This window comes from Canis aureus, chromosome 5, assembly GCF_053574225.1.
Source record: "Canis aureus isolate CA01 chromosome 5, VMU_Caureus_v.1.0, whole genome shotgun sequence".
NCBI lineage: Eukaryota > Metazoa > Chordata > Mammalia > Carnivora > Canidae > Canis > Canis aureus.
This window is the reverse complement of record NC_135615.1, coordinates 20023725-20095813: the sequence shown is the minus strand read 5'-3', so window position 1 is coordinate 20095813 and position 72089 is coordinate 20023725. Positions and strand designations below refer to the sequence as shown.

At 38.8% G+C, this 72089-nt stretch overlaps 1 protein-coding gene across 1 annotated transcript; it reads right to left on the bottom strand.

Annotated features, from left to right (window-relative positions):
* Positions 1–33769: 33769 nt before the first annotated feature.
* Positions 33770–56150, bottom strand: HACD1 (3-hydroxyacyl-CoA dehydratase 1). Its single transcript, XM_077897051.1, has 7 exons — positions 55888–56150; positions 46453–46570; positions 46252–46270; positions 46087–46175; positions 42820–42941; positions 38675–38853; positions 33770–35585 (listed from the first exon to the last, which is right to left on the bottom strand). Exons 1-7 carry the CDS (start codon positions 56148–56150, stop codon positions 35503–35505), a joined length of 873 nt encoding a protein of 290 aa, XP_077753177.1. The 3' UTR covers positions 33770–35502.
* Between the last annotated feature and the right edge of the window lie 15939 nt (positions 56151–72089).

Below are 72089 nucleotides of genomic sequence, written 5' to 3'. Positions count from 1 at the left end.
TAGAATTAATTGAGTTAACGTGATTGTGGGATACAAGGTCAACACACGAAAATCAATTGTATCAATAAACAATTGGAAAATTAAATATTTTTAAGTTACCGTTTACAATAGCATCAAATGACATTAACTACTTTTGAATAAATTTAATAAGAGATGTGTAAGACCTCAAAACTGGAAACTACAGAACATTACCAAAATAAATTACAAAAGATAAATGAAGAGATATACAATTTTCATGGAATGGAAGCCTCGCTATCATTAAGACGTCAATTCTCCCTAAATCAATCTATAGATTCAATGTGATGCCAGGAGACTGGGAAGTGGGAGAAGGAGGAATTATATTGCTGAGAGTTTAAAAAAGCACAGTCTCTTTGAAAAATCCGGTAATTTCTAATAAAGTTAAACATAGGACTACCCCATGACCTAGGAATTCTCCTCTTTGGTAAATACCCCAAAGAAACAACTAAATAGATCCACTAAAAGTCTTGTCCAGAAATTTTCCTTAAAGCTTTATTCACAGAAGTTCAAAACTGGAAGCAACTCAGTTGCTCATTAACAAGAGAATGCATAAGCCAAGTATGGTAAATTCACACAATGGGATACTACACAACAATAAAAAGAATAATCAATTGAAATATGTTAGAAAATCAATGAATTTCAAAAACATTATCTATTGTGACATTAAAAAAGTACATGCTGTAAGATTTCATTTAGATGGAGTTCAAGAAGAAGCAATTCTATCTGTGCTGTTAGAAACCAGACCAGTAGTTGCATCTGAATAAGTGAGCTCTGACTAGAAAGAGGCATGAGAGAATTTTCTGGAATAATGGAACTGATGTATATGTGATGTTTTATATATAATGGTCTTATATATAAATATGGTATATTATAATGTATATACACATATATATATTATGTATATAAAATTTTAAGCTGTTCACTGAAGATTTGTCCATTTATTGTATATAAATTACTAAAGTATAAAATATATATGTTGCCCACACTCATCTCCCTCCCTGCTTTATTTTTCTTTATGACATCTATCCCATTTTAACTTACTACATAATCTTTTATTTAGCTTTAGTTTTCACATTGTTTATCTCCCCTAGTAGTATGTAAGTTCTAGAAGGGCAGAGCTTTATTTGGTTCATTGCTGGATCTCAACAATGAGAACATTAGTGTATAACAAGCAGTCAAAAATGTTTGTATCAGATACCTTATATCTCTCCTACTTTTATTTTTCCTGTAATATGGTTTTTCCTCTCTTCTTTTTAGCACTAGACTCTCAGACACTGGGACTCCTCACAGTGCTATACCTATGTGATACCAAGAGCATATGATTTTTTTAACACAGCCCCCATGACAAAATTATCTTTAAGAATATCCTGTAATGAAACAAATAATAATAATGGCCAGAAAAAAATACAGTGAAAATCTTCTTTGGAAAATCATTGTTAATAAAAGTTGAAGCAAATATTATAATTCCAACAAGGAAAAATGTAATGGATCGATCCTTTTTTTTTTTTCTTTTTTTTTTAAAGAGGGAGAGAGAGGTGATGGAAGAGGGGCAGAAGGGGAGGGAAAGTGAGAATCTTAGGCAGGTTCCACGCTCAGTGCCAAACCAGAAGCAGAGCTTGATCTCACAACCCTGAGACCCTGTTCTGAGCTGAAATCAGGGGTCGGACACTTAGGTCTGACGCTTAACTGACTCAGGCGCCCGGATTGATACTTTTAAATTAGATCTTCATCTTGAAAAATAGAGGAAACCATATTCACATATTGTTCAATCTTAGTAATGAATAATAAATAACATTATAGTTTCTGTCTTAGAGTCTAACTGACTCCACCCAGACAGATCTTTTCTGCATTTTCATGCAGTAAACAGTATAGCTACATTTGCCAACCTATTTGTGCCTATAGGTGATCAAAGCACACTTTATTAGTTTCAATTTCAAGAGCTTATTTCACAACAAACAAAAGAAGTAGAAAAAGTCTGAAAGGCAAGCATAATTTTGACAGAAAATTTTAAAAATCCTTTTAAAATCTAGAAATTGCAATGCTGTCTGCCTATTGACTTCTTTGGGATAGATTCGGGCAGCTTCCAAATGTGCCTGCAGTCCAGAAATTTAAAACAAAATTAAATCTCCAAATGGTTACATGGAATGATAGATCGAAGCAATTTGATTTCTACGTCTTTGTCTTTACAATCGCGGCACTACAGTTTTTTAATTTTCAACCCACTGTGTAAACACAAAAATTTATAGTTTTATAGGGTTTGGACACACAGACCACCGCTGAGATGGGCTGATCTGATGTATGACATGGTTACTCTCAACACAAACAGAGAGCTAAGTCCATGTGTGCCTGGGGTGATTATATAACCAGGCCTTCTCTGAATTAGTATTTGTCCAGAATCCGATATATTTTACAAAATAAGAAGTTAAACTTTTCTTCTTTGAAGATTGCATATATATACCTTTAAAATTCCACAGTAAACCACAGCAGTGGTTTAGGACTTAGACCAACAAACGATTTTGTCCCACCCACCAGTGCAAGTGGAAAGCAGTCCAAACCTCTCATCACAAAGGTTCACTGCCCAGAACATGCAGTGCAGGAAATGGAGCAGTCCTGGGAAGGAGAATAGAATCCTAAAAGGAAGCGTCAGGAGCCTCAAGTCTGCTCAGGATGATAGTGCAGGGCAAATCCTGGTGAGACTCTGGACCTTTGCTTTGTGGAGTGCTCTGTGCGATGATTTGGCTAGAGAACATAGCATGGAATTGGAGGGAATAGTGCTTCTGATCGAGTCCAGATACTGGAGAACTCCGAAAATAAAAAAGAAGAAAACAAGTGTTGAAAATGCCTCTGTGTGCAAATAATACTAATTACCGTCATTCATGCGAGCTAATTGCCATTTTCCCTAATCCTCATACAGCATATTAACCTTGGTCCCTATCCCCACATATGTGTCAGATTAAGTTTAATTGGACAATGTGTACTTGGTCATCACAGTTTATAGCTCCCGTAGCCTAACCTAGCCTATCTGCCCATAGTTTGTTTTTGTTTTTTTTTTAAAGATTATATTTATTTATTCATGAGAGACACAGAGGCAGAGACACAGGCAGAGGGAGAAGCAGGCTCCATGCAGGGAGCCCGACGTGGGACTCGATTCTGGGTCTCCAGGATCATGACCTGAGCTGAAGGCAGGTGCTAAACCGCTGAGCCACCCAGGGATGCCCTGCCCATAGGTTTAAAGAAGTCAATGGAACCTTTGTCGCCTGATTTTGTTTTCCCCCATAAAAGCTGAATTCTAGGACGCTTTGGGCTGTCCACGGTCGGGAGTCCACCGGGGCTCTCCGGGTGGCCATCCTCGCCCCTGCTGCTGAGCCTCCACCTGCTGACCCCGGCTGGCCACTTCAGGGATTCGGGAGACACCGGGTGCCGTCGTTGCGTGGCAGTCACTGAGAAGGCAAAGCCAAGGAGCTCCGCCCTCTGCATGCCTGCATTGCTGTGCACCAACTGAGATGACCGCTTCTCCCTCGCTGGGCCCTGTGTATGATACCCGGAGGTTCCAGCTTGCCCCAAAGTCCCGATTGCAATTATTCTGTCCCCCAATTTTTGGTTCAGAAAATGTGGTTTTTCAGCCCAGGCCCGTGTGACTGTGCAGCTCACATCACTCGAGTGGTGTGACCTGGGACACAGGGAAGGGGGCCTGGGGTGCTGGTGCCAAGCGCCCTGCGGTGCTGTTCGGTGTCCAACCTGCCCTGGAGGGACAAGCGGGATGGCAGGGACAGAGGCCACGCTGCCAGGCTGTCCTGGAAGCTGGCCGCCCTCCACAGCCACGGCCCAAACCTCCGCAGGCGGACGGGGCTGCGTTCAGTCAAGTGCTGCTTCCAAACAAGGACACGGGCGGGGAAACGGACCCCCTGGGACCACAAGCGGTGCTTCTGGTGATGCCTGTGTTAGGCCCCACGGCCGCTGTGACCAGTGGCCGCAGGCTGGGCATCCGAAAACATGCTATATTTATCATATTCAATTCCGAAGGTCAGACGTCCACAGTGGATCAGCAAGAGGCAGGAGAGAACCTGTTTCCTCGCCTTTTCCCGCTTTTAGGGGCTGCTCCATTCCTCGTCCTTGACATCAATGAAACAAACTTTGTAGGCCTCGCTTCCAATGGCGATTATATAGCTTGTGGAAGTGAGAACAACTCTCTCTACTATACAATAAAGGACTTTCTAAGACTTTGCTAGCTTTTAAGTTTGATACGGTCAATAGTGTTCTGGATAAAGACCGAAAAGAAGATGATACAAATGAATTTGTTAGTGCTGTGTGCTGGAGGGCATTGCCAGATGGGGAGTCCAATGTGCTGATCGCTAACAGGGTACAATTAAGGTGCTGGAGTTGGTAGGAAGGGTTTACTCAAGTTAAATTGTTTTTGATCCTGCTGAAATACATCTGCAGCTGACAATGAGAGAAGATAGAAACTCATGTGATGTCTCTCCCCAAAGTCATCATGGGTTTTGGATTTGAGTATTTTTTCTTTTTTTTCTTTTCTTTTTCTTTTCTCCTTCACGACTTTTGGGACATTGGGAATACCCAGTGAACTCTCCACCATCAATGTAACTCTATGGACTTTGCTGCTGTTGATGTGTGGTTATCTAATTATTGTGATAGGGAAACAAATTCTTTTGAATAAAAATAAATAACAAAAAATAAAAGTTTATTGAGCCACAGTTGAAACAAAACAAAACAAAACAAAACAGACCTGACCTCTGTTTCCACCTTCACATCTTCTCAGGTCCTCCCCCCTACTTTCCTTTGGGAGGACAGTTGTAATTATAGCAGGTTCACTTGGACAACCCAGGATATTGCAGGGCAATCTCTGCATACCAAGATGCCTAAGGTAACCACACCTGCGAAGCCCCTTTTGGCCCATGGTAGGCAGGCACAGATTCCAGCATTGGGATGTGGACATCCTGAAGGACATGGGGGAGATTGCCCTGCCCTCCACAATGATCAGAAAATATCAAAGCAAGGAAAAGCATGCTTTAAAAAAAAAATTATTTATTTATTTGAGAGAGAGCATGAATGGGGGCTGGGGGTTGGGGGAGAGAGGCAGAGAGAGAAGCAGACTCCCTGCTGAGCAGGGAGCCTGATGGGAGACTCATCTCAGGACCCCAGGATCATGACGTGGGCCGAAGGGAGACACTTAGCTGACTGAGCCACCCAGGTGCCCCTAGGTAAAGCATTCTTGACACAGTGTTAATTGAAGCAAACTATCCAATAAAATAAAAATTTATGCAATAAAAATGCACATATGGAGTAGGAAATCAGGTTTAAATGTGAAGAAATTTCCGTAAAAAGAGCAGGATTGTGTGTGTGCGCTTATCACTTGCCATCACTCCACCTCTAGTCAATCATTTCCTTTAGTGGTATACTCTGGGGTGGGGGGAAAGTTGACATTTGTCCGAACACACAAAGAGAGAGATTAAAATTTTAAAAAGCAGTCAGTCTTTCCTTTATATCAACAAATAATTAAATTAGGAGTTCCATTTTCATTCCTGATTTGTAATAAAATGGAAATAAATAAATGAAGGAAAGCAAAACCCACAAATAGCCTGGTCAGATGGAAGAGTAATTGTCACTTCAATTTCACGATTCAGTCAAGTAAACAAAGGCAGTCTAGCCATTCATAATATTGAAAGAAAGGGTATATGGGAATCTAGACACCAAACCCTGTATTGATTCTTTTATTTTTTAAAGATTTTATTTATCCATTTGACAGAGAGAGAGAGAGCACAAGCAGGGGGAGCTGCAGAGGGAGAGGGAGAAGCAGACTCCCCGCTGAGCAGGGAGCCTAGTGTGGGGCTCCATCTCAGGCCCTGGGGATCTTAACCTGAGCCAAAGGCAGATGCCCAACAACTAAGGCACCCAGGCACCCCTCACCATATTGATTTTTTAGAAATTCCGTTTATAGTCTAAATTTGTTATCAACTTTTATAACAGCTTTCTTGAGCTATATTTCACATACCATAAAAAATCATATTTTTGAAGTATACAATTTGGGTTTTTGAGTCCACAAGAATAAAAGTGCAAAAATAACTACTAATTTTAGAACATTTTAATCACCCTAAAAGAAACCCCATTCTCATTAGCAGTCACTCCTCATTCCTCCCAGCCCCTGGCAATCAATCACTAGTCTACTTTCTGTCTCTATTAATTATCTATTCTGGACATTTCACATAAGTGGAATATGTGTCTTTTGTGACTGACTTCTCTTAGTATAATATTTTCAAGGTTCATCCATGTAACATGGATCAGTATTTCATTAATTTTCATGTCTTAATAATAGCCCATTGTATGGATATCCCTCATTTTATTATCCATTCACTAATTGAAGAACATTTGGAGCATTTCCATTTTTGGGGTATTATGCATAATGCTGTTATGAACATTCATGTACAAGATTTTGTATAGACGTAGTTTTCATTCTCTTCAGTATACACCTAGGAGTGAAACTGCTGGGTCATATGATAATGTCACGTTTAACATTCTGAGAAACTGCCAAGCTGTTTTCCAAAGTGGCTGCACCATTATACAACCTTACCAGCAGTGTTCAATTTCTAGACATCCTCGTCAATACTTGTTATGATTAGACTTGTTTTTAAAATTCTATCAACCTTAGTGGGTCTGAACTGGCATCTCATTGTGGTTTTGATTTTCATTTTCCCTAATCATAATGCTACTGAAACATCTCTGCATGTACTTATTGGCCATTTGGACGGCCTCTTGGGAGAAATGTCTAATCAAATCCTCTCCATTATTGTGAGTTCTTTGTCCTTTTATTGTTGAGTTGTAAGAATTCTTTATATATTCTGGACACAAGCGCTTCATCAGATGTATTGCAAATATTTTTCCCATTCTGTGAGCATGTTAATTTTTCAAAACTAAACACACTTTAGGCACACTTATTGAAGACTATAACAATGCCAGAAAACTTACTCTGGATGTTATTCTTTTTACATTGATATTTTTCTCTCTATTCCTTTCTTTCCTGTCTAAAGTTCAATGTTAGCATTCTGAAGTTATTTAACATGTAATTGTCAAAGACAAATATTACCTTGACATGGAATCGTGGAGCTCCTTTCTGAGACACTTGTTCTTTTTATCTTGCACTGCAGTTTTTATTTCTTTGTATCTGTAACCATCCAAAGAGAGAGAGAGAGAGAGAGAGAGAGAATGAGGGAGAGAAAGATCTTTATTTAATAAATGCTCTCATCTTGTCTGTTACTCATAAAATCGAAGATTATGCCCCATCTTGGAGCTCTAGGTAGTCTCCAAGGGTTGCTCTGTCAAAATTCCGAACACTAAGGATGAACTTCTTGCTCTATTAGGGCTGCTTTTTCTTCTTCTGCCGCTGTCAGTATCTGCTGCTGTGCTTTGTAAACATGAAAGTCTTTTTAGGAGCCGTAATCCTTCACCGAGCAAGTGATAATCTCTGTCTAGGCCATCTCAAAATTTTAATAAACCAGAAGTTTGTATTACAAGGAACATTAACCAAAATACTTGTCCTGGAATAGAATTATCCCAGTTACTACTTTCTTTTTTTTCTTTTCTTTCTTTCTTTTTTTTTTTTTGGCTTCGCCCATTATATGTCTGTCTATCTTCAGACATGGTATCAAATCAGGTCACTTGTTTTTTTCATGGGCTTTTCCTATGACAAGATAACTATAATATGACCTGAGATCTTTATTCTACTGTTAGTGCTTTTTCAGTCTCTGGGTCTTTGTTCAAACCTAAACTGTTAGCATTTAAGGTCCTCTCTCAATACTCTTAAAAGACATTTCGATAAAATGGTTTCCATAGCAAGATATATCCTCCCTGCCAGGTGGGAGTTATGTTCATCCTTTGGTGATCATGCAGCATGAAGTGTAGTATTTGATAAGGCCAAGGAAGAGTCTTCTCTGTTGCAAAATTACTGCAAAAGCCTTAAGTTAAATTTCTCATTTGTTATTAGGAATTGTAAGGGCATATATTTGTTTTTAGGAAAAAAATACCCTGACAGCCTACATAGTTGATTCCATTGTCATTTCTTTATACTCAACTCTAATTCACATAAAATTATCAGGAAGTTCTATTCTGGCTTGTGAATTTGGTTAGCTAAATTATTATTATTATTTTTAAAGATTTTATTTATTTATTCATGAAGACACACAGGGGGGGGGGGAGGGGGGCAGAGACACAGGCAGAAGGAGAAGCAAGCTCCATGCAGGGAGCCCAACGTGGCACTCGATCCCGGGACTCCAGGATCACGCCCTGGGCCAAAAGGCAGGCACCAAACTACTGAGCCACCCAGGGATCCCAGTTAGCTAAATTATTAATGAGATAACTAAGTGGATTATTGGACATCTACATAGTGAATACTATATACCTAGTATATGTCAGAACCATTACTAACATGAAATTATGCTCATTAAGAAAGCAGGATTTAGTAGGTTCGTTTTGATAGCCATTATATAAATGAAGAAGCTTTTCAGGCATTGAAAGGATATACATGAAACTAATATAACATTGTAGGTTAACTATTCTGGAATTAGAATGTGATAAAACAAAAAAACATTGAAAGGAAATACACCAAAGTATTAATGTCCTTGAGAGTATCTGTGAGTGTTTTCTTTGTTTGTCAGTAATTTCCAAGTGTTCTGCAAAAGCAGTTTTCATTGATTCAAAGATGCCTCCTTTCACACGTTAACAGCTCCAGGATTGGGATGCACTTTACAATCACTCTCCACCAGGCAGCACTTGTGACATAATTGTCATGGTCTGTGCATAAATATCCAAACTGTAGACTACTGAGTGCCTGCAGTTTGGAAGACCATCCCAGAGTCAAGAACACTCATTTAAGCAATGTGGCATTGATAACACTCTTGTTCTCACAGAGGACGATATCACGTGGAAAACACAAACTTTGATGATCTTGTGTCAAAAATCATTTAGAGGAATTGCACTATAAGTGAAGAAGTTTTAGTATTATCTTAACCAATTTATTTTGCTTATATTTCTTTGTTCATTCTTAGGTATGCACAAGAGGGATATATGATTTTTTAAAAAATCTGCAAAAAGTAGCCTAGAAGAATCTATTATAAAAGTCTTTTTGTTTTATTTTTTTAATATTTTATTTTATTTGAGAGAGTGAGCAAGAGAGTGACAGCATGAGTGGGGGGGAGGGGCAGAGGGAAAGGGAGAAGCAGACTCCCCACTGAGCAGGAAGCCCCATGGGGGGCTCCATCTCAGGATCCCTGGGACCATGACCTGAGCGGAAGGCAGACACTTAACCAATTGACCCACCCAGGCATCCCCCCAAAATGCCATTCATTCATTCATTCATTCATTCATTCATTTATGAGAGACACAGAGAGAGAGAGAGGGAGGCAGAGACACAGGCAGAGGGAGAAGCAGGCTCCACGCAGGGAGCCTGATGTGGGACTCAATCCTGGGTCTCCAGGATCACAGCCTGGGCTGAAGGCGGCGCTAAACCGCTGAGCCCCCCGGGCTGCCCTAAACAGTGGTTTAATGAAATGGAAATATATTTCTCTGTAGGTAACTATCTGTAGGTAAGCGATCTGGGGCTGCTACAGTCACTGTGTGATAAGGTCACCTACAGATTTTGGCTATTTTAATCTTGTTACCTCTCCGCCCCTAGGGTGTTCCTCTCTACATGGCTCACTATCACCTTCATGTGCCAGGAAGCAGGAGAAAGGAAGGTGAGCAAAGAAGTATGCCCTCCAACGAGCAAAGATAGAGCCCAGGTACATAGGCCTGAATTAGGCACACAGACCCACACAGGAGCTGCAAGGGAGGCTGAGAAATGACTATTTTCTATATTAAGGATTAGCAAACATTTTTCTGTAAAGGGCCAGGTAGTAAATATTTTAGCCACATAACATCTCCATTGCATTTTCTTCCTCCTTCTCCTCTCTCTCCACCCTCCTTCCCTCCTTCTCCTCCTCCTCCTCTTCTTCTCAACAATTCCTTTGTGATGGTTAATTTTACTTGTCAACAGGACTGAGGGTGTAAGTGATGCCCAGACAGTTGGTGAAACATGACTCCTGGGCGTGTCTGTGAGGGTGTTTGTAAAAGAGATTAGCATTTGATTCAGTAGACTGGTAAAGAAGGCTTGGGGAGCATCATCCAAACTTAATGGCCCAAATGAAACAAAAAGGCAAAGGAAGGGCAAACTCTTCCTCTCCCTTTTTGAGCTGCAACTCCATATTTTCCTGTCCTCAAGCAACAGAGTTCCTGGTTCTTAGGTCTCTAACTCAGACTGAATTATGCTATCAGCTCTGCTGGTTCTCCAGGTTGCACGTGGCAGATGGTGGGGCTTCTCAGTCGCCATATTCATGTGAGCCAACTCATATCTGTATACTTCTCCAGAGAACCCCAACCAAAACACAACTGTGAAAACATTCTTAGCTTGTAGGACATACGAAGACAGACAACAGGCTGAATTTGGCCTATGCGGAACCCTGTTCCAGACAGTCACGTGCATAGCTGCAAACTTGAGTTCCATTACTGTGGAGTGGGGCGGGGGGGGGGGGGGGTGGGGGGTGGCGTGAAAATGTATTGCAGAATAACTAGCTATTTCTGTCATAGCATATTTTAATGTTACAATGTTTGTAAAAATTTAAGACTACCACTGATTTGAAATAATAAGGGAGCTGCTCAGAACATCAGTTTAAAAGGCAAATACAAAGTTTATTGAATATTTTAAAGCTCTACAGACAAAAATTAAACAGGGAAAGAAACCTGGGAGTAAATTAACTAAAAACATTAATATTAACTCTCTTTGGTTGATTTGCTTCTGTTATTTCATATAATTTATCTTCCTATTTGTCTGAATTGTGACAATTTTATTATAATGTGTACATATGACCATTTAAGTGCAATTTTTATTTATTTTTTTAATAATAAATTTATTTTTTATTGGTGTTCAATTTTAAGTGCAATTTTTTAAAGAATAAAAAGTCAATCACTTAAAACTATCCCTTCATTCATATATAAGAATAAATCCATAGTTTTCTTCTAACGTGATTCATGTCATAGCGATGTATTTAAAATGCAATATCTGGTAAAATTTCAGAGCTGGAAGCCACCATATATAATATATATTATGTATACTTATATATATTATATAAAATTTTTAAGTTTTCAACAGTTTAGTACTAGAAAAAGGTGACTTTTATTCTTTAGGTACTATGTGCAGAAATCAGATGTAATTTCTCATCACTGGTTTGAAGGCAAAATGCTCAATAATGAAGGAAAGAATATTTTAGTCAGTGGTTCTCAACAAAAATTCACTCCAAGCTTTCTGGGGGACACAGAAGGAGAACAGCTTAAATTGGCATGGAATTGGGGATCACTGCTGACACGTTATTGGTAGGAATCCAGGAGGCTGGAACTCCTCCAGTTCAGGGAGAGTCCTCTCTCATCAGGTGGGATCCTATGTTTCATGTGACTTTCATGTAGATTAAAACCCACTGATAACTACCTGAGCTTAGAACTTAACTCAGATGTATATGAAAACCAAATAATGTCTTTGCACACTTTTATACACTGAATTTCCTGGAAAAGTAATTACCATATTTGAGGGAAACTTAGAATTTGTTTGTTTTGGAACTTTGTCAAGAGTTGGTCACCATTTTAGAAAATCCTATCACTGATAGAAGCACTGCACATATAAGTTGAGTCACAAATGCAAAACTCCCGAATCCTCTACCTTTGTAGCTATCACACTCATGGTGAATTTGCCTAGCAGGGCAAGCATCTGATCTCCATGAACTTTTCTGGCATAGTCATGCCCATGCATTTATGTATGAGATGCATATTATTTAAATTATCTTTTTATTTGTTTTGATCTTCTGATCTAACATAGAAAACTTATAAACTGAGATTGGTTTTAGATAAGCTTATGGGTCCCTGATTGAAACCCTCAAAAAATTTGAAGATTATTGGCAAGGATAGCCCAAAGCTAATCATATTTATTTCTGTGGAATTTATGCCTACCAGTTTGACCTGGGCTGTTATGTTACTGCTTGCAACTGGAGGATTGTCCGAGTTGGAAGATCCAAGGTGGTTTCATTCCCCTGACTGGCAGGTGGTGCTTCCTGTGGGCTGGAGGACTTTGATTCTCTACCACATAGTTTCTCACCCTCCTCCACATTCAAGCGACTTCATCACATGTCTTAGGGTACTGTTCCCAAAGAATGAAGGCAGAAACTGTAGGGCCTCTTGCGACCTATGACCCAGAACTCAGACAACATCACTTCTGCTACATTTTTCTGGTGAAAGCTAACAGGTTAGCCCAGATGCAAAGCCAGGAGGTAGAGGTAGGAAGATGGTGGATAAAAAGACTCTACTTCTGTAAAGGAGGAATGGGAACATCACAACACACAGGCAGATGCATACTAGGATGGCTCAACTGTGTAGACAATCTTTAGACAATCTTTTCAGCAGACTGCCTCTCCTCTACTGTTCTGCCCACCACCGTGTGGTGTATTCTACACCCACTGCCTCATGGCAGATGGCCTCTCCTCTGCTCCCTTGTGGTGTATTCAATACATTTCTTAATTATTCTTAATTTCTAAAAATTAATAATAAAAATTTCTTATTTAATTGCCTTAATTTTTAAAAAGATAAAAACAAAACAAACCCCCTCCCCCAATATATTCAAATATTTTTTCTTGCATCCAACTCTTCCTATTGGTTCTTGGTCTTCAATCAAACTAAATAAAATAAGAGGTTCCTGGGTGGCTCAGTTAGCTGAGTGACTAACTCTTAGTTTCAGCTCAGTTCATGATCTCAGGGTTGTGAGGTTGAGCCCATGATGGCTCTGTTCTGGGTGTAGAGTCTGCTTAAGATTCTCTCTCTCCCTTTCTGTCTGCTCTTTCCTTTCCCTCTCTTAAAAAAAAAAAAAACATACAAAATAAGGCAAATCTCTTTTTCAAATAACAGCTGTTCAACTGTTTGAAGAGAGCTATAATATGACTTCTAAGTCTTCTCTTCCTTTGTTCTTTTTGCCATTTCTCAACTTAACTTGTTCCCTTTATTCTAGAATTATAGAATAAACCAGAGCAAATATTTCTACTTTTCATTGATATCTGAATACATTCAGTAAAGAATCTTAAGTATACAACTCAGTGAAGGGTTACATCTATTTATATTTATTCAACCTTCACCCAGATCAAGATATAAAACACTTCCAGCACACTAGAGGCTCTCGCATGCTCTCCCAAGCCAATCTTCTGTTCCTAACAGTGCCAACCACAATTCTGATATCTTTCATCATGAGTGGCTTTGTCTGTTCTTGAACTTCACATAAATAAGATCATACTGTATTTATTCTTTTGTATCTGACATTGAACTCAACATAATGTCTACAAGCATCATCCATGTTGTGGGTAGCAGTAGTTCATTCTGTGATATTACCTCATTGAATTGTATATTCTATGAATACCTCACACTTTATTCATCCATTCCTGTTAATGGATACCAGGTTGTTTCCAATCTAAGACTCCTGTAAACAAAGTTGCTGGAAATATAGCTGTATGTGTTTTTTGGTAGACATATACATTCATTTCTCTTGAGTACATAGTCAAGAACCTTTAGAAAATACTGCCTGCCACTTTTACAAAGAGGTTACCAATCTAAACTCCTGCCATCAGTGGACAAAATAGAGAGCCCAGAAATAAACCCACGCCTAAGCGGTCAATTAATTTTTGACAAAGGAACCACAAAAATACAATGGAGAAAGGATAATCTCTTCAATAATGGGGCTGGGAAAACTGAACATCTACATGTAAAAGAATTAAACTAGGCCACTGTCTTATACCATATACAAACGGATTAAAGACTTGATTGTTAACACTTGAAAACATAAAACACCTAAAAGAAGACCTAGGTGGTAAGCTCATTGAAATCAGTCTTGCTATTGAATTTTTGGATCTGATTCCAAAAGCTAGGCCAACAAAAGCAAATGTAAACTAAAAAGATCCTGCACTGCAAGGAAAACCATCAAGAAAAGGAGAAGGCAACCTACTGAATGGGAGAAAATATCTGCAAACCATATACCCAATAAAGGTTTAATATCTAAAAATATATAAAGAAGCAAACAACTAAGTAGGAAAAAAACCCAAACAATCCGATTAAAAAATGGGCAGTGGGGATCCCTGGGTGGCGCAGCGGTTTGGCGCCTGCTTTTGGCCCAGGGCGTGATCCTGGAGACCCGGGATCGAGTCCCACGTCGGGCTCCCGGTGCATGGAGCCTGCTTCTCCCTCTGCCTATGTCTCTGCCTCTCTCTCTCTCTCTCTCTCTGTGTGACTATCATAAATAAAAAAAAAATTTAAAAAAAAGGGCAGATGATCTAAATAGACATTTTTCAAAGAAAACGTACAGATGGCCCACAAGCACATGAAAAGATGCTCAACATCACTGATCCCCCAGGAGTCAATGCAAGTCAAAATCACAATGAGCTATCACCTCATACTGTCAGAATGGCTAAAATAAGAAAGACAAGAAATAATAAGTGTTGGCAAGGATGTGGAGGAAGAACAACCCTCATGCACTGTTGGTGGAAAAGTAAATAGGTGCAGTCACTGTGGAAAACAGTATGAAAGGTCCTCAAAATATCAACAATAGGACTGCCATATGATGCAACCATTCCACCTCTGGATATTTATTCAAATAAAGTGGAGACACTAATTTGAAAAGTTATATGTCCCCCATGTGCACTGTAGCATTACGTGCAAATAGCCAAGACATGGAAATAACCTAAGTGTTCATTCACAGATGATTGGATAAAGAAGATGGTGTGTGTGTGTGTGTGTGTGTGTGTGTGTGTGTGCACGCGCGCGCAGAGAGAGAGAGAGAGAGAGAATATTACTCCACTACAAAGAAGAAGGAAATCTTGCTATCATGACAACATGAATGGACCTAGAGGATATTATGCTAAGTGAACGAAGTCAGGAAGAAAAAGACAAATACTGTACGATTTCACTTATATGTCAAATTTAAGAAAAGAACTAATGAACAAACCAAAACAATCAGAAAACCAAAACTCACAGAGAACAGATTGGTAATTACCAGAAGAGAAGGGGTTGTGCGTGGGTGAAATGGGTGATTGAGGTAATTTGTATGGTGATGGATGGTAAGTAGATTTGTTGTGGTAATCACTACTTAGTGTATACGAATAATGAATTATTATGTATATACCTGAAACTAATATAGTGTTATGTTCCAGTTTTACCTCAGTTTAAAAAAAAAGTGTTTTCAAATGGCCTAGAAAATGTTTGTGATTCATATAGAAGCAGTATAAGTTATGTCACATGTTAAATTAACCATTAGGGAGTATAATTCCAATTTTTTCTGTTGGTCCATATGACTTAACCTTTATCTCTATTTGTATCCTTAGATGTTCAGTAGGAATATTTGCGACCTATTAGATTTGGCCAAGAAGAAGAAAAAAAACTAAGACTATGTACTCTAAATCACAAGATGAATATAAATTATTATCTGATTAAAAATGAATGACTTGCAGCCAGGTTGCTTTCCCTGTGCTGACATTTGACATTTCTAAAACTACCTTGGAGGAGCCTTTTGGTACCTTAAAAAAACCAGCAATCTAACTCAAAAGTGTGAAGTTGCAAACCCCATTATTTTAAGAGCATGATCCTAATATAGTAGCACAAAACCTTACCTTTCCTTTTCAGTGACACAGCTGTCATCTTAGCTTTGACCATGGCTGTTAATTTAGTCTATGACTACTTCAATTCCAGCTGAGCAAAAGAAACTGTAGTTCATTAAAATCCATTTCTCAATTCAAACCACTGCCAACCATACAAGCTGTCCCAGCAATTAAGGAAATGTAAAGTGATCCCCCACAGAGAGGAATGAAGTCAAGTCAGAAGCTAGGCCAACAAATCATTTTCTCCTTACAGCTTCCCAGAAAAGCTTTGGCAGGGGATATGACCAGACCATGAACTAGAAAAAATAGATGAAGGTTTGTTTGTATCATGCCTCTATATATTCACCACACGAAAGGATTTTTTTCCAGACTCTACTAGATTCTGGATTCTGTCCAGATTCCATATACTTCCAATAACTCTGCTGCAATCAGGTTTTATATTATCAAGAAATCTGGAGAGTCTTAAGAATGATCACAACATTGGATAGATCAAGTCCCCAGTGCTTTATTTCTGAATTCCCTTCATTATAAATGCAAATAACTCTCAAGCAGCTATAATTCTCCTTTATAATGCATTCTCATAACTGAACTATAAATTTCTTCGCACTTGAAGTAATTTTTTTGTCTTTCAGCATAAGAAAATATGAATTCTGCAAACAATTTTTGCAGTGTTTATTTTAAAAGTCATTTATTCTGTTTTCTTGAAAAAAATTCTTTTATTAAACACTACAATGCTATCATCCTGATAGCTTTTTTTTTTTTGCATTTAATTTTAATACCTCTCTAGGTTGTTTGATTGATTTGTTTTAGAAACCTTGTTTAAATCACAAGTTAATATTCAAAAACAAAGTTGTGCTCTATCAAGTCTGACCATTCAGAAACTGCTTGGAATCCATGAAGTCAATACAGAAATGTAGAATCGTGATTACATGAAACCCAAACAGTTTACCAGCTACTACATCTGTCCCAAACCCCACAGTTTCTCAATACTTCTTCCCTTTGTCCTTCCTTACCTCTCATTTTTCCTGCCACAGACACACATACATCCCTACACACTCCTCTGTTCTTTGAAAGATTTAAATCAGCCCAATAAGATTGTATGCAGAAGATTAAGTGGTTGATGTCTTCTTTCATCCTACACAACCCTATCTCTGATTATCTTTCAACTACCGACTGTGCTGAATTGCCACAAAAATAAACATGCAGACCAATGGAATAAAACACAAAGCCCAAAATAGATCCTACTCTATATGGATTTCTATGGTTCCAAATAATAGAAACATCACAAAGGAAAACGTTAAGGTTTGTGTCCACTGAAGTACTTGTGTCCCCTGGGGAGGCAGTGTAGGAAACCTATAACCACAAGACACAATGGAGAGGAAAGGAAATTGCGGTAAAACCAATTGAATGAAGATAAATATCTGTACCAGATAAACAGCTCTTTCAGATATATCAAAAAAAAATCTCAAATTCCATAGACACAAAAATGTGCATCTCAGGAATCAATATTAAGACAGCTCTGGAGTACCATTGTATATCTATTAAATTAGTGTCAGAAAACATTTTATAAATGCTAGTGAGGCCAGAATAAAATAGTAAAGTCACTAGCACTGAATATTAGTATAAACTTCTGGAAAGGTAACATGATGAAAAAAATGCATCCAGAATTATTAAAACATTCATACCATTGAACTCAGTAATGCAATTTATCAATATTTGTTCTAAGAAAATAATTCAATAGAAGCAAAAACTATCTGCTGAAATGTGTTCACTTCAGAATTATTCTTACAATAATGCAACTGTAGAATTATTAGAAAACAGTGTAACTGATGAAAATACTATCTGCTATGAGGTAATCACTGCAGGCTTACTTACAGTGGTAGAAAAGGAAAAGCCTAGAGCCAGATTAATAGCCCAAAAGGGCAAATGATGTAAATAATCAGTTCCATGAAGTATGATACCACTATCTCAAATGATAATTATAACTGTTATGCATAGATCTAAAAATGCTATCAGTAAAAGATTATGTGATTATAAATGTATGAAATTATAGAGTGGACTTAGGGGCTTTTTCCTGCAATTTTTCTTTGGTTTTTAAAAATATCTTTTAAAAATAAAAATGGGGACCCTTTGTAAACTAGGTCCTAAGAGCCTTACAGGGAAAGCAAATTTTCCTTTGAGAAGTAGGAAGGTTCTTGACCGACTTGTTTTGTCTTCTTGGGCCCCAGTGTCTTTCACAATTCGTTCTGACAATGTAACTAATGGAAACCAGTGAATAATACCACTGTCACATCTGGCCCATGAAAAGTTCCCACATGTGAATCTCTGTTCTCTGGGGCTCTAGCTTGGTACAGACAGGCACACTGACTCGGGAAAGCCACATGTGACACGTGGCACAGCCGTGAGCTAGAAGGAGCCTAGGTCCTCGAGTCACTGTTGGCAGCAAATTGCATACCAATCCATTTTTGGCTTGACAGCAAACTGCTGAGACTTTGACTATATTGGTCAGGGTAGCCAGCTTTACCACCTCCTGAGTTTCAGTGTGAGGATTTCTAATTAGTTTTAGCAAGGAATTAGTAGGAAAGTTGGAGCTCAGGCAGGCAGAAATTCCGAGTCAGAACTTTTTAGCTCCCGTGCAGATAATCCTAGTTCTATTCTCCCTCCTTCATTGAAAACTGTTTCATTTTGTCATGTGTCATCACTCTTCCTTCTGTTTAGATTTTTTTCCCCCACCTAATCAAACACTCAAAATTTTGGTGTTAACATGACAACAAGCATTTGAAAATATCCTACCCCATATCCTCAGGAAGAAGGAACATTAGTGCTTGGCCACTCTGAGGCCAGGGGGAGCAGGTGGGTGCTCAGCAGACAGAGGTGAGTTATCTGGCCCCGAAGCTCAAGCAGAAGAAGGGGACGTCTGAGAACATAGGGCCATGGGATGCCTCCACAGGCCAAAGTTTAGTCACTGTGTCTCTTGTGGTTCAAAGAGTTTAAATGTCAGTGTGATTATGATCAGTCAGTTGGCAGGTCAGATGAGAAACTGCCATCCTGCTCCAAAGGTTGGGAATTTCTCTAGGGATCTTGTAATTGTAGTTCAAGGCTGCTTGCCCTCAGACAGGGGGAGGGGAGGGCCTTATGCAGCTGGCAAGATGATTCAAGTGCCTTTATGGGGCGCCTGGGTGGCTCCATCCGTTAAGCAGCCGACTCTTGACTTCCACTCAGGTCATGATCTCAGGGTCTGGGAGGGGAGTGTGCTTGAGATTCTCTCTCTCTGCCCCTCCCTCCCTCCGCTTGCTCTCACACTCTCTAAAATAATAAAAAAAAATTTTCAAAGATGATTTAAGTGCCTTTAAAAAGGAATCAACAATGAAAAATACGAACTCTTAAGCAGGAAAAAAATGTTTGTTTTTTTAATTTTAAAAGTCAAAGGTGTACCACGAACTTTACCTGATACAAATAAAACAGAAGCATATAACTTCCAGTTCATAATTAACTTTTCAATTCAATTAATCTAATCACAGCTGATGAGTGATTAGAGCCCAAACTTGTTTATTTTTAAACTTAACCTACAATACCTGAGAGCTTTTTTGAAAAAAAAATTATTAAACTGCACCTGAATTAAAAGTGAACTTTAATATGACAACATAGCAGCACTGTGTGGCTCTCTCCTCCCTACAAGTCCCCATTCCATCATGATGGGCCCCTCCCTATTGGAGTGACCAGCAAGCATTTGTACTCTGTCTCCTTCATAAACCCGGCTCACCTCTATCTCCATCCTCATCTTTTTTTTCATAATTTATTTATTATTTATTTATTTTTTATTTTTTTTTAAGTTTTATTTATTTATTTATTATGATAGACACAGAGGGAGAGAGAGAGAGGCAGAGACACAGGAGGAGGGAGAAGCAGGCTCCATGCCAAGAGCCCGACACGGGACTCGATCCCAGGACTCCAGGATTGTGCCCTGGGCCAAAGGCAGGCGCCAAACTGCTGAGCCACCCAGGGATCCCCAATACTCATCTTTCCTCATCTCTCAGAAGATACCTTGTGTCTGAGCCCTACAGAACTCCTCGAAGTTTCCTACCCTAAGCTCCTCCAGAACTGCGTGCCTCTGCCACTTGAATGAAATCTACATCATCCTTCAGGACTCAGCTCCAGCCTGGCCTTCTCTTGAGGCTCTCGCCTGGATTATTTGCCCCTCTTCTGTGCTCCCATGGTCTGCTCACAAAGCACTTGGCACACGCATTTTTTAAAAAGGATTTTTAAATAATCTCAACAACCAATATGGGTCTTGAACCCACAACCCCAAGGTCAAGAGTTGCTCATGCCATAAACCGAGCCAGCTGGGAGCTCCTTGGCACACCCATTTGTAATTGCAGTTTCAGTTGTTCATTCTTTCTTTCTTTCCTTTTTTTTTTTTTCAAACTGTAAGCCCCTTAAGGGAAGAAACAACTTTTCATTTTTGTGTACCCTGAGACACAGTATTGGCATATATAGATAGTTGTTTAATAAATTTGTCATATGACTGATTGAATGAATTCTGTATCTTAGAACTGTTTTAAAAAATAATGCCAAGGGGAGCCTGCATGGTTTTAGCCAGTTAAGTGCCTGCCTTCAGCTCAGATCATGATCTTGGGGTCCTGGGATCCTTGGGGTCATGATCTTGGGGTCCTAGCCCAGCGTCAGGCTCTCTACTCAGCGTGGAGTTTGCTTTTCTTTCTCCCTCTAGCCCTCCCCTCGGCTCATGCTCCCCCCCTGCCTGTAGTCTCTGTCTCAAATAAATAAGATCTTTTAAAAAAATGATGCCACGATCACTTGTTAATCTAACCCCCTACCACAAAGTTTTTTAGTTTGCTAGCATGCAGTCAACTGGCGCAAGGTGTTGGAGTGACGAGGCTTTGTTTACCAGTTACAACTTAGCAATGGTTTACCAGGTCTTCCTAACAAGCTGCCTGTCTGCACATCAGATGCTATGTTGGTAGGTAAGTGTTGATAAAAGGAGCACCTAGTACACATTTATGGAATCCAGTCTTATGCTGACTGAACTCATTCATTCATTCATTCAAAAAGTATTTCAGTGCCTACTGTGCCATGCTATTCTAGGTGTTGGAGATGCAGCAATGAAAGAAAGTAAAAAGACTAATGTCTTCTCTCCTTAGAGTAGATACAAACTAACTAGATATGTACTTTGCTGAGTGTTATGAAAAATTAAGTTGGAGTTTAGTGGATATAGAGTGCAGTGGAGGGAAGACAGTTGCTGTTTCATAGGGAAGTTGGGGAAAATTTCTCTGATACAATGACATTATGAGCAAAAACCTGGAGGGAATGGAAGGGGTGACAGACGGCAAGTGCAAAGGCCCTGAGGCAGAAGTATGAATGGCAATTCTCCACAAATAGCAAGGTGCCAGTGTGGCTGGGGCCAAGTAGCAAAAAAAAAATAATAATAATAAAAATGAGGTGGAAGGTGATTGTGGCTGTGGGAGAGAGGCAACAGATTATGCAAGGCTTCTAGGCTGGAGTTAGAACTTTGGTCTTTACTCTGAGGAAACTGGGGAATTACTAGAAGGTTTTGAGGAGAGGAATCCCAGGATTTTACTTTTTTTTCTCCCAATTTTTAATTTAAATTCTAGTTACTTAACATATATGCTTAATATTGGCTTCGAGTATAGAATTTGATTTTACTTTTGTTTTAGAGATAGCTCTAACTGCTATGTTAAGAGCAGACTACAAGTAGCAAAGGTTGCCTTGGGGGAAATAGGTTTGACACAGTGATGCAAGCAAAAGAACATGGTGACAAGACCCAGAATGGTATCGGCAGGGGAGATATGAAATGTTCATATTCTGGTTAGATTTTGAAGGTCAAGCCAACAAATGGTTAAGTTACGAGAGGAAGCAAGATCCATCAGCGATGACAGCAAGGTGAGAGGATCAGTAGAAGAGACTGGCCATCGAATGATACGTAGGGTTCTATTCATGTCTATCTTTGGGGGAAAATCTAGACGGTGTCTTCTGTATTTCCTTTTTCTTTTAGATGATAAGGTCACATTTACAACTTATCTGCTTCCAAATCCTGAGGATTATTTGAGATGTACCCTTTCCTCCACTGCTCCCCTGTCACCAACTCTGAAGCTTCTTTTTCAACAACATCTCGGATGTCTCCTCCGCCTTTACTTTTTCTCTCCCATTCTTTCAGTTTTGGCTCTCAGGACTCATTGCTAGCTAGAAGGCAGCGACTTCCCAGTTCATTTCCAGCCTTCAATACTCAACTCTTCCAGTTTCTCCCAGGATGAAGAAAGCATGGATGGAATCAAACCTACCATGTTAAAAAAAAAAAAAAAAATCTCTGACGACCTTTTTCTGCTTGCTGAATAAAGGCCATGTCTGTCCTCTGAGCACAAATCTATGCAACATGCTCTTCCAGCCTTGCATTTTCTTACATGCACCAGCACATGCCCCTTGCTTCTGTTGTATATGCTCCTGGTCTCAGCTTTATTGGTTTGCGCCAGCCCATCTTCCACACCTGCCCCTGCCCCAAACTCACTTCTAACTGTGCATGTTGGAATGTTTCCAACCCTTTTAATATCCATTATTCCAATAGCTTCGAGCTTCAGCCAGTAAGAACTAATCTTTTCCTCTTCTACATATTCACACCCCTTTGGGCCTCTGCTTAGCGCTCTGTATTGGTGATTTATGTGTGTTTCTCTGCCTTCTTTTGGATAGTGGCCAACTATATGAGAATGCAGAGCTCATTTTGTGAATCCCATTGCTACAGTTCTCCACAAAGTACTGCTCAGAATAGATCCGCAATAAATATTCGTAGTAGGCTCAAATAGCAAATTGTGACAGCAATGAGAACAGCCTTAATATTAAGAAAAGATTAGCAGAATTTTCAGCTGGTCCCTACCCACACATAAGCAGTATACACAATTATTCTGTAAGTGCATTTTCTTTTATAGGATATTATTTATTATCAGAGTCTGTTTAGAACAAAACCATCAACACAATGTAAGTATTTTAAAGGTCATATTCAGAGAATCTCAATAAATATAAGCCTCTCCGGAGTAATATTTAGAAAACATTGTAGAATAAATGAGATGTTTTGTTCCTCTGAGGACAAGTATGTTTTCATTTTTGTGCGCCAATAAAAAAATATTGATTTTTCTCTTTCTTTGCTGAAAAAAAAGGTCTTTAAAACACACTGGGCAAACTGCGTATGTGTTGCAGAAAGCCAGATGTCTAAAGGACACTGAAATAGAGATCTTAAGGGAAAAGTGATGAATGTTGTGATTTGGCAACTTGAGGCTAGCTGGTTCCACTCTGTGCCGCATCAGGAGTGCCTCTGGTGTCCGCCTCACTGCTGCATGTTAACATTATTGGTATAAATGCCTCTTCTACGAGTTTGCTGCCCCACAGCTGCACTTCACTTCACTTCACTCCTGTGTATTAATGTTATTAGTATAAATATATTTTTCTTCACTAGATTATAAACTCCTTGAAGGCTATATTATCTAAAGTTATTGCTGTTTATGAATGTGTTTCTCCACTAGACCTTAAGTTCCTGGAGGGCAGGAACTGTCCTTTATTTAGTTTCCACCAACTCTCACTCTAAAACTTTGCACCTAGCATTCACTCAACCAGTGTTAAATTCACCTCGTCCCTTGGCTACCATTCTGCTTGATTTCCTTTCTTTGCTAAAGGACACTACAACTTATCCCTGATTTAGAAGCTCGTATTACTTGTTATAAAGGTTCAGAGGCTGTAACAGAAAGCCAGAAGAGTTGAAACAGTCCAGGGGGAAGCTTCCCAAGATTTACTCCTCCCGTCTGGCCTACCCACACAGGTGGCTCTGGGCTACTGGCTACTGTGTGTGGTTGTGCAGGATGTACACTGCAGCACTCTGGGGGCTTATTCACACTGTCAGCCTTGGGAATGGTGCCCGTGGGCTACTGCAAGGTATGACTGCATGGCTGTAGTTGGCAGCCCTATGGCTGCTCCAATGGTGGTAGAGATCAATGTCCCTTTTTCCCATTGCTCCACTATTCCGAGGGTGTTCCAAGATCCATCATGTTCCAAGATCCACCACTTCATCCACATTCATGCACTCCTCACTTTTTCTACTCAACATTCCATGCTAGAACTCAGTCATACAGCCATGCTTAGCTGTAAGGGAGCCTGGGATCCATTTTCATGCTCAGTGCCAAGTTGTAACTCAAGGGTTCAATTACTATAAAAGCAGGGAGCAGATACAATGCTGCAAGGTGCAGGGGACATGTTGCAAGGGACAACTAGAAGTCTATGACACACCGGAATACTACCTTTCATTTTGTCCTTTGCATTTCTATTTCTGCAAACTTTGTTACAGCTATCACTTCTTCTTTGTTCCCGACAACCAGGAATAATTTCTGTGTTGCCTAAATTTCTGTAATATTGTTTGTGACTAATGGCAGTTTTGTTTCTTCCTTCCTTGCTCTTAGACTTTCCTCACCTCCCCCCTTGTTCCGCTAGCCGGGATTTCCAGAACAAGGCTGAACTGAAAATGTAACAATAAACACACCTGTCTTGTTATAAGAAGGCAAAAAATTCACTGGGTCATCCTTTAGTATGATGTCTGGTGTAGGCTCTTTGTAGATACTAGTCATTGGATTAAGGAAATCCTTTTTTTTCTCTGTTGGAAGAGAGGGCATCTGTAAACAAGAATTTTTGAGAGAGGATCTTTGGCACCAACAGCAAACCCTTCCTATCTCCCTGAGACTTTGTCAGACGCTTAGGGATTCAGTATTCCCCTACTTTGGCCCCTCTATTCAGCAAACTCTTACTTTCACTCACTGCGGTGCAAAGATGTTCTATCTTCACATAGAGAACAATGCTCGCGTTATTTCATTCATTCATGCAGCCTGTTTTATATTACAAACAATTTTAGAAGATATCTAAGCACCACACACTAAACCAGCAAAGTAGAAATAGACCGCAATGAACTTCATGGAAAATACAGCAAGTGTAAAAAATCCTCATTAAGGCATAGTTAACATGTAAATTTATGCAACTCATATCCTACAGTATTTCTAAATTCGACCTGCTAATTTTTTGATATTCTTTATAATAAGTTTTGCATTGACTATACGAAACAATCATATCAATTCCTCCCAGGAACTAAAGATTTCCTAACACTAGGATTTGAAAAAAAAATTTTTTTTAATGCTCTTCGCATATGCAGAGGATATTAAACACAAACTCTGAAAGAAATGCAGAAGCAGACTGCCTGTGACTGTTGTAATTTCCTTCAAGGTGAGCAGAGGGCATAATTCCAAAGCAAAATTCACTAAACACAATCTTTCAAGCTGTCCAAACATTTTGAACGAAGTAACCCGTTACTGCTGCTCGTTCTAGATCCTCTAGAAGTGGGGCATTCGCATTTGTTTGGAGTTACAATCTTCATCAGATAAGCTGGTAATTTTCCCACCTAGGATTTTTTTTTTTTAATATGAGTTGTTCAGTGGTGACTTTAGTTATAATTAATTCTGGGCAAAAGCTTATTCCCATGACTGGTTAAAGATGAACATAAATTATTTGTCACTCTTCCCATCAAGAGGTGACTTTATTTCCCCAACCTGTGAGTCTAGGCTGGCCCTGGACAACAGAATGTGTTGTAAGTGGTGCTGGGCTCGGTTCCTGGTCTCACCTTTAATGGGGACCGCCTCCCTCCCCTTCCTTCCTCTGGGAACTGGGGACACTGCCTCCCAGAACCCACCTACCTGGAGAAGCCAAGCCATGTAGGAAGTCTGTGCAAAGGAAAGCCAGTGGAGAGCCCCAGCTCGGCTCCCTGGAGGCAGAGACAAATAAATCCCTGCCACATGTGTGCATCCTTGTGGATATTCTCTAGCTCAGCTGGGTCCCTGGCTGATTGTAGCCTTAACTGACATCACATGGAGAAAAAAAAAACTCTCAGCTGAGCTCAGAGGATGTGAGAGTCATAGGACTGTTGTATAAGCCATTACACTTTGGTGTGGTTTCTTAACTCAGGAATATATATAATAAAAATACTTCTCACATTTCACTTCACTGCACACAGCCCAGCGTCTGCTGCTGCCACTCCAAAGAATGTGTTCTGTAAAGTTCCTAATTTAACAAATCACTGGGAAACGTTACAGGCAGCCTCCCATTCTCGCCTCTCTGAAATTGCTGCTGCTTTTGAGTAAAGACGTATCCTTAAAAGACTATGCGGATAATACTTTCACCTGGTTTCAAGATGAGAAAGTTTAAAACTGTCACCAGGGGGAAGTCTCCCTTCTATTCTTTCCCACCCCTGGCCACTGACACTGCCACCTCTGCCCTCAAGAGGTAAGAACGATCCTTATTTTCTTAGTGTTTCTGTATATACACACATATATGCTTCTCCTTTTCCCAATTTTTATTTATTTATAAGTAGGTGCCACCACCAGCATGGAGCCCAAGGTGGGGCTTGAACTCATGACCCTGCGATCAAGACTGAGTCCAAATCACGAGTCAGATGCTCAACCCACTGAGCCACCCAGGCACCCCCCTCTTCCGACTTTCTTAAAATTTTTTTGACTTAAATTCAATTAATTAACATATAGTGTATTATTAGTTTCAGAGGTAGACTTCAGTGATTTACCAGTTGCAAATAATACCTACCCAGTGCTCATTCCATCACATGCTTTTAATACCCATCATCCACTTTTTAAACATGCACTTATACATGCCATTCCACGTCCTTGTTTTTTTCCCCCATTAACAATTTATCTTGGAGATTTTTATATGTAGAGAATTCTACTCTGTAATTTTTTAGAGATTTTATTTATTTATCCATGAGAGACACACACAGAGAGGCAGAGACATAGGTAGAGGGAAAAGCAGGCTTCCTGCAGGGAGCCAGATGCAGGACCCGATCCCCAAACCCCGGGATCACCCCCTGAGCCGAAAGCAGGGATCAACCACTGAGCCACTCAGGTGCTCTGAGAATTCAATTTTAAAATCATATTCCTTAAAAACATTCTACCATATTGCTGGCTCTATATTAAAATGCTGTTCGTTCCACTAAAGGATTTCTACACAACCCACAGAAAGGTATGAGTTTTACATTAGCAGTTCTCCTTCTCTCTAGATTCATAAATGGCCAAACATGCCACTTCTAATCGAGGCCTGCCCCTCAGAGAAGAAAAATATAATTAACAAGTAGGTCATAAATGGATTTTTCCTATTTCACTTTGTAGTTTAAGTGCCTGGCAATTATTTTTTTTATTGTGATGTAAGGGCTTGATGTTAAGCTTTTGAAGGCAGAGGGCTCCATTTCAAAGACCTCCATCTCGAATAAGCACACGGCCAGCCACACCATTAGACAAGGGACCGGGCTGCCCCAGCCCTGGAGTTCCCCTTTTAGAAAGCCCTGGGTGCCCTAGATAACTGACCACTTGAGTAACCGTGCTTCTCCCTTCCTGCCCTTTAAATCCCACACATTTTCAATTCACCAATAAAGAGTGAGTCCTCAAAACCTTAGGCCCCCTACCCTTGGACCCAATGAAGTCAGAACCCCATGCTCGCTCTCTCTCCATGACCTTGCTGTATGGCCCTTGGACTTGGATGTGCTGTGCACCCTCCAAGACCTATGAGTAATGAACCTTGTTTTTTCAAAGTTCCCTGATGGCTGTTGCTGGGGTGCATCCTGCAATCCTAATAGCCACAAGGTCTGGGTCAGTCACAAGAGCTCTGCTTGGGTAAATGTGTGTGGGGGCTCGCATTAGCAGCCTGGGCCCAGGTGAGTGCTCCAGGTATTTGCAGCCAAAGGCATTGCTATCCATAGGCTGAGACACAGAATACACCCCCCACCAAACAAATATTTCAATGTCAGAATGAAAGTAGATTCATGCTTGTATTTGAAGAGACATGGAGACAAAAACAGAATAAAGAAGGGAACTTAAATGTGCAAATCCCGTGTGTGTGTGTGACAAGTCTAAGACTCTTCCCTCGTCCCCTAAGAGTACTGTATATTCAAGTAACCTTGAAATGAGAAGTTCCCCTGACATACGCCACAGGCAGCATTCCACTCTGGTGAGAGGAAGACAGGTCTTACTCAGTGAATGCTGTTAGAATAATGTGAGGTTCAGGCAGGGAAGAATAAAATTAGATTCCTACCCTACACCACAACACTCAACATTTCAGATGAAAATAAAGTTACGCAAGCCATTAAAGAATAAGAAAAGAAAATGTACTTAAGATTTTAAGGTGTCTAGGTCTTTTTGAACAAACATAAAATCAGACGAAAGGCTGGCAGGTTTTGTGCATAAAAAGTTAAATCTTCTGTAAAATGAAAGCCATCATAAACAAAGCTAAACATAGGCACTCAAAGGAAAGAAATGTGTATGTTAAAGAACGCATATCAATGGTGTACATGAGCCCTCACATGTCAGTAAAAATGACTAACAATTCAACATAACGGGGGCAAACAACTTGAAAGTACAATTCACAGTAAAAATACAAGTAGCCACTAAGCATATGAAAATACGTGCAATTTTAAAACTCAGGTGGTGAATATTCTATTCTAAACTGAGGTGGATATTCTATTTCATGGAAAAATATGAGGGTAGAGGTGCCCTCATACCTTGCTGTTGGGACTGAACTGATAACACCTTTTTGGAACACAATTTAGCAGTATCTACCAGAATTTAAAATGGGTGTTCCCCTTAACCTAACAATTTTACACCTAGAAATCTCTGGCATGTATGTATGTGCATAAAGATACAATGTTTTTGGGCTTGTTGCTTAACCTAAGACCAATCCTTTATTGGTAAAATGTTTATTCTAATAGTGTGTGTCCCATTTGGTTATTTTTAAATGAGGTTTATTAATTAGCCCATGGCCTGGTACAAAATAAATTTCAACAAATGTTATATAGTATTATTGCCATCATTACCATTTAATTATGATAGTTATGTTTGTGTACTTATAAATTATAAATGAAATGTACATCAATGGAGAAATACAGATTATGAAATAGCATGCATGAATATGTAAATACAATACTCTAAAATGTACGATCAAAATTATATAAAATCTGTACATATTTCCATTTAACTGTGTGTGTGTGTGTATAAAGGGGAAGAGTGAATGTGTTTCATAAAGGTCTATAAAGATACCAAACTGTTAGTAATGCCTGAAGTATTGGAACAAAGGGAAAAAGACAAACCTACATTTTACCCTGCATCATTAAAATTAGGCATTCTAAACATTTCTAAACAGCAATCTACGCTGGCATGGCCTCTCCAAAACCAATGAACTTGACTCATCTAAAACTGTAACAACTGGACCATATGACTTCAATATGGTCATCTAGTTTTTCAGATTAGAAATGACAAGATAATTCATAATCTAGATTTTGCACACCATCTGGGATGGCAAAGATTTACATCTAATCTTTCTAAATGGGTTCCTAAGATGAGCTTAAGTCTTTTGGAAAATCATCCTATTGCTAACAATGGCAGGTTAATGAGGTATTTCTGAATAAAATTATTCTATCGTATTCTGATTAAGGAATTCTTTTGAGAAACCTATGAATCTTTTATATTCTTAAGTTAATACCATACATACAAATTATGAATGATATGCTGACATAATGGAATTCTCTAAAAGAATCTCCTGTTTTAAGGAAGGTGGTCACATGCCCTCAGCCCTGGGACTCCTGTCAGGGAATCAAAATCTCCCTCCTCCTTCCCTGGAAGTGCTGCCAGGGGCCCAGGCTGGCTGGAAAATAGCTCACCACAGCTTCTGCCTAATTTTAAATACTCACTATTGAAAGACATGCCCATCAGGAAACCTCATATACCCTAAAAGGGATCAATTTATTGGTAGCTCTCTTCCACCGTTCTATTAAATGAAACTATGCTCTTCTTTTTCTAACCCAAGACGAGAAAATTTGATAGACAGAAGTCATCTTTCAGGAGACTGAGTGGCTCAGTGGTTGGGGGCCTGCCTTTGGCTCAGGTCATGATCCTGGGGTCCTAGGATTGAGTCACACATCGGGCTCCCTGCACAGAGCCTGCTTCTCTTCTGCCTATGTCTCTGCCTCTCTCTCTGTGTCTCTCATGAATAAATAATAAATAAAACCTTTTTAAAAATATAAGTCATCTTTCAAATCGGTAAAAAAAGGAAAATATATAGAAAAAAGAAAATTTTACCAAAACAATTCTCTGTAAGTGATATGAAATTCTACAAAAGAAATGTGGGTTTGGTATGACTGCAGAAATTCACCTGGCACAAAACCCTTGTTATAGAACCATAAAAAGCAAATTGTCATTAGCACCAACATTTATTATTTATATTTGCCAGATTCTGTGCTACAGTTATAGATATTCTCTCATTGGCAATTCAGACAACATCTTAACTACAAAGGAGGACTCTGACACTTTGGAAAATTAGGTACTTTCCCCCAAATCTAGCACAGTCTTATTCCCATGCCCCATTCTTCACCATTCCACTCATCACTATTCCACTGCCGGACGGGGCCAATGAGAGAGACTTTTAAAATACTTGTCATCAAAACCTAATAATAATATCCTGAGGTATAGTCATTTTTTATTTGTCAAGAAATAAATCCATGTACTCTTTTTTAGCTCTACAGACATATTTACAGCTTTAAGTTAATCCACTTCATTCACTATGAGAGTGGAATTGGTGCTCAATTCAGTTTCCATTCCACAGAACTTTAAAATAAATGTGGTCATGATTTCTTTCCTTCTCTTAATGTTTACTCAACAAAGAATATATACTTCCCTCCCGTAGTGTCCCTCAGAGGTGGTGAAACAATTCAAATGCCTGCACCAGAACTGCCTCGCACCTTGCTAAAAATGCAAACTTCTCCACTCCACAGCCATTGGTGTGACCTAAGGGAGGGAGTCTGTGATCTCAGTTGACTCTTATAAAAGCTGCCATCTGAAAACCATTTTTCTGTTGTCATTATCCTCAAAGTAAAAACCACAAAGCGTTAAGTGGATTTAAGGATAATTTTTAATTTTCAAACTGTACAAACTGCATTTTAAAATATAGGGATATGGCACTACCATAAATCAAGAAATAAAATTAATTTCTACAACAGTCTCAATCTTGTGTTACTTAGCATTTTAGTTGAGCAGAATAATAGCATGAGAAGAGTATATAATAGCACAGAACAGAATGCTGTGGTTAAGAAATTTTAAGCAAAACCAAAGTACATTAATCACAGAAATTTATAGTCTAGGGGCATAAAAGTCAATATAAAGGTGAGTTAATAATGTCCCCGGAGGGATCCCTGGGTGGCGCAGCGGTTTGGCGCCTGCCTTTGGCCCAGGGCGCGGTCCTGGAGACCCGGGATCGAATCCCGTGTCGGGCTCCCGGTGCATGGAGCCTGCTTCTCCCTCTGCCTGTGTCTCTGCCTCTCTCTCTCTGTGTGACTATCATAAATGGATAAAAATTAAAAAAAAAAAATACTGTCCCCGGAAATTGCAGGTGTAAAACAAATTAGTACTTTTTAAGTCCTTAAAAAGATATCAATCTTCATGTATCAGAGGACAAACATATTAATCAGGTAAAAAAAATCCCAGTGCCTGATTTCAAAGACAAACTCTAAAGAATTAGACCAAAAGGTCTTCTATTACTAAAATACCTGCTACCCTGTCACCAAAATATTAACAGAAACCCTAACACATCCAAGTTATCACTGATAAATGGAGCAAATCTATACTCCTGTTGAAGAGTGTATAAATTAAGTCTATAATCATGGGGAAACATCAAAGAAATCCAAATTGAGAGATTTTCTACAAAGTAACTCCCTTGTGCTATTGGAAATGTCAAAGTCAGGATGCCTGGGTAGCTCAGTCCACTAAGTGTCTGCCTTCGGCTCAGGTCATGATCCTGGGGTCCTGGGATCAAGCCCCAGTTTGGGCTCCCTGCTCAGGAAGGAGTCTGCTTCTCCCTCTCCCTCCGCCCCCTTCCCCTTGCTTGTGATCTCTCTCTCTCAAATAAATAACACTTTTTAATTTCAATAACATTCTACTATTCTCAAATAAATAAATAGCATTTTTTATGTTATTCATGAGAGACACAGAAAGTGAGACATAGGCAGAGGGAGAAGCAGGCTCCCTGCGGGGAGATCATGACCTGAGCTGAAAGCAGACACTTACCCGACTGAGCCACCCAGGAGCTCCTAAATAAATATAATGCCAAAGTTGTGAAGCATGAAGAAAAATCAAGGAGCTACTCTAGACGGGAAGAGGTGACAAGTAACTGTAACGCCTGAACTGGAACTGCACCCTGCCCGTGAACGTGGATGTGTTTGTTCGGAACACTGCTAAGGAGGTTTGTGTGAGGTCGGCTGTCATCTAGCGCAAGGTACTGTGTCAACGTGAATTTCCTGTTTTGGGTCACGGTACTGTGGCTGCGCAAGAGGATGTTCTTGTTCTTAGGAAATATTTTGTGAAGTAATCACAAGTTAATGTTTTCAACCTACTCTCAAATGGCTCACAAAATATTAATGAAGGGAGAGAGAGGGGGAGAGGGAGAGAGGTGGGGTGGGAGAGGGAGAGAGGGAACACTACACCAAATGGAGCACAGTGTTAGGTGTGGGGAATTCAAGGGAACACTTTCTAGCATCCTTGCAATTTTCCAGTTAAGTTTAAAATTATGTCCAAACCAAAAACTGATAAAAATATTTTTTAGAGTTGTCAATCAGAACACTAAAAAAAAATCTAATATTTTTAGAATACATTTTTAAGCTTCATATCTAGAGGAAGTACTTATGTCTAAGTTTGTTTTGTAAATCTAGACTAAAAATATGAACAAATTGAATTTTCAAATCCATTCAATGACTTCATACTAGAAACTATAAAATTGTGTTGTTCTTATTTTTTCTTCTATTGGATGTGTATATATTCCAGATCACTATATAGGTTAATGGAAAATACTTCTATGTTCTACACATTCATCTGAAAAATAATTCAAATGCTGGTTTTTATAGTTATTTTTTCTTATAGTTATTTCCTTCCTTCTTTGTGCCTTAATGATTTATTTTATCCGTTTCATATCTATAATTGATTTTGAGTCTATTTGAAAGTAGTTTTAAACCAGAATGTTATTTATTTAGTGGCACCAATACACTTGTATACACGTAAGTAAACAAAAAATCCTGCCACATCAGATTACCAATGCATGGCATTTTATAATGTTTTGCAATGGCATCTCCTAACTAATCTAACCTAACAATTGTGTGAGAGATCTTACTGTGTGCAGGGTGGAGAGAGGTATGACAGGAAAAATAAACCAATTCTCTACAACAGTAATTGGCACACAGATGGCACAAAATAACTGTTTGTGTGGGGCAGGTTACTGTATGATTCTGTATTACCTGCCACGTGTCATCAGAAACCATGAGACAGTGGCATATGAAATAGATGCTTACAAATCCAAAGATGAGAAAATAAAGCTCCTGAGAATCTACAAAGGTCAATTAATAAAAGCTTTCGGTGAAAATGACTTTATGTTTATTTTGGCATACTTCTAAAAATTAAGTTATAACAGGGATGTTGTATTAATATCAAAATAAGACTATAAAAGGAAAAGGAAAAAAAGACTTGCACACACTGTACATATTATATATCAATCTTTAAGACTACGAAAAATGAAAAGCAGCCAGAATCTTGTGGAATGTCACCTAATATAAATGAAAGTTGCTAGTATCACAGTTTCTTGATAAATGTTTTTCCAATGCTGCGGGCTACAGGATTGAATGGAAGTTCGGTTTGATTCATGTCCTGGTTTGCTTATTGAAAAAGGAAAGTGGGGAAGACTTGGGGAGAATTCTAAAAGGTGCAGGCGCAGGAAACAAGTGCAAAGGAATTTCAAATACTTTGTCTCTCAAATCAAACTCTCATTTAATCACTTTGTTTTCTACACACAGGATAGTTTAGAATTAGTTGAGTATCAAAGATACTGAAGATAAACTAAATTTAAAGTTTAGGGGTACTATGCCAACAAAGGTCACTAAATAGTTTGATGCATTTTCGTTTTTATTAATCACAATTCCTACTTCAGGATATTCTACAACTGAAGGAAATAAAGAGTTATTACAGATGCTTGAAGGGAGTACAGGTTGAATTAACACAAGTTTTGGGAACAGCATTTAAAATATTTTTCATAAGACAGGCATCTAACAGGATCAAGATGTAAATGAACTTCTTATACATACTATGGTACCAAAGGGAACAACTCTCCCCCCAAATTTCTTCCATATAAAAATTCAAGATAAAAACGGATCAAATACTGTGAGAGCAGAATGAACACTGGCATTTTAAGAATTAGTAACCTCATACAGAGAATACACAGGGCTGGTTAAAACATTCAGCTGCAGAGAAATATTAAAATGTAATAAAGGAAATAGCACCTTTTAAAAATCATGTTACCTAAAATGATAGTTTGCAAAAACTATTCTGAACTGCAAATTTTCACATGAAGAAAACTGAGGAGGTACAGTTTTGAAATGTGTAATGTACATGTTGATTGTAAACACAATACAGAACATTTAAAGCCAAAATTCTCCTCCATACCGTAATAGGGAAAAAAAAAATCCTTTTCTCTTAAAGTCACACATTTAATACTGTCTCTAAACTGGGTCCGTAAAGCAGCATACCTTACCTAAGTAAAGGGAAAAAATATTTAAAAGGCCTACTTAAGAATTAAAGCAGTATTAAAGTATCTTTGTATGTCTTTCTTTTTTTTTTTTTTTGTAATGTCTTTCTACTAAGCACAAGGATAGGAACTTTATTATAAGACTTCTTGCTTGAAATTCAGTGGAATTCAGAATAAAGTGAGTCTGTCAGGTCATACTCCAAAACTTTTCATTACCTTAGTATCACAAGGGGATTATCATAACATGATTTTTATTAGATGATTCCAGGTGCAGAGAAGCCTTTCTCCGCCAGAGTTCTAACATTATGATCAGACCCAATGTTATTTGTTTTTTACAAGTGAGGCAAAGTATACACTTGCATTCTTTCTAATCCCTTAAAATCCTTAGAGTTGAAAAGGTTGTCCTTGAAGGTTAATCCAAATAAAAATAAATTTGCCTAGCAGTACATGTAATTTTAACAGCCTAGACACATACTCAAAGAATATTTTCCAATTGTGACATCTACTTGAATATTTTTATTATACAGCTACTTTACCTATATCAAAAGTTCTATCAAAGCAAATTATGTCCATGCTCCCAAAAATGGTTATTAATCAAAAATATTGCCTTATAACTTGTAGGAAACAGATCTGGGTTCAGGAAACATCAATATATTATTAACAAGTCATTATAATTCTGCATTTACTTTCATTTATAAATATCACATAAATACCACTGGCAAGTTAACAATGTTAAATCATTAAACTAATTTGTAAATATTGATTTAAAAACCTTGGAGCATGTGCTGCAAAAAAAAAAAAGTAAAAATTTTTAAAAAGGTTTTTTTCCCCCCCTAGGTCATGCACCCAATTATTTTAACGATCACCTTCCCAGGAGTTGGTAATAAATACTAGTAAATACTTGCATAGTTCTTTATAGAAAATGGACCTAACACAATGTGAAGACAAATATTGGCAAATATCACGTCTCAGATTATACAGTCTAAGAAATCATACAATCTGTAATATTTCATAAAGTTGTTTATTCTTGTTATTAAAACTTGGATTCAAGTAATCCTGGTTATTCTGGAAAAAGCACCTTGTTCAGGGGGATCATTTAATCATCCTTTTCTACAATCACTTCTCCATGAAGCACCTTTCTTCTTTGGCGTAACATATGAAAGTAGAGTTGTGGGAACACTATTTGAAGAGAGAAGACAAAGGATACTGTTGAAAATTATTTATACTTGGAACCTCTTACATGTTATGTTAGCAGCTGTTGAGGGTAAGCACACCATCTCCCACCACAGCACCCCCCTTCCCCGGACATTTATAGAGCTCAGGCCAAGAGTACAAGAGGAGGCCTGCACACCATATGCCTACACGTTTCACAGGCTTGCCTCCTTTTATTGCGTTTTTTACAAATTGAAGGTTTGTGGTAATCCTGCCTCAAGCAAGTCTACTAGCACCATTCTTCCAACAGCCATTTGCTCATTTCGTCTCTTGTGTCACATTTTGGGGAATCCCCCGATATTTCAACCTTTTTCATTATTATTGTACTTGTCACGGTCATCTGTGATCAGTGGTAATGAATCACTGAAAGCTCTGATGATGGTGAGCAGTTAGCAATAAATAAAATATGTTCTAATCAAGGCGTGCACACTGATGCTATTGCACACTTAACACACTACAGTATAATGTAAACCTAACTTTTACTTGCAGTGGAAAGTCAAAAAATTCACTTGACTCACTTTATTGCAATATTAGTTTTATTGTAGTGGTCTGGAACTGAACCTGCACTATGTCTGTAATGCCATTAACTGCTGGGGATTCTTTAGCAAAGTTAAGTATCTTGATAAATATACTTTCATAATGACCTGGAACACTGCCAGAATGTTCAGCACAAGGAAAACTGCCCCCCTCTCTCCAGCCCGTTGGCTGTCCTGCACTGTGAGGGGTCTCATGAACACATGTAGGTATCTAAGCCCACACAACCCAGCTTTGTCCATACCCTTCACAGACAGCTGCCCCTCAGCTACCCCTTGATCTCAGGGAAGCATACACTGAGGACATGGTTTACTCCTCAGGAGAACAGAAGGAGAAAGGCTTCTGTGAAGTCCCTAGACACATGGTCAGTGCCCTCGGGGTAGTAAAGTCCATGGTCCCAGGTTTCTAGAATGTGGTCTAGAAGGAGAAGGGGAGGCCTGGTGGAGGAGTGATTAGAGGAGGGCCAGAATAGGTCCTCTAAATCAGGGTACAGAACAGGAGCCCCTCTCGGCTGGGTATACGGCTATTCTGTTAAAAACACACTTACATGTGTGTGTTAAATCAGTTAGATAAATGGTCATCTGCCCTTTTAAATTTGAAGAATTACTTCAAATTTGCTTCTATTATAGTGCTTTACTGTGTAAATGTTAGTGGATGAACAAATTAGCAGCTATAAACAATACAAACGTAAAAATGTTTCTGAGAATGATGGACAGGATTAAAACCAATTAACTTAATAACCAAAAAAGCCTCTGAATCTTGCTTAGGCAACTTTGGTGAACAATTTTTGGAACTTAGTCCAAATGGAATAAAAATTCACAACAGAGTTTATTTCTTTAAATTTAGGTACTACCAGGGACGCCTGGGTGGCTCAGTGGTTGAGGGTCTGCCTTCAGCCCAGGACGTGATCCTGGAGTCCCGGGATCGAGTCCCACATTGGGCTCCCTGCAGGGAATCTGCTTCTCCTTCTGCCTGTGTCTCTGCCTCTCTCATGAATAATGTTTAAAAAAATCTTTAAGGAAATTAGTAAATTTAGGTATACCCATTTTGATAAATGTAATCATCATACCATACTCAGAAGCCTAAACATACTCAGGTAAAACATACTTAAAGCTACGATGAACTGAGAAGCTGCTATTGACACAGGCCAGAGTCTACGTCTCCCAGGATACCTGAAAACACACAGCCAAGTTATTGGTTTGATATTTTCAAACCATGACCTGTTGGGCCCTGGGTTTCCGTGGAGATGCCTCAGTAGTCGTAAGGAAGAGGGGAATCCAATACCCAAACCTAGAGCTACAATATGAACAGAAGCCAGCCCTGCTCTGCTCCACACTTGGGGCCCCTCGCCAGATCCTGGGGAAGCAAAGGGTGCAAACAAGCCCTATGGGTGACCACCCTGGGCCCTCCTGAACTGCCCCTGGTGGATAATCTGATGAGAGTCAGGCTGAAATGACTGAAGATGAGGGAAGTGAAAACAGTGTGACCATCAGGGCAACTTTGATTTTGAAAAAGTTTAAAAGTTGGAGGCTTCAAGGGACTAGCCAAGTTTAATGCTCACTCTCTTTACATAAAATATTTTATGTACATTTTTTTTTTTACATTTTACTTAAATATCATGTCGATGCAGATCTTAGATACTATAAACTTTTCTTATTTTCTTTCTCCCCTCACTGGTACCAGTCTCCAATTTCATTGAGAAGGGTAAATAACAGCCCTGCTTTACCCATATTCCCTGCTAGTGACTATCAAAATTTGACCTAAAAAAATACCACTATTGGCATTTATGTGAGGTGAGTAAAGCTTCATCAATTCACAGCAACTCTTAAGAGGTGATGAGAAATTAATCAATGGGTTGAGTTATCCAAAATATTTTAAGGAAAGCAGTTTCATTATTTTCTAATATGTAGAGCAACACACACGAGACTAAAAGGTATTCCTAAATAACTTTTCCAAGTATATGCTCAAGGGTTAGACAGAAATGACCTGATATTTTCTTGGACAAAATGTTTATCTTTAGATAAATAATGCTGGCAAACGGTTCGCTGATGTGTGCTCATTTTTTAAAAAAAAGTCATATTCAGCTTCTCTTTAAATGATTCTGAGAAGGCAATCATTTGTGTATTTATTTACTTACTTATTTCCTTATAATTAGGAAAGAGTCCTTTCTTCCATTATTTAAAATTATGAATACATGTGGGGTTGAACAGAGGTTTTTTTTTTTAAGATTTTATTTATTTATTCATGAGAGACACAGAGGGAGAGGCAGAGACACAGGCAGAGGGAGAAGCAGGCTCCACGCAGGGAGCCTGACATGGGACTCGATCCCAGGACTCCAGGACCACGCCCTGGGCTGAAGGCAGCACTAAACCACTGGGACACCCAGGCTGCCCCTGAACAGAGGTTTTGATGTATTTGTAAGCCATCAGGTCTCCTTGCTTATTAAACTAGTGTACCATGATATTTTTACAGACACGTTTGCAGCACACGCTAAATCAGAGTACTAATGTCCACATACTTACATGGTATATATGAGGCCATGGTTATAAGAAGAAAATAGTAGTAGTCAAAGGAGACATTGTATTTATTAGGAAGTCTTATCGAAAACATTCCTGTCTTCTTCACGTATGGTAAGGCAGCATATATTGTAAGGAGTTCACCAACAACCCCGACAGGATATAAGATGATAAAAAAATTGTATCTGAAAAAAGAAAGACCCCCAGAAAATTACTCTTTTAGAATAACAAATGGAAAAAATAAATTAAAAATTAAAAAAAAAAAAAGAATAATGACTGGAGTTGATATCATTCTTTGGCTACTACTGTCTTTAAACTTAAAAACACACATATTTACAGTGTCTCTCACAGAAGGTTAATTTTTTTCTACATTATCATTTGCTTATAAATTTAATTATCCTTTTTTATCATAGCAGTTTCTATTTTAGATGGTAAGATATTAATAAAATAAGACAACTTTACAGTACTGAAACAGTGGTATATGTGTTAGCAATGTATATGTAGTGTATATTGTAAAGGATGTAAATGCTGTAAATACTATATTGTAAAGTACCTATAAGTATTATAAAGTATTGTAAAGGTAACTTCTTTAACACCTGGAATCAAAACTGAGTGGTTTGTTCTTTTTTTCCTTTCAGCATTTATTGATCAAGTGCTGTCCTTTAAAAGACCAGTTATAATCCTAATTTTATATCTAAATCTTAAAATTACCAAAGTGGTTCTTGAGGCATTTGGAAGCCTCTTTGCAGTTACCAATTAAAAGAAAATTAATTACTATTTCAGAAAACTGAAATACTACTAAATATATATTTATATATTAACATATAAATATACTAAATATATTTAGCGTATTTAATATATAAATAATACTAAATTATCAGTACTTGATGAATATATTGTCTAAAACTGCTCTCATAACAAAATAGGTAAAACAAGTTGTTTCGAAAATTCCCACAATAAAGGAACAGTCAGTTTGCTTAAAACAGAGTGGAGAAAGTTCTATTCAAAATCCAGAATCAGAGCCTGTTCATCTGGGCTGTGGCAAGGTCTCCCACATAGAGTGGACCAGTCATCATTCATGACCACAGTGAGGGGAACACTCTGCAGGCCTCTATAGGCCTCTAGCAGGAAGAGCTTCAAGGACCCAAGGCAACAACACTTCTCCATTAAAGAAAATCATTTTTCTCCAAGGCAGTTACCACAGAAAATAAAGGTGAAAATCTTGGTAGAAAAAGACAGAAATCAAATTAATCTGTATTTGATTTCATCATGTTGTTGGCATTAAGATATCGGTAAAGAAATATTAAGTTTATCATCAGTATAGCAGAAATGTGGAGGCAACTTAAAAGTCATTTTATTATTTATTTTATGTCAAGGATACACACCAGTAAGAGACGGTAGGGAAACAAAAGTAGTTGCCAAAATAAATTCAGGGGTAAAAGAAAAGATGAATGATCCTTTTACTGTCCCTGTCTATCCCCTCCTTGCCGTGGGTATATCATTACTAGTTTTGTGTAGTTTTTTGTATATTATTTAAATCACTCGTTTCTAATCTTAATTTCCTAACTCAATATAAAGATCATATAACTGAACATTTTCTAATCCCTTCTCAAGTAAAACTTTTAAACTTAGTTACACAGTTTTTCAACTTTGTGTGACTCTCCGATGATTTTTCTGGAAGCACTATTCTTCAACAGAAAAAAATATATCTCTCCTAGAATAAACTAGTTTAAAGCCTTCAGCCACTGATTATTCTTAATGCACTAAGAACAAAGTATATAATTCACTTTCTTTTCACTTTAAAAAGATTGTTTTAATACTGCGAAGAGAAAAAAAAAACTGCAAGTTTTGATGGCAGCATGAGCAATTTAACTACCTATTCAGAAAAAGAATTCCTCCTTAAAGATTCCTAATTGCTGTCTAAAAATTTTTAAGGGAATGCATTTTTGAAATTAAAACATAAATTAACATAAAACATAACAACATATAAGTGCCTATTCAGTGGACTTTTCTAGGAACATTTCTAACACATAAATGGAATTGAAGTATATTCAAACTAGTCACAGAAAGCCAGCTATTTATAAATAAGAAGTCATTCTTATTGTAAAGTTCTATTTGAGAATGACAGCTTCAACATTTGAATATAAATACAAATATTATTTTGGGTTTTTTAATAAGGTTGGCAAATATATATAAATGGCCGGGATCTTTTAAGATTTTTGACATGAAATACAATTACTCATGATTATGATGAACTGACATGTATTATGCTAACATGTGCATTTCAAAGTTGAAAGATCTTACAGTACTTGGTTTAACACTAATGCAATTGACAAAGGATTTCTAAACAGCAAATTTAAACATGTTTTGAACTTTTTCAGAAATTCAAGACATGCAAAATGCATTCCAAAAGGCAGACAGACAAAACATTGAAGATCATTATCTTCTGCAAATAAATTTTTTTTATATGGCAAATGAGATTATATCATGAATTAGTATTTTCAAAGGTGCTAGAGATCCAGAAGACTGAGGTCATGCAAGACACGAGATGCACTGAGATGCATTCTAGGATTAGTCCGGCGATACTCCAAACTGCCAACTGTGTGAAAGGCCCAACTACTCAAAAGTGAAAAAGTGTTCAGTTACAGTAAGAATAAAATCAACCTAAAATATATAAACAGTAGCGCAGTAAAAACAAATCTGACACTGGTTGTATGTTACCTTCAAACAAATTAGGAATGTGTTAATCTAAATATCAGAATTTTAAAAACTAGAAATATGGATATAGTATTGTTTATAATATCTCAAAACAGGATTTATAATATTAGCAAACTGGAAATGATCTAAATTCTGGCAACAGAGAAGTGGTATGTCATACTATAGAACATTGGGCAGGATTAGGTTATAGCTAGATCTAAATATTCCTGCTTTGATTAAAAAATAAAAGCTCCAAGATATAAACAAAAAGAAAATATAATGTCATTCTGCTTATGTTTTTAGAAACTCATGTTTGTGTGCTCAGTTTTGTCAATACGAAAAAGTCTGGATGGTTAAACTCTAAACTTTTTCCCTCCAAGAAAGGGAGTAGGTGAGGGAGGAGTATAAATAGGAAATTTCCATATTGATTCTATATATTTCTGTACTTTTTTGAGCTTCTTACAGTGAAAACATATTACTTATGTAGTTTAACAAAACAATTTAAAGAATGAAAATATCCTCAAACCCTTTTACCTTACCCATGTGGAACAGACATGTAGGAGACAGACACAGACGGGATACAGCCCTCTTACCCAAATTGTCTCCTTGCAACTTCCCACTATCTGGCATCTCACATGTCTGTTAGTGGTTTTATTTTTTGGTCTCTTACGTCTTGAGAGGACAGAGCTTTTCTTGTGTTCAAACTTGCATCTCAGGTATGCCGTCGTTACACAACACGTATTGTTGTGAATGTGAGTATAACACCGAGAACAAAAGGAACAAATCTATGCTGGCTTATGATCTGTTCTTCAAAGAACAGTCTTGCTTTTATAACTGTAAAATATCAGCTGCTCAAGGACTTCAAACTTTAAAAAAAAATCTTTTTGCCTTAAAAATTGTTTCTTTAGGATATATACATTTAGAACCCTTGAAATACATATTTTGTCCACATTCCAAAAAATACAGCTTAAGTGTGACTTTTAAAAATGTCTGTCTCTGCTACTTAAGACACCAAAGAAGCTGACACTGTATACATAAGATACTAAAAACTGTGGATACTAATTATTAAAATAATTTAAGTCATTCAGACAAAATGCCATATTTTGGCACAGAATTTACCTAATATGATTAAAGAATATTGTATATTTTGCTTTCAGAGAAAAATGAATGACCAATTCAGGTTGGGTAAGGATACTGATCTAACTTGTCTGGCACTGATTTTACTCAAAATCAAAATACATTAATATGATTTCTCTCTGGTCATTAAATTAAGACTTTAGAATTCAAGTTTTAATACTATTAAGAGCAAAAAAAAAAACCCAAAAAAACAAAAACCAAAACACCCAGCATCCTGGCATCATGGAGCTAAGACACAAATTTTCCTTCTCTGGTGTTAGCTCAGCACAGAAAACACGCATGCACTAGTCAGAAACTAAACTGCAAGACATCGCCACCTGGCCCATTTAATGAAGTATGGCAAGTGGTCGAGAAGACTGAATGTGTAGAAGGAATAGCGAGTGATCTCTGTCACAGTCCACGCGACCAGAAAAAGCACCACGCTCTCCTCATTCTGGATCTGCAGAATCACAGAGAAATCCACAGTGTCGTTCAACCTTGAACATTTTTCTCCACGAAGAATATACTTTAATTATTTACTATGTGTCTTTGATTACACTGGAATGTCAGGGGTAGACAGAGGCAAGACAGAAACCTCAACACAGTCACCGTTACGTAATTCATGACACGCACAAATATGTCCTAGACACAGAAATGGTCAAATTTCTAATGGTTTCTCCTTCTCAGCCTTCTCTCCAGCCGCTGACGTAACCATCCTAGGACATCAGCCCCTCAAAACCAGAGTGGGAACAATCCGATGCCCCAACTTTCTATGGCTTGTCTGGCTGTACCCATCCTACTGGAGCACCAGCTACTGCACCTGCCCATTCGCCTTTTGTCCTATTACCACCATCTGAATTCAGGGCCTCATGGTCTCTCACCCAGACTACTCTAACAGCCTTCTAAATAAATAGTCTCTCCACTCGTTATTCTCTTCATGGATGAAAGTCTTCTCTTAAAAGCAAAACAAACAAAAATGCATTTGGAAGCAGTGGTCCTGTGATTTAAAAGCTTCTTTGGCAGTCCTGCTGCCTAACAGGAGAAAAGGATTGTATTCAAGGTTCTCGACGATCAATCTGAGCTCAGAAATCTCTCCAACTTCATCTGTTCAACTTCCCACTACCGCCTCTCTCTCTAGTGACACCAACTTTGTATTATTTCCAGAATACGCTCTTCCCCCCAGTTAGAACGCTACTTACTCCCTTATTAGTTACCACCCTATTTCTCACCCTGTAAGATCCAGTTAAAGCATCACGCCCTCTGGAAACCTTTTCCCATGTCCCACCTTTTGCCCTGACCATTTACTTGCTCACTTTCCTTTTTCATGTCCATATTCTAACACTTGTCAATTTGTATTAAAGTCTGCCTGCCTGACTTGTGTATCCACTGGTGCTCTCGACTCTCCTTACACATCTCTTCCACAGGGAAGCCTTCCTTCCCTCCTAGGCCAGGCTAAGTCCCCAGATACACTTTGAAACATATTCATTTCTTTTTTTTTTTTTAAAGATTTTATTTAATTTATTCATGAGAGACACACAGAGAGAGAGAGAGAGAGAGGCAGAGACACAGGCAGAGGGAGAAGCAGGCTCCATGCAAGGAGCCCGATGTGGGCCTCGATCCCAGGTTTCCAGAATCACACCCTGGGCTGCAGGCGGCGCTAAACCGCTGCGCCACCGGGGCTGCCTGAAACATATTCATTTCTTATTTCAAAGCTCTAAAACTAATATAATGAAATTATTATAGTTGACCCCTGAACAACATGAGGGTTAGGAGCACCAACCCCTGCTGCGTAGTCAAAAAACCTGTACAAAAGTTTTGACTCCCCAAAAACTTAACAGAAGATAACCTACTGTTGACCAGAGGCCTTATCAATAACATAGAAACAGTTGACACATGTTTACATGTGAACACATATTTACATGTTATATGTATTACATGTTATATTCTTATAATAAAGCAAGCTAGAGAAAAGAAAATTTTATCTAAAAATCAAGAGAAAATACACTTATCGTATTGTACCGTATCAGAAAAAATCTATAAAAAGAAAAATCTATGAGCGAACACATGCAGTTCAAACACATGGTGTTCATGGTCAACTGTATTTGTGCAACTACTCGCTTACTGTCTCTCCCAATTACAGGATCCACGAGGCAGGAACTGTATTTCTATTATTAACTGTCAGATCCTTAGCATAGTCTCAGGCATAGAACAGTTGTGCAGTTAGTGTTTGCTGAATGATTCAACATCTGACTGCCCCCCCCAACCAGTACCCACCATAGCTGGAAGTGCCCTATCCATTTCAAATAAATCCAGACATAAGCACAGTGTCAGGTGTATAGAAGGCACTGAATAAATGTTGGCTGAATTAATAACGAGGAGCGGAATGGTGCCAGAAACAAACTGTTGTTTGAGAAAACTGAGTAGTAATACTAAGACAGAGATCCTTTGGAGGATAAAAAAGAGCAGGTGGGTCTTTTTTTCTCCTGGGCACTGGCAACCCATTAGAATCTCTTTGACTTCTTTTCTGCAGCTGACGCTGGCCATCCTGTCTGGTCTTTCTTCTTCCTCCGTCTTCAGACTCTTTGTAGTCCTGGCCCAGCTATTACAGTCACTCACTGTCTGGAACAGTCTTTCTTTGATTCTGTTTATGTCCGACTCCTGCTTGTAAAGCACGTGGCGATCTGAATGAGTCTGGTTCTGCACGTGGCATGCGCTCACTGCTAAGTGCATGGCAGTCACTCGTGAGGGGCCAGGTGGGCCGAGGAAGCCCAGTGAGAGACGCTAGTCAGGACGGCTAACGTGCAGAGTGGAAAGAGGGCACAAGGGCAGGGATCTGTCCCCACACAGACAGGGGCCAGGACGTCCAGCAGGCAGGGGAAGGGAGTGAGGTATCATGTCAAGCAGACTAAGGACAAGAAAGGCATCTCAGGAATGGAAAGGAGGCCAGAGATCTGTCCTCAAGTAGACAGGAGACGCTGGAGGCTGTCGGAAGGTCAGAAGGGCCCATCTGGGAAATGTTTCTGTCATGGGTTTAAAAGGCCCAGTGTCTTCACATAGCGAGCATGGTGTTTGTTTGTCTAGAAGGGTTTAAGCCATTAATTAGATTCAGGTCTGTCTCCTGTCATGCCTCAATAAATAATATGCTAATTTCCCCTAAGTTCCTCAGCCCTTCCAACTTTTCATTTAGTCTTTCCCGTTTGCTCAGATCTATGAAACTACATTTGCTTTTTATGCCTGTTGCTACAATACTCCATGGCGAATGAGGAAAAATATACTGTTTATACGGCGACTTCAATACATAATCAAAGAGAATATATATCCATATAAAATTTTCCGCCGTTTGACAGAATATGAATATTAATTTTTAAAACTGGGAAACATCAGAGGAGAATAGAATATGGATATGAATATTTAGTTTTGCTTGTGTTTCAAAGTCATTCTACTAATGTGCTAAGTCAATGTACAGTCACACCTAAATCCAAACTCAGCCCTTTTTTGTCTAGTGGTTCTGCTTCCTGAATTATAGCAACATTGGTATTTTAGATTCCTATTAATAAAAAAGCTTTCCTGCAGGCTCACAAAGAGAAAGTGTTAGTGTCACTTACTGGTTTTATACTGTGAGTAATGAGCCACACCATAAAGATTCTTGAGCTCACTTGGACCCCAGCCACAATCACAGAAGTAGGTACAATCCCTTAAAGAGAAAAACAAGTCAACCATTGCCCTAAAGGCAATTTATACCGACTATAAAAATTAAATCAGAAACTCACCAATTAAACAGTGGACTATCTGTAAGCAAATAAAAAAAAATCACAAGTCAATAGCATGCAACATAAAATAAACCCGTGAATGCTGGTTTTCTACAAATTTGAAGGTGATATATGTCATCAGAAAAATAAGATTGATTTTGCTCAACAAATAATTTTTCAAATAAATAGTACAATGGAAAAACAGCATCACTGAAAACTTACCTCAAGCAAGGCAAATGTCTGGAAAAATTTAAGTGTCTTCTGAATACTTTTATATAAACCTTTGTGTGTTCCTTTTTCCATATAAAAACGTACCATGGCAATAGCTAGAACCAACCACCTAGAAAAAATAAAAGTGTTTTGTAAAGTTCTATAAAAATGAATACCAGTGATCTTCCTGAAAGGAAATGGCATAATTCATAGTAATAATATGTATGTTTTATTACATTCTCAGTTCATTATTCTTTTTAACAAAACCTACTGGAAAAAATGACATGGTTTTTACACTGACCCTTCTTCGAGGGGATGAATAGAACATATTGGAGATCAACTGGATTCAAATGTCAATGTCCATTTCATGTTTGGTTTCAGCAGGTGAACTGACAGACTGAAGAAATTATATACCCAATTGAGGTCATTATAAAGCGTTCCATAATTATATATTTCTTATGGTAAAAAGCTGTGTGTGTGTACATACAGAAATATATAGTATAGGGCACCTGGGTGGCTCAGTGGTTGAGCATCTGCCTTCGGCTCAGGTTGTGATCCCAGGGTCCTGGGATCAAGTCCCGCATTGGGCTCCCCACAGGGAGCCTGCTTCTCCCTCTGCCTATGTCTTGCCTCTCTCTCTGGGTCTTTCATGAATAAAGAAAATATTTTTAAAAATCTAAATATATAGTATATATTTACATGTAAGTATAAATAAAGATCGTTCATATTTTTTATTTTTTTAATTTTTTTACAATTTGCACAAAATAATAACAATTGTTATTACCACAATTGTATCACCACAGAAGGTGTACATATAGAAGGTCTGATCTGGGCCTGCTTTCAAAGAGTTTGCTTTACAAAAGGACAAAATACAAAATACATATGCCTTCCCTTTTCAACTTCTATTTCTATATGACAGAGGTTCTATGCTGTGAATTACCGGCACTTCATACACAAGCTACACCTGTGGAGATCGAGTTTCTCACCTTATATTCAATCCGCTAAAGACAAATTGAATTTGTCACAATTTTAAGAGCACTTTCAAGTTTTAAAAAGTTGCGCCATCTGTAACTTTTTAAAATCTTTAGTAACACAACCTTGGAAATGAGTACCTAACCCAGGCTTTTAATTTGGTGGTCTCCAAAGTGTCTACTTACATGGGTTTATGAAATACATTATTATACGGTTTTAACTTTTTTTAAAAGATTTTATTTATTTAATTAATGAGAGACACAGAGAGAGAGAGAGGCGGAGACACAGGCGGAGGGAGAAGCGGGCCCCGACGTGGGACTCGATCCCAGGTCTCCAGGATCAGGCCCTGGGCTGAAGGCGGCGCTAAACTGCTGAGCCACCTGGGCTGCCACGGTTTTAACTTTTTAATTAAAGATCACTCATAAAATGGACAAACGGCTTAAGATTCCCCACAAAGGAACTAGTGATTGAATATGATAAATGTGATCAACAAGGTCAACAGAAGAAGATGGCAGCGGGCACTTCTGCTCTGGGCACTTCCACTCCTCCTCAGCACACACTGAGAGGAAAGCAGGGGTGTTCCTATGAGGTGTGACAAGAAGTCAGGTAAAATCTGAAATTATCAAGACCTCTGAAAGATGGAAAAGTTAGTGATAACAACAATGCTGATAATAACATATTTTCAGAATGCTTTCAATATTCTACACAAGGTTCTAAATGCACATTTAACATGTTAATATTTCACGCTCAAGAAAGCCCTGTGAGGTAGAGATTGCTATTATCCTATTTTACTGTAGAGGAAACAGGCAGAAAAGGTCACATGGCTGGGATATAAACCTACCAGTGAGCTCTTGCTTAGAATCTATACTCTTTAAAAAAAAAAAAAAAAAAAAAAGAATCTATACTCTTGTGCCATGATGCTGTACTGGTCTGGCTCTAGGTATATACATGCCTTGGGATATTAGTTAATCATAGTATTTGGTATATTTGAATTACAAGTAAATTTAAAAAGTTATAAAGAGGGGGGCATGCATGGCTCAGTCAGTTAAGCATTTGCCTTTGGCTCAGGTTGTGATCTCAGGCTCCCGGGATCAAGCCCCTAGTAGGGCTCTGTGCTCAGCAGGGAATCTACTTCTCCTTCTCCCCCCAGCTCATGCCCATGCATGCTCTCTCAAATAAATAAATAAATAAAATCTTTAAAATAAATAAGTAAATAAGTAAAAGTTATAAAAATTGTGCTCAAATATTTTAACTGATAGTAGTATGCTATCAAAAAGGTTTGAGGGCCACTGTTGTAGATGAGACAGTCACCATGCAGAGATGTCAAGTGACTTACCCTAAGTCTTAAAGTCAATGGGGCTGGGGAAAAATAGACCCTCTGAGGTCTCTTAACCCCCATGCTATTCTCTCTCCATGATACCCTGGCTTTACTGGATTCAACTGATGGCTTCATCCCATATGAGGGCCACGGGTGAATTCTGTGCTGGGCCAATCTGATTTAGATGCCTCCCAGGTTTAAAGTGTTATGATTTCACCATCTTCAATTCTAAGTCCCTATACTAACAATAAGAAAAAGTGTATTAAGCTGTTTAAATTTACATTTTTCATACATTTGTCTCTTTTTTAAAAAAAAAGGAAAACGCCAAAAAGATCATTTTGAGAGGTAATTATTAACCTACCAAAGAGTTCATTAAAGGATTCATTTAGACAGCAAGTTTTCTTTTGAAATAGCAAGACATAAAAATCCATGTGTTATAACATGGTCACAAATTTTACTGCTGTTCCATAGGTGGCAGTATTGTACCACCTAGTATACTATTTTAACACCAATAACAAACTTGTTCAAAATAAAAGAAATTAACACTCTGGGTGAGGTTAGAAAGGACCACGGAGACATCTATCCTAACTTCTCATCTATTTTCAGTCAATATGGCCAGGAGCTAATCTGAACTAATCAGTGGTCACTAAGCCCACCATCACAACAGGATGACAGTCAAGTCTCCCACAAGGACCCTCCATTTAACTAACTTCAGACTTCCTACATTCATCAGTTTAGCAATTGTAATTTTAAAAAAATGCAAAAGCGATGAGAGCTTCTGCAATTGGGAATTCTTTTTTTAGAAATCCTGTTTTTAAAAAATAGGCCAGAGCGACTGATAATCCAAATATGAACCGAGATAGCTATGCTCAGTCCTTGAGAAAGTACTGTCTTTGGAAAATATATAAACGTGTGCTTTATACTTAAAAGACTGCTTGCTTGCTTAACTCATTCATCTTCACGTTCAACATTTATTGCTAAGCCAGAAAGTGTGCTACATGTTGAGAAATGAGAAATAAGTAAAACCTAGTCCTTGCCTCAAAGAACTATTAAATTAGTAAGTGGATAAAACTAAATAGTGCTACAACAGGAGGTATGTGCCACAATTCACTAAACACCAGGCCTTCCTTACCATGTCACTACGCTATGATGACCCTGAAAAATCTTATCAGAGGAGTGCTTTCTTCTAGCTGTCTCTGGTGCTTCTTTCACTCCTGAAGTTTCTTGGAGACAAACTGCTCCATAAGGAACTTGGTTACACCAAGTTCTACACCTGTATCTTTTTTATTCCAGCACTTCTTTTTAGATTTTAATTATGAACAACTTCGCACATACACAACAATACAGAGAATGGTACGAGGAACCCCCAAATACCCACTCCCCCGATTCAAGCATTATCATCTTAATGGACAATCCTGTGTCATCCAAGCCTCTATTCACTTCTCTCCTCACCATCCCTTCCCCTTATTGTTTTGAAGGAAATCTCATACATTTTGTAGTTTAATTCATAATAAAAAGCTTTTGATAAACATTACCATAATACCACCATCCCATGTAAAAAGTCAGTAACAGATCACAAAACAGAGTCAGGTTATGAATTTTCTCAATTGTTTCATAATTTTTAAAAATCATGATTGAAATAAAGTTCACATGTTGTAAGTAGTTGCTATGCCTTTCAACGACTCTTTTAATCTATAGGTTTCCCCTCCCTCCCTCTCCATTCATCTCATCTCTCCTCCTCTCTTTCTTGTGAAATTTGTCTGTCCAGGACACTGAGTGGTTTGTCCTGCAAAGTTACCCTCAGTCTGGGTTTTGCTAATTAGATATCCAGGGTCATTTATTATGTTCTTCTGTTCCCTCTATTTCGTGTTGACAGTTCCTGGCTTGTCAGATAGAGTCACATTTGAGGCTAATTCCTAAGTTGTGTTGTGTACTTCCCTAAAGAGCACATACCTTCTGGCTGTCCCTCTCGTTTGTCTGTGATGCTAGCACTCACTGCCGATCATTGTTCAGATCCATTATTTCAGCAGTTGCTGAAAAATGGTGATATTCTAGTGTCATTTCTTCCTGATACCTTCAATAAATCTACCATTTGGAAGCTCCTACAGGAGATGGTCTTTGACATTCATAGCATCCATACTTTGTTTTTTTTTTTTTAAGATTTTATTTATTTATTTATTCATAGAGACACACAGAGAGAGACTGAGAGAGAGAGAGGCAGAGACACAGGCAGAGAGAGAAGCAGGCTCCATACACCGAGCCCGACGTGGGACTCGATCCCGGGTCTCCAGAATCACACCCTGGGCTGCAGGCGGCACCAAACCACTGCGCCCCACATCCATACTTTCATGTATTGTTCACTGACACCTGTAAACCTCCTTTCCTAAATTAAAATTTTTATTTAGCAGCCAATATGTGTTTCAAGGTAATGCACATAGACATTCGAGACAATGGAGTTAAACTGAAAGGTTCACCAAAAAAAAAAAAAAAAAGATAAACTGAATTCCATTTAGAATAAAACCTCCTGCTCTTTGAAGAGAATAAAAAGCAAGCCACAACTAAGAGAAAATATTTACAAATTACATATCTGATTAAAGACCTATATCCATACCATGTAAAAAACTCTCAGAACTCAGTAATAGAAAATCAAACAGCTTCATTCTTTAAAAAAAAAAAAGAAAGGGCAAAGAAGATTTGAAAAGACACTATGCCAGAAAAGACACACAATTGGTAAGTAAATGCATAAACAGATGTTCAGCGTCATCAGTCATCAGGGAAATGCAAAATAAAATCACAATAGAGATAACACAATACACCTCTTAGATATCTAAAATTACAATGACTGATCCATATCAAGTGTGGGTAGGATGTATAGCAGCTCTCATTCGTTGCCCACAGGGCTGTAAAATGGTATAATCATTCTGGCAAAGCTGGGCAGTTTCTTAAGAAATCAAGAATGTGACTACTGGGGGATCCCTGGGTGGCGCAGCGGTTTGGCGCCTGCCTTTGGCCCAGGGTGCGATCCTGGAGACCCGGGATCGAATCCCACGTTGGGCTCCCGGTGCATGGAGCCTGCTTCTCCCTCTGCCTATGTCTCTGCCTCTCTCTCTCTCTCTCTCTCTCTCTCTCTCTGTGACTATCATAAATAAATAAAAAATTAAAAAAAAAGATTCGTGAAAAAAGTTTAAAAAAAAAAAAAAGAATGTGACTACTGTTGACCCAGCCATTCCACTCAAAGACATTCACCCAAGAAAAATGAAAGCATATGTCCAAAGCATGCGTCCAAAGACTTGGACGTGAACGCTCACAGCTTTGTCACAGCCAAAAATTGGGAAGAACCAAACCGTCTATCAACAGATGAATGGATAAACAAGTTGGATAAACAAGGTCCATAAAACAGAACTACCCTCCTCAGGGATTAAACATGTCTATTTAACATTTTGGGAAAAGTATGTCTGAACCCCGGGTTTGGTGCTCTAACAACCCACACTATGTATACTCTGAAAACATCTTAAATAGTTTCTCTTTGTCTATCAACCACCTTACTGATCACTTCATATCCATGATCTTTTTATTCTTTGTAATAATCTAGCAAAGTAGTGTTTTAATTTACAGATAAGAAAACTCAAGGTCAGAGAGGTTAAGTAACTTCTCTGAGGTTACTAGTCCTCTGAGCTAAAAAGGAGTAAAATACTGCCTTTAACCAACACCTCATTGTGGTATTTACAGACTAAAACCCAAACATGTTGGCCAGGCGTTTAAGGCCCTGTGCAATGGTCCAGGCTTCCCATTCAGCTTCACCCCCACACACACACTTCAGGCCCAATTGCGATCACCTCAGCAACATGTCTAGGAATGTCACATCTCTGTACCTTAAGTCACGCTGTTTCCTCATTCGTGCCTATCAAATCCTACTCATCCTTCAAAGCTCAGTTGAAACGCTATGATCTTCACCACAAAGCTCTCTCTGATTCCCTCTACCTGTCTGACCTGTCACCTCTGTCACCTCTGTCGAGCACTTATCTCATTCTTTCACTGCAATATACAAATGCCCCTGGGTTACACTTCTTCAAGGACAGAGCCTAAAATATTTATCTTATGTCTCTCATTTGACCAAGGATGATGCACTTGACACATACAGGCTCAAAAGTCTTAAAAAAAAAAAAAATAAGAGACGGAGAAAGAGAGAGAGAGAGAAATACTTCTCTGGTCAAGTACCTGTTATGAACAAGTACCATAAAAATCCTCACATCCTTTAAAGGTGTAATTCCACTCCTGGGAATTTATCCTAAGCAACTAATTTAAAAGAAACAAGTAAAAGCAAATGTCATTGAGGGAATGATCTAATCTGTTATTGTGCATTAACTCTATACACTCTTCTATAGCCATGAAATAATACATTTATGAAAACTATGCAGAAATATTTGGTAGAATATTAGGTGAAAGTAGAATATGTAATAGGGCAGACACCCTAACTACAATGCTTTATAAGTACATTTAGGAGGTGACACTCTAATGGGGGACATGAGGACAATAAGCAACAAGACAAATTACTACGTTTATGACAATAAGCGCAATGAGAAAAACAAAGCAGGCAGGAGGAATGATAGCATAATGGGGTATATGCTTTCTGCATGAAGAGAGCTAGGAAGGCCGCCCTAAAAATGGAGATTTGAGTGAAAGCCTGAAGGAAGTTAGATACTCACATTAAAGATAACAAAAAACAAAAGGTCATGCTAAGCTTATAGAATTAGGCAAGTTCTTTTTCTACATTTATGTAAAGACTTCTCACCTATTATTGTTTTCAAAACTATTATAAAAATTTAACATACTTCAGAGTTCTGCTAAAAGAGAAAAACAAAATAAGCAAGGTAAATGAACAAAAAGCACCTCAGCTAACCTTCTGCTATCCATACTATTCAATGTATACCTCGGTGTCCCACTTTACAGACCACAACCTTATTTACCACTGTTCTCCAACATCACCCTCCAGATAGGTCAAGAGAATATACCAAGCTTTCTTGCATCTCATGCCTATTTCTAGAATTTATCTCACTTGAAATATCTACCCTCCACATATGCCAATCCTATTCCTTCTTCAAATCTCAAGGACTCTAGAAAGCCTCCAAAAAGTTACAATGGATTATTCCATTTTGGTTACCTTGCTTTTAAACAGAGATGAAAATGAAAAGTGACCTTCCCAAAATAGGCAGGGAGACAGATAAGTTTCAGACACGCAGTAATTTGCTGGGCAGGTAGGAAAGATAGGAAGTGTGAGAACACAAAGGAGGGAGCATTTAATTCTGTTCCAGATAGGGTGGGAGACCTAGAAACCTTCAGAGGATGGCTTGATTTAGATATCATACGAGGAACAAGGAGGATATTATATGAAGAGTGAACAGCTTGAGCAAGAACATAGAGAGTGGTGAAAATAAAAATGTGTGGTGCTTTGCCCACATTATGAGTTACAGCTGATTTCAAACGCGGTAAAACTGGAATGGGAAATAGGGGAGCAAATTGCAAAGGGCCCTGAATGACATATAGCCTAATCCCTTGGATTACAGCAGAGGTAATGGGGAGTCACTGAAGGCTTTTAACTAGAGTTATGCACTGATTTTCACTTTTAAAAGGTTAACCTGGTTTTCAGAAGGGAGAGTGCACTGGGTAGAAAGGGACAGCAGACCAGTTAAAGGCAGGTCTCCCAGAAATATTAACCGCGTAAGACTATCACGGGAGAGAAAATTCTATCAGTTCCCACTGTCCCTAAAGACAGTAGCGCACGGTGGGTACTCAACTATTCCCCAGTTTTTCTCAGTATATTATTTTTCTGTTTCAAGATTATAAAATTCAGTAAAGCATAAAGGCAAAGAAGTAGCAGGTCTCTGGAGTCAGACTGTCTAGGCTGAAATCCAAGTCTGACACCTGCTGGCTGCATGATCTTGAGCAACATACTTAACCTCTTTGTGCCTCAGTTTCCTGACCTGTCAAATGTAGTATCATGCACCCCGTCACGGGATGGTAGAGAACTAAAATTGAGATAGCACAATTAAAGTAATCAACCCAGTACCTGGCACATGGTAAATCCTCGTATTGTTCGTGAACCGTATTTGGTATTCTGGGTTACACCGAACGCCTAATAGGGACTCGGTACTGGGTCAAACTATTTATTCTTTCTCTACAAGCCCCGGGGAGAGTGTAAGACACCAGACATTCCCCCACACTTCTATGGATTAATACTCCATGTGACCATGAGACAGTAAGTTCTTAAAAAGACCATGCGTTTTAGAGACAGAGCATTTTCCCAACAGGTCCCGCAAAGCGATCGACACAAAAGTGTCACTTTGACAGCTCTCTGAAGAGCGCTAGTCGTGGCGTAACCTCAACTTGTAAGGCCTCCTCAAAGTCAGAAATAAGAGTTCAGGGACTCAGGAAGCACCGGCCCACAGAGATGCTGGGCTCGAGGGCCACGCTCCGATGCGGCAGGGTTTCGAGAATACTGTCCCCAGGAAGAAGTTCTGGGGCTCAGGGGAGAAAGCAAACAAACACCCAACCCAAAGCCACTCGTGCCGGCACTGGCGGTTCAGAGCGCTCTGCGCTGCGCGGTGCGGCGCAAGGCAGCGGGCAGCGGGCACCGGGACAGCTCCGGGCGCGGGGCCGCCGCACACAGGCGTTTCTTCAACAGCAGCAGCAGCAGGCGGCGGCGCCCGGGGCGGCCGGGCCGAAGCCGCCTCCCCCGCCGGTCGGCCCCGCATTCCTGCCCGGGTCTATACTTAACCTCCGGCCCGCGCCCCGGGCCGCCGCGCCACGCCGTGCACCGTATTAGGCAATGCCGGGCGAGCAGGGCCCGGCCCCCGCCCCCCCCGCCCCCCCCGCCCCGCTCCATTCAACGCCGCCGGCCGCCGCGGCGCCCAAGCCCCTCCCCCGCGCCACCGGCCGCGCCCCCTCCCCGCTCCGCGCCCCCCGGGCCCCCCGCGCCCCCTCCGCCCCCAGGCCCCCTCCCCGCTCCGCACTCCGCGCCCCCTCCGCGCCCCCCCCGGCCCCCTCCGCGCCGCCGCGAGCGCCCGCAGCCCAGCCGGCGCCCCGAGCGCTGAGTGTCGGGGGGCAGCCGCGCGGGGCCGCGGACGGAGGCAGGCCAGGGCCCCCGGCGGCGCACGTACCCCGCGGTCATGGCGATGTTGTAGAAGGTGAGCCAGACGGTGGCCAACAAGCCGAGGCGCCTCCGCCTGCCGGGGGCCTCCTTCTCCTCGCCGGCCTCCGAGGCGCCGCCGTTGGTGCCGTCCTCCTCGCTGGACGCCATGGTGGCCGTGCACCCGGGGGAGGTGGAAGCCGGGGGAAGGGGAGCGGGAGGGGGCCCCGCCGAGCGCGCAGCCGAAGCGCCGCCGCCGCCCGCCGCCGCCGCCGCCTCGGTCAGGCGCCCCATGTGCCGCGCGCAGGGGGCTCGGCGCCGCCAGCCCGGCCGCCCCAGGGGGAGGAGCGGGAGCCCCCGGCCGCCCCGCCCCGCCCCCGGCCCTCGGGAGCGCGCGCGGCGCGGGGATCTGGCTGCCCGGCCGGGGCGCGGGGGCGCGGGGGCGCGGGGGCGCGGGGGCTCGGGGCTGCCGCGGGCCCCCGCAGAAAGCCGTCCGCGTCTCCGTCCGGGGCGTCCCGCGCGCTCGCGCCCTGTGCCCGGCTGGGGCGTGTGTTCGGGGCGGACGGCGCGCACCTGGAGCCGGGAGGCCCTGCCCCGCCCAGCCCGTGGGAAGGCACCGTGTGGGCAGGGGGACGGGCAGGGCGACCTTCCCGCCAAGCACGCCTCAACACCTTCGGGGGAGGAGTCGCCCACTTGCGTCTGTTTCACTTTTGCCGGCCGGTGGGGCGTGTACAGGGGGGAACACGCAGAATCGCCTCCCTCGGGTGGGTTCCCCGGGGCCGGGGCCCTAAAGCCGTCGCGGCGCCGTGGCGGAGGCGAGAGGGGAGCTGGAGCGGGAGGGCCTGGCGAGAGACCCAAGGGGACGCGCTGGGGCCCCTGCGGGCAAGCTGCAGCTGCGCCGCCACCACCGCTGCTCTCCACTCCATCCCTTTCCTTTCCGTATCTTCCCTCAAACGCCCGTGCGTTCTCCCAGTAGCTCTCTGCTCTTTCCCCTTAAAGCGCACAGTTGGGAAAGCCGGCTCTGGAGTCGGGTTACTGAAATTCAAACCCCAGATTCCTGGCTCCCCCAGTCTTACAAGCTTGTGAACGGGGGCACCTAAACTTCTCTGTGCCTCAGTTTCCTTAGTGGGAATGATTTATAAACCTGTGTCGTGGGTTATTGTGAGATGCAAGTCTCACACTTAGGAATCACCCACACTTAAATCACCCACATAAATCACTTACAGGTCTGAAGCAGTTTTGCCCACCCCACCCCCTTCCCCCAAATTAGCATGTTAGCACCATTCTGGTGACTCGGATCTCCCTTGATCCAGCAAGAGAAATTTCTGCTCAGGCCTGTGGAAGCGACCTGCTTGTTGTTAGCTGTGCTGCTGGAACCTGAGCTTGGCCCTGGGCAGGGGACCACATAGCTACGAGTCCAGTAGCTCCTCCGGGTATGGAGTAATTTCTACGCAGAAGAGAACTTGGGAGAGGTCACCATAAGGGAGAAAGAAGGACTCATTCCTTTGTTGAGATCTGGGCTCTGGGCGCCTGTCCAGGGGGGCACTACCGGCCTGCTTGGGAAATGATAATTTTGAGGAAGACATTCCAATAAGGGAGGAGGAGGCTGAGATGTTCCTGGGGAAGAAATAATGGCTGAAAATGTTCACATTTGATGAAAACAATGAGTGACTGTTTTTTAAAGACATTTAAATTGGAAAGGAAAAAATAAAACTATTTACAAATGACAACACTGTATAATTAGAAAAGCCCTAAGGAATCCACAGAAAAGCCACGGGAACTAGTTGCAGGTTACAAGGTCAATGTAACAAAAATTGTTTTCTACATACTAGAAAAGAAAACTGGAAATTGAAATTAAAAATAAAACCATTTAATGCTCAGCAAACAAAAAGATGAAATATTTAAGGGTAAGTTTAACAAAACCCGTAAGATCTGTATACTGAAAGCTATAAATCACTGCCGAGAGAAATTAAAGACTTAACTAAATGGCTATACATTGGAAACCATTGGAATTGGAAGATGAATTGGAAGATGTTATGGTTAAAATGTCAGTTCTCCCCCAAATGCCAACAGAATATATATTGTTTTAATTTGACAAGTTATCTCTAAAATTTATACATAAGAAAAACAAAGTTGAGGCACATACCCACTGGTTTTCAGAACAGTATTAACCACAGTTTTATATAAGACTGTGGTAAGCATAAGGGTAGACAAATCAGTGAAACAGAATAGAGTCAGGCCCATATATATGGTCATATATATGGTCAACTGATTTTTCGCAAAGATGCCAAGGTATGTCTTTTCGACAAACTGTGCTGAAATAACTGGATATCCACATGAAAAAAAAAAAAAAAACTTGACCCTTACTTCATACCATACACCAAGTATTAATTTGATATAGATCATTGACCTAAACATAAAAGCTAAAACTATAAAGCTTATAGAAGAAAAGAGATTCATTATGGTCTTGGAGAAGGCAAAGATTTCTTAGATCCGATAACAGAAAAAGCATTAATCATAAAGGAGAAGACAAAACTGTCAAAACATAAACTTTTGTAATTCCAAGGACAACACTTAAAAGTTGAAGATTTTCTCAATACATGTGTCTGACAAGGAACTTGTATCCAGGGTATATAGAATCTTCACAATGCAATAACACAACTTTTTAAAAATGAGCAAAAATTTGAATAGATTCTTTGCAAAGAAGATATGTAAATAACAACAGCACACGCAAAGACACCCAACCTTACGTTTTTAGAGAAATGTAAATCAAACCCACAATGAGATATCACTATACCTAATATTTTAAATGTTGTCAAGGATGTCGAGCAATTGGAATTCTCATATATGGCTAAAGAGAATAACACTTTGGAAAACAATTTGGTCATTTCTTTAAAAGATGGTCATAACGCTGGCTTACCATATGACCCAACAATTGCATTGCTAGTTATTTAGCCAAGAGAACAAAAACAGGTTCACACAGATTAGGACACAAATGTCCATAGCAGCTTTATTCATAGTAACCTCTTACTGTGAAAATAATTCACAGGTCCATCAACATGTGGAGTAAAATAAATTTGAAAACTGGATCACAAAGTGCTATGGTATTTAAAGAGCTGTCAGGAAATGTAATTTGGGAGATTAGAAAAGGCTTTGTGCGAGAAATTGCCATTGAATATTTTATTCCAACAGACAGATTGCAAGAGGCAGGCTGAGTGCTCACCAGGAACAATGAAGACAGGCCACGCCAACAAGCTTGAGGAAAAGTGAATTGTGTGGTTTGACTAAAATTTAAAATGATCAGGAGAAGGACTGAATAGAAGTGTCAAGAACCACTCTATTTTAAAAGGTAGAATTGAACTTCTACTAAAGACTTGTGTGGAGGAGAATCATGTTAAAGAAACCTCTTTTTGAAGAAAATTAGGCGGCAGGAAATGAGATCAGTCGTCCTCCAGAAGAGAATAAGAAAGGCCAGAATTGGGTTGGTGATCAGAATGAACAAGGGAATGAATGAATGAGATCTCTTGAGACAGAACAGAATCAAAGAAAGGGTTTTGTTTATTTGCTGAAGTGAAGGTGCCATTGAATAGGGAGAGACTGTCTATGTGAAATAGGCTATTTATGGAGCAAAATCCCTCTGACTGTGGGAAGATAAGAGAGTAAGAGGATAGATGGAGGAATTAGTTTTCAAAAAGAGAAAAGACATTTCTTTCTCAGTAGGAATGAAGGAAATGGGGGTAGAACTATTTCCAGGTAGGGAACAGAAAGTTGAGGTAGGGAAACAGCTATATATGAGTTTTAGTTGCTCCTTATCCTGGCCAATACTTGGTATGGTCAGTCTTAGATTTTGCATATTTTAAGATATGTTGTGTTATCTTATTATGGTTTTAATTTCCTTAATGGCTAATGATGCCGAACTTCTTTTCATGTGTTTGTCACTTGTATATTTTCTTTGCTTTAGGGACTTTTCAAATCTATTCCCCATTTCTTAGTGGTGCATCTGTGTTGTAAATAAATTTTGAGAGTACTCTAGATTCTGGATCTAAGTCCTTTATCAAATATATGATTGGCAAATATTTCTTCCCAGTTTGTGGGTTGCTTTTCATTCTCTTAACAATGTCTTTCCAACAGCAAATCTTAATTTCGGTAAAGTTCTATCTACCAATTTTGTCTTTGATAGACTGTGTTTTTAGTGTCATCTCTAAGAATCTTTGCCTAACCCAAGCTCACAAAAGATTTTGTGCAATTTTCTTGTGGAAGATGAATAGTTTGTAGTTCTACAGTTACGCTTATAATCCACTTTGAGTTAATTTTTGTATATGAGATCCAGATTGAAGTTCATATTTTTTGCTTATAGATATCCAAGTGTTCAGCACCATTTGTTGAGAATGTATCCTTTATCCACTGAGATGCCTTTGTACTTTTGTCAAAAATTAGTTATCTGTGTATGTATAGATTTCTGAAATGTCTATTCTGTGCCAATGATCTTTTTATCTATCTTTATACCAATACTATACTATCTTGAGTATCATATGTTTAATAACAAATCTTGAAATCAGGGTTAATGAGAGTGTTAGTGATGTAAGTGATCTGTCATGCATGTTTTTGGCATATGATAAAATCTGTCTGGCCTTGGTGTGGTTATTTCAACAGGATAAGAGAAATATCATTAATGGGAAGAATGGAAAGTGATGTCACTAATTTAAGAAAAAAAATTTCGATTTTTTTTAAAGATTTATTTATTTATTTATTCACGAGAGACACACACACAAGAGACAGAGACACAGGCAGAGGGAGGGAGAAGCCGGCTCTCCACAGGAGCCTGATGTGGGACTTGATCCCTGAACTCCGGGCTCACGCCCTGACTCGAAGGCAGAACTCAGCTCAACTGCTGAGGCAGTCAGGCATCCCCAAAACAATTTTTAAGCAGTTTTTCTACTTGTAAGTATCACAACAGGAATGACTATGAGAGGACAGAAAGTGGGTAGATTCAGGAGGAGAGTATTTGTAAAGTGCAGCCTAAGTGAGTAATGGAAGTATAGTTAAAAGCTGAAATGTGAAATGTGAGAAAAAATCTGAAATGTGAAGAATGATCAGAATCTTAAACACGGAGGTATTAATGTAGAAGATGATAAATTGAGCACTGTAGTTTGGAAGGATTGGGGTTAATTTGATTTTTTATTGATGTGAAAACTGAGCCACAGTGATGTCTTTAGAGCTTATCTAGAATAGAATCAATCATACAAATTTGGTTTTAGGTCGTCAGCTGAAAGTCAAATCTTCTTTTTTTTGTTTTTTTTTTTTTGAAAGTCAAATCTTCTTAAGTAAAATCCTTTAGTTCTATACATGTATTATTTTATTTTTTGTAAAGATTTTATTTGTTTATTCATAGAGACAGAGAGACAGAGACACAGGCAGAGGGAGAAGCAGGCATCATACAGAGAGCCTGACATGGGACTCGATCCAGGGTCTCCAGGATCATGCCCTGGACTGCAGGCGGCGCTAAACCGCTACGCCACCAGGGCTGCCCCACATGTATTATTTTATTTTATTTATTTATTTATTTATTTTTTCATGTATTATTTTAAATGAGAACTTCATTACTAAAGAGCTAGTTCATTCTTTACAAAACTGATTATGAAAATGAAATTATATATGCTATCATAAACACTAATTATGTTAGACTAAACATAATATAAAAAATAGTATTTTAATTGCTTCTCTCGGAAATATTTTCTACATGGACGCAGATATAGTACAGGGAACTTAGAATGAAAATGCGTTTTTTTCTTCCTATCAGTGTCCCTACAGCAAGCGTATATGTTTTTCATTGTTGCTAGAAATGAACTACCTTAAAAACTGGCATCACCTGTTTTAAAAATTGTGGCTTATTTTTAATATGCCTGAAAGCCTCTGAAAAGTCTGAATGGTAAAACTGGGGCAGAGCAGATTCTTTGGTGCGGATCTTTTCCAAGTATATACCAGTTGCAAATTGAGTCAGCGGAATCATCATAAACCCAGACCAGCTGGTGAGTGTGGCTGATCTAGTTACCCAGTGTTTGGCACTTATTAAAGAAAATACATGATCTTTATAGGGGTAAAGGGGGAAAAAAGTGAAACTGACCAATTTATGTATACTACATTAAGGGAGTTTCTATGTTTATAAAAACTATAGTTTGTTGTGAAAAGGCTATTTATAAACCATGGCATTAGACAGATTTGTCCAGTCTGCTCAAAAAAAGATGTTACACTAAGAAGCAGCTGTTCCAAAATTATCTATTAGGAGAGGCTGGGTAATCTGGTTGGGGAACAGGCTGAGGCCTTGATTTTCAAACATTTTTACCTTTACTCATATTTTAAGTGATTTAAAATTTTTCGTCAGAACTATAAACTTGTTGTGAAGGATAAATTTCTAGTAATTTTAATTGCTTTATTGAGGTCTAATTAACATACAATAATATGTGCATATTTAAAATGTACAAATTGATAAGCATTGACATATATGTACATCAATGAAATTATCAACACTCTCAAAATAATGAAGATAACTTATCAACCCTCACCCCCCAATTTCCTCATGCACCTTTTGTAATCCCCAGAGAATTCATCTAGGCCTGCAATTAATTTTGTTGAAGGTTCTTAACAAGCAATTGCATTTCTAGGTAGTAACAGTTCTATTCAAGTTAACTATTTCTTTTTGAGCTTTAGTAATTTGTGCCTTTGAAGTAATTTGCCATTTCTTCTAAGTTACTCAATTTATAAAGTTTGTCATAATATTCCCTTACTGTGCTTTTAATATTTGTAGCATCTATAACGGTCACTTCCCTCATTCCTGAAATTGGTAATTTGTTTCTTTTCTATTTTCCTCATCAGTCTGACCATAGTTTTATCGATTTTATCTCCTCAAAAACCTAGCTTTTAGTTTTATTTTCCCTATTGTTTCCTGTTTTCATTGTTTTTCTCTTTGACATTTATTATTTTCTTCTGCTTACTTTAGATTTCATTTACTATTTTTTCTAGATTCTTAAATGAAAGCTGAGATTTTTGATGAGACCTTTCTTCCTTTCTAGTATATAGGCTGTATTATAAATATCCCTGTAAATACTGCTTTCCACAAATTTTGATGTTTTCATTTTTATTACTTCAAAATACTTTCTATTTTCCATTTTTATTTCTCCTTTGACTAACAGTCATTTTTTTTTTTTATGATAGTCACAGAGAGAGAGAGAGAAAGAGAGAGGCAGAGACATAGGCAGAGGGAGAAGCAGGCTCCATGCACTGGAAGCCTGACGTGGGATTCGATCCCGGGTCTCCAGGATCGTGCCCTGGGCCAAAGGCAGGCGCTAAACCGCTGCGCCACCCAGGGATCCCCAACAGTCATTTATTTTTAAACATTTTATTTATTTATTTATTTGACAGAGAGAGGGACAGCACAAGCAGGGGGAGTGGCAGAGGAAGACGGACAACCACGCCCCCCCACCAAACAGGGAGCCCTGATGTGAGACTGGATCCCAGGATCACGACCAGAGCCCAAAGCAGACGCTTAACTGACTGAGCCACCCAGGCGCCCCAACCGATGATTATTTAGAACTGTGTTATTTAGTTTTCAAATTATTTGATGACTTTTATGTATTCTTCTATTATTTATTTTTAATTTAATTCCACTATAGTCAGAGAACATATTTTTGTGAGACTTGAATCCTTTTAATTTCTTTTTTTTTTTATTTTTATTTATTTATGATAGTCTCACAGAGAGAGAGAGAGAGAGGCAGAGACACAGGCAGAGGGAGAAGCAGGCTCCATGCACCGGGAGCCCGACGTGGGATTCGATCCCGGGTCTCCAGGATCGCACCCTGGGCCAAAGGCAGGCGCCAAACCGCTGCGCCACCCAGGGATCCCTCGAATCCTTTTAAATTGAGATTTGTTTTTATATGTCGTGAGCACTTGAAAAGAATATTCAGTTCACATCGGTTGTAGTGCTTTATCAATTACAATTAAGTTGGTTGATAGTATTGTTTAAGTCATGTACAGCCTTACTGATTTTCTGCTTGGTCTATCACTGTTGAAATAAGGGATTTGAAATTTTTAACTTTAATTGTGGAATTGTCTGTTCTTCCCTGAAATTCCATCAGTTTTTATGTTCTCTGATGTTCTGTTATTATAGGTCAGATTCTCTCATTTAACTCCTTTTTCATTATAAAGTTACATTCCGTATCTCTGGTAATATTCCCTGAACTACTTTGTAGGATTATTAACACAGTGTTATGTTTAAAGTAGGTTTCTTTTTTTTTTTTTTTTTTATTTATGATAGTCACACAGAGAGAGAGAGAGAGAGAGGCAGAGACACAGGCAGAGGGAGAAGCAGGCTCCATGCACCAGGAGCCCGACGTGGGATTCGATCCCGGGTCTCCAGGATCGCGCCCTGGGCCAAAGGCAGGCGCCAAACCGCTGCGCCACCCAGGGATCCCTAAAGTAGGTTTCTTATAGATAGCTTGCTAATTTTTTATTGGATGTCAGACACTGTATATTTTATCTTCTCAAGTGATGGATATTTTTGTGTTCCAGCATGTCTCCAGTACTCTTTTTTGCAAACTTTTTCAGGCTTGGCCCCTCTGGACTCCTATCTGAGTCTATATGTCAAGGAGACTGGCACTATATGTGATAGCCTGAAAAAACTACCCAAGCAGTAAGCTAGGACAATCATAAGGCTAACGTCATTTGTGTCCCACCCCTCAGTGATCATTATCCTTTGTTGTCTGATGTTCCAGTGTCAGGAGAACTGTTGTTCATATATTTTGTCCAGTTGTTCAGTTGCTTCATGCAGGAGGACAAATCTAGCCTATGTTACTCCTTCTAGATCAAAGGTCAAACTGAAACCTATATTCTTTTTTTTTTCCTTGTCTTTAGTGTCACCACCATAATGATATTTAACTATAGTGTGAAATGGGCATTCTTGTATTTCTGTTTATCATAGAGAGAAACACTGTTTTCCTTCACCATTGGGTAAGATGTTAGCTTTAAATTTTTTTGAAGATTCCCTTTGTCAGGTTGAGAAAGGTTTCTTTCTTTAAAAAAATTATTTTTGAGAAAGGTTTCTTCTATTCTTAGTTTGCTAATAGTTTTTATCACAAAGGCTTTTGAATTTTCTCAAATATTTTTCTGCATCTATTATCATGTTTTTCTCTTACATTCTGTTAAAATGGTGAATTGTGTTGATTTTCGAATGCTAAAGTAACCCTGTATTCCTGGGATACACTCTACTTGGTCATGATGCATTTTTGTTTTTGTATATTGCTGTACATCTCTATTTTTAAAGGATTATTATATTTATGTAAATGAAGGATAGTTTTTGAAGTTTTCCCATGATATGTTGTTTGATTTTGCTATCGGGGTAATGTTGATCTCATAAAATAAGTAGGAAATTTTTCCTTCGTGGTGTATTTTCTAAAAGATTTTGTATAGGTTTGATATTATTTCTTCCTTATAAGATTGATGAATTAGAATTAACTACTGAATTTGTGGGCCTGGAGATTTTTGTGGAGTGTTTTTAACTAAGAACTTAATTTCTGCTATTGATATATATCTTTTCAGGTTTTCTGTTACCAGTTGTGGCCATTTGTATCTTTCAAAGGTTTTTTCCACTTCCCTTATGTTCTCAAATTTATTGGCGTAGAATTTAAGAATATTCCTTTATGAATGTTTTAATATCATTTAATTCCTATAATGTTTTAATTACAGGATATGTAGTCATAGTGCTTCTTTCATTCCTTAAGCTGGTAATTTGTGTTTTCTTTTACTCTTTTTTTCTTTTTAAAATATTTTATTTATTTACTCATGAGAGACACAGAGAGTGGCAGAGACCCAGGCAGAGGGAGAAGCAGGCTTCCCGTGGGGAGCCAGATGCAGGACTCAATCCCACGACCCTGAGATCACGACCTGAGCCAAAGGCAGATGCTCAGTCACTGAGCCACCATGGTGCCCTCTTTTTTTCTTTTGATGTAGGTAGAGTTTTACCCATCTTAGTAATCTTTTTAGAGGATTAAATTTCGTTTTGTTGATTTTGCCTTTGTGTTTTATTTTACTGATTTCTGTTGTCTTTATTATTTCTTCTTTATTTTGAATTCATATTTTTATCTTAAAGGATTCATGTTAGATTTTTTCTTTTCTATTATCTAAGGCTGGAAGTATTCCTCTAAGCAACACACCAGCATCCCACAAATTTTGACATGTATTTTCACTTTCATCCAGGTCAAAATATTTTGATTTTTCTTTGACACCTAAGTTACTTAATAACTGCATGGGTCAATCTTTACATAAATTGCAATTTTCCAGAAAATGTTCTCTTATATTCCTAAGTTAATTCTGTTTTAGTCAAGGAACAAAATCTATAGGATTTTATCCTTTAAATTATATGGAGTCATTTTAAGGTCAGCATATTCTTATTTTTGTTAATGTTCTGTGCCTATTTGACAAAAATGCATGACTTGTGGGGTCATTATGTCAGTTAAATCAAATTAATTGATAGAGTTGACTCTTCTAAGTAATTATTGATTTTCTATTCTATCTTTACCTGAGAAAAGAATTTTGAAATAGCCAACACAGGGGCCCCTAGGTGGTGCAGTGGGTTAAGCATCCAACTTGATTTCAGCCCAGGTCATAATCTCAAGGTCATGAAATCAAACCCCGTGTTAGCTCTGAGCTCCAGCAAGGAGTCTGCTAAATTTCTCTGCCCCTCCCCTATGCTCACACTCTAAAATAAATAAAACTTTAAAAAAATAGCCACGGCAACTATGGATGTATCTATTTCTCCTTTAAATTTTTGAAGTTTTGTTTCCTTTTTTTTTTTAAGTTTATCATTAGGTTGATACATGTTTAATATGTCTTCTTGGTTAGTTGATCCCTTCACCACTATGAAATGTCATTAATTATCCCTGGAAAGTTTCCTTTTTTATTTGGTCTGATATTAATATAACCAGAGCTTTCTTTAGTATTTTCAAAAAGTATCTTTTTCCACCATTCACTTTTAACCTACCTTGTCTTTATTTTTAAAACTAGTTTCTTATATAATGCATCATCTAGTTGGATGTTGCTTTTTTAAAAATCTAGTCTGACAATCTTTATCTTTTAATTGGAAGAAGTAGATTTCTTGTGTTTAATGTAGTTACTGATATGGTTGGATTTAAATCTCTGTCCCATTTGTTATTTTTGGTCTTTCTTTACTGCCTTTTAAATTTTTTTTTGAATTTTTCAAAAAATTGCATTTATTTTCACTACTGTTTTATCTATACCCCTTTGCTTGATTTTCTTTGGGAGGGCTATGGCTCTAGGACTTATGATATGCATTTGAACTTATCACAATCTCTTTTCAAATTGTATTTATATTATACCACTTTATACATAATATAAGGACTCCTCCAACCCTATATTTCTATTTTCCTACTGCCATCCTTTGTGCTATTTTATTTCTGCCTATTATCAGTTTCAAAATATACAGTTGATATTTTCATTTTTAAATAAATTTAAAAATAAGTAGAAATGTCTTTTACACTTATTCTCACATGATCATTCTAATGTTCTTCATGCCTCATGTGAAGATTTGTATCATAGATACCATACTCCTTTGCCTAAAATTATTTTCATTTGTATATTTTAACATTTTTCATTGTGTAGATCTGCTGCTGAGGCTTTTTAATGGAAATATTCATTTCACCTTCATTTTTTAAAAATATTTTTATAGAGAGAATTCTAGGTTGACATTTTTAAAATTAAGGACTTTAAAGGTCCTGCTACAGTGTTTTTTGTTTTTCTTATCTTGCACGGTTTAAATCTATTTTAATTCTTTTTTCCTGTTTTTGTCTTTTTGTTTTCCAAATTGTCTTTATCACTGATTTTCAGTAATTTGGTCATGCTGTGCCTTGGTGTCATGTTTTATTATTGTTTTCATTAGTTATGATTGGGATTCACTTACATTCTCAGATCTGTGGCAATAGTGTTCATCCAATTTAGGGAAAATTTGGTATTAAAAATTTTTTCTTTTCCCTTTTTCTTACTTGCTGTGAAACCACACATTATATTTTTTCATGTTTGCTTATGGGTCATTGAGGACAATTTTTTGTCTTCTTTCTACGTATTTCAATTTGTATACTTCCTGTTGCTGTGTCTTTAAGTTGTTTTATCTTCAGTGTCTAATCTGTTAATTCTATTTAGTGAGTTTCATCATAGGTATTAGATTATCTGTAGAATTTCCATTTGGTTCTTTTTGATATCTTTTATTTTCCTTCCTCATTATGTTCATCTGTAAAGCCTTAACTTTATTGACCATAGTTATAATAGTTCTTTAAATATTTCTGTATTAATCCAATCATCTGTTTAATTTCTGGATATTTCTATGGACTGCTTGCCCTACTAGTTACTGGTCATATTTTCCTGGGCCTTCATGTGTCCAGTAACTTTTTATTCAAGTCTACCCATTTTATGTATTTACCAAAAACAACAAACAGATCAAAAACAATGGATGGCTGTTAAAAAATAAAGGTGTAGAGACGGGAGTGGAAGAATGAAAACTAGGGAAATAAAATGCTTGATAGTTTTCAGGTTTTCCACCAGAGATACAATATTTTAAATACTTTGAGAAAGAGTGACTTTTAAGAATATTATATTTCAGATTTTCAGCACTAACAGATTGCATATATACAGTTCATTTACTTTTAATAAATTGGCAATTGATATTTTATTAAATGGGGAATTAAGAATATAAACTAAACTTTGTCTTAAATTGATTTTTTCTTGGCCTTTATTTTTATGACTTAAAGTATAAGTTATATTTTGGGAGATACTTTCTAGACATTTGGGAAGTTTGGGTGCTATATGAAGAAAAACATTTAAAGATATATCATATTTCAGATATAAACATCTTGTTTTCTTGAATGTAATTTATTTATTGGTTTAAAATACCTCTTCTGCTCTCAAGATGGTGCCTGTTAACCTAAACGTAGAATATATTTATTACATACAAAATATTTCTTAGCCACTTTTAAGCAGCAATGTTTTATCTAAATGGATGTTCATTTATACATCCTGATAATTATTTAAATTGTTACTTAACCTCACTCTGGAAAAAAAAATAAACCTTAACATTGAAACAACAACAAAAAAGTCTAGCCATTTTATTTTTTTGAGTATTGTATTGGGGGGGTATACTTTTTAATTTCATACTTTGTTTGCCCTTCATTTATGTCTTGATTTTTTCAAGAGGTACTTTTTAAAGCTTTCTTGGAGCAGCTCTAGAGTAGCCTTCTCTTTCAGGCCACTCCTCACTATTAAGACATTACCTTTTGAGGGTTATTAAACATCTAATATCGTCAATTAGGTTTCTTCCCTCTGGCTTTGAGAACTCAAGTGATTTCCGGACTTGTCTGAGCTCGTGGGATTTTTCAGATTTTGGTTCCCTGGAAATAGCTCTTTCCTTGAAAGTTCTTTACCTAGACTTGTAGAGCTCTACTGACCCATGACTAGATTAGCAGTCAGCCATAGTCTCAAGGGAACTCCTACACAAATTTCTGGAGCTCTTTTTTTTTTTTTTTTTACTTTTTTTTTCTTTATTTATGATAGTCACACAGAGAGAGAGAGAGAGAGAGAGGCAGAGACACAGGCAGAAGGAGAAGCAGGCTCCACGCACCGGGAGCCCGACGTGGGATTCGATCCCGGGTCTCCAGGATCACGCCCTGGGCCAAAGGCAGGCGCCAAACCGCTGCGCCACCCAGGGATCCCTGGAGCTCTTTCTCTACATAGCACCGTCCTGTCTTCTAAATTCCAGCCCTTCAGCCTATCCAACTCTGATTTTTCTCTTTAATATAATAAGACCATTTGGTTCCTTTTGAGTTTCCTTTCTCCATAGTATAGTCCAGAAACTGACTCTAGGCAGAAAGCTGTGGCAATCGGAGGGCTCATGCAGGATTCCTTTATCCTTGGGATTACAGTCTGTTGTCCGATGTTTGAAATCAATTGTTTCATACATTTTGTTCAGTGTTCTATTTGGTTATGGTAAAAAGAGAAGTCCAGATCCTGTTACTGCCTCATGGCTGATAAGTATGTTATTGGAAATATACTACTTTAATCCTGACATATTTTATTTCTTTACTACATTTAGTAAATATTTATGGGACACCTGCTGAGGAAATCTAGAGATAAGTGAGTCACAGACTAATACTACTAAACAAGTAAGAAGTTACAGTATTGTGGTTGCTTTCAAATATAGTCCCAAAATTCTTTAACACTCCTTTCATCAAGAATTGGGTTTATTTCCTTTCCCCTTGACTGTAGACACTATGACTGCTTGTCTAGTAGAATGTAACTGAAACGATACTGTGCCCATTTCCTATCTCTTAGGAAACTAGCAGTTTATTTTTCCTGTCTTAGGAAAACTAGCAATCTTAGGAAACTAGCAGTTTCCTTTTCGTCTCTTGGAATGCTCAGCCCAATATGCTAGGAGCAACCAAGCAGACACATAGGAGGTCCCATATAGCTATTCTAGCTGACAGCTCCAGTGACCTAGCCAACTGCCAGCATCAGTTGCTAGACATGTAAGTGCAAAAGGTTTCAAACAAATGCCAATTCCAAGGTGCCTTTGAGGCACCCCTGCTGACACTGTGTAGAAGGGAAGCAATCTGTGCCTGCAGAGCTCTGACTGTATTTCTGATTGGTAATCAAAAGGAATGATTATTGTTGCCTTAAGACAAGTTTGGAGGGGTTTCTATATAGTAAAAGACACCTGGAGCAAATATAATACCATTAAGTGCTGTGACAGAGGTGGCCAATAATTAATTCACATATATTTATTATATGCCTGTTACTGGTCAGGTACTGAGTCAGGGAAGGCTTTTGGGAAGTGAAATCTGAGTAGAGGTTTAGGGGAAAGGTAGAAAAAATTGCTTGTTCGAAGATATGAAACCATGGAGCATCAGAAATGTTAGACTACGAAAAAAGACTGAAGAGTTGAGGTACTAGAGACCAGCTCAGTAAGGATATACTTACTAAAGCATCAGAATTTAACCCTGAAGGCAGGAGACTACTCTGCAGAATTGTAATCATGCAATTTATTTAAAGACTGTATTCCCCATAGGATATACTTCAAAAAAGGTTATCTCATATAGAGCATTTGTCCTTATGTATACAGAATGGTACCTGGCTCACATAAGGAATGAATAAATAGGTATACCGAGTGACTGAAGAACCATGTGAGAATTTTATAGGAATGACACGGTCAGATCTGCGTGTTAGAAAAATCATTCCAGCAGGGGTTTGGAGAATGGTTTGGAGACAGGTAGGAGCATTAGTCAGTTCTGCTGTCCTAAGAAATGTTCATTGATTGGAAAGCTTAAACAACAGAAATATATTTTTGGAAGCTTTTAAGTCTTAGACCATGGTGCCAGCATGATCAGGTTCTGGTGAAAACTCTATTCCTGCTTTTCTTCTGTGTCCTCACAAGGCAAAGAGAGCAAGTTCCCTGGTGTCTATTCTTAAAAGGGCACTAATCCCACCATGAGGGCCCCACCGTCATGACCTTATCTAAACCTAATTACTGAATGATCTATCAAAGGCTCCATCTCCAAATACCATCAGATACCAGAGCAGGGCTTTAGTGTCAATTTGGGTGGGATGCAAATCAGTCCATAGCAGTAAGAAAGGAGAAAAGCATAGTAGAAAGTGGATGTAATAATTCATATAAGAGATGATGAGGGTGTGTACTAGTGTGAATAATCTTTCTGGGGTATTTCTTTTCCTAAACTTTAAAATTATAGATTTTTCTTGGACTAACTCCATTTGCACATTGCTATTGTTTTTTAATGTAGATTTTTCAAAATCGAACCAGAAAAAAAAAAAAGGATTTAACATTTTAAAATTAACCACTGAATTTAGTAAACACATACTATAGAAATGTTTTACTGTGAAATTGACAGTCAATTTAAAAAACTTTTGATATTAAAAGTGCAACTCCTGCAGTTTCAATGTTTTAAGGGATTATAACGGAAAGCTAACCTCAAAATACAAACCCATCTCAGTTTTCATATTTGGCTTTTATGTTAAATATAACAATAGTATTAAAAGTTCTACATTTAAAAGTTATTTATAGTATAGTCATCATAAAGTCCCCGAGTAGGTAAAGTAATTCTTTTAGGTCAGAAGACATGGATAATGCCACCAATACTAATTCCTTCACTATTCCCAATGCTT

Bases quoted from the DNA above. Each gene is read 5' to 3' on its own strand.
- HACD1 (XM_077897051.1), bottom strand. From the start codon at position 56,150: ATGGGGCGCCTGACCGAGGCGGCGGCGGCGGCGGGCGGCGGCGGCGCT. The intron at 46,571-55,887 runs GTACGTGCGCCG...TATTTTTTCTAG, and splicing joins AACATCGCCATGACCGCGGG to GTGGTTGGTTCTAGCTATTG. The intron at 38,854-42,819 runs GTGGCGATGTCT...TTCTTTTTTCAG, and splicing joins TACTTCATTAAATGGGCCAG to ATACAATTTTTTTATCATCT.